The sequence below is a fragment of the Ranitomeya imitator genome, chromosome 6 (assembly GCF_032444005.1).
Source record: "Ranitomeya imitator isolate aRanImi1 chromosome 6, aRanImi1.pri, whole genome shotgun sequence".
Taxonomy (NCBI): domain Eukaryota; kingdom Metazoa; phylum Chordata; class Amphibia; order Anura; family Dendrobatidae; genus Ranitomeya; species Ranitomeya imitator.
In genome coordinates, this window is record NC_091287.1 from 259,238,453 (window position 1) to 259,310,541 (window position 72,089).

Sequence of the window (72,089 nt, forward strand, 5' to 3'; positions counted from 1 at the left end):
ACCCCTATTAATCTTAAGATTAATGTTTTATAAAAATTGTTTTTTTTGCAACAGCTATTTCAGTTTCATATATCTGATAACTGTTGGACACAGTAATGTTTCTGCCTTGAAATGAGGGTTATTGTACTAACAGAAGATGTGCAATCTGCATTCAAACAAAATTTGACAGGTGCATAAGTATGGGCACCCCACCAGAAAAGTGACATTAATATTTAGTAGTTCCTCCTTTTGCAAAAATAACAGTCTCTAGTCGATTCCTGTAGATTTTAATGAGTTCTTGGATCCTGGATGAAGGTATTTTTGACCATTCCTCTTTACAAAACAATTCCAGTTCAGTTAAGTTTGATGGTCGCCGAGCATGGACAGCCCTCTTCAAATGATCCCACAGATGTTCAATAATATTCAGGTCTGGGGACTGGGATGGCCATTCCAGAACAGTGTAATTGTTCCTCTGCATGAATGCCTGAGTAGATTTGGAGCGGTGTTTTGGATCATTGTCTTGCTGAAAGATCCTTCCCCTGCGTAACTTCAACTTTGTCACTGATTCATGAAAATTATTGTCAAGAATCTGCTGATACTGAGAGGAATCCATGCGTCCCTCAACTTTAACAAGATTCCCGGTGCCGGCATTGGCCACACAGCCCCAAAGCATGATGGAACCTCCACCAAATTTTACTGTGGGTGGCAAGTGTTTTTCTTGGAATGCTGTGTTTTTTGGCAGCCATGCATAACGCCTTTTTGTATGACCAAACAACTCAATCTTGGTTTCATCAGTCCACAGGACCTTCTTCCAAAAAGAAATTGGCTTCTCCAAATGTGCTTTTGCATACCTCAGCCGACTCTGTTTGTGGTGTGCTTGCAGAAATGGCTTCTTTCGCATCACTCTCCCATACAGCTACTCCTTATGCAAAGTGCGTTGTACAGTTGACCGATGCACAGTGACACCATCTGCAGCAAGTTGATGCTGCAGCTCTCTGGAGGTGGTCTGAGGATTGTCCTTGACTGATCTCACCATTCTTCTTCTCTGCCTTTCTGATGTTTTTCTTGGCCTGCCACTTCTGGCCTTAACAAGAACTGTACCTGTGTTCTTCCATTTCCTTACTATGTTCCTCACAGTGGAAATTGACAGGTTAAATCTCTGAGACAGCTTCTTGTATCCTTCCCCTGAACAACTATGTTGAATAATCTTTGTTTTCAGATCATTAGACAGTTGTTTTGAGGAGCCCATGATGCCACTCTTCAGAGGAGATTCAAACAGGAGAACAACTTGCAAGTGGCCACTTTAAGTAGCTTTTCTCATGATTGCATACACCTGGCTATGAAGTTCAAAGCTCAATGAGGTTAGAAAACAAAAAAAAAGTGCTTTAGTAAGTCAGTAAAAAGTAGGTAGGAGTATTTAAAACAAGAAAATGGTAAGGGTGACCATACTTATGCACCTGCCAAATTTTGTTTGAATGCAGATTGCACATTTTCTGATAGTATAAACCTCATTTCAAGGCAAAAACATTACTGTGTCCAACAGTTATTAGATATATGAAACTGAAATAGCTGTTGCAAAAAAAACAATTTTTATAAAACATTAAGCTTAAGATTAATAGGGGTGCCCAAACTTTTTATTATAACTGTACTGTTATTGCATGACACTAATCTACTATATAATTGTCTAAGGGTCACTTTCGTCTTTCTGTCCTCCTGTCTGTCTGTCACGGATATTCATTGGTCGCGGCCTCTGTCTCTCATGGAAATCCAAGTCGCTGATTGGTCGTGGCAAAGCAGCCACGACCAATCAGCGATGGGCACAGTCCGGCCGCAAAATGGCCGCTCCTTCCTCCCCGCAGTCAGCGCCTGCTCCATACTCCCCTCCAGTCAGCGCTCACACAGGGGTAATGACGGCGCTAACGGACCGCGTTATGCCGCGGTGTAACGCACTCCATTCACGCTGCTATTATCCCTGTGTGACCAACTTTTTACTATTGATACTGCCTATGCAGCATCAATAGTAAAAAGATATCATGTTAAAAATAATAAAAAAATATAAAAAATCGTTATATACTCACCGTCCGTCGGCCCCTCGTATCGTGAACTGGCCTTTCCCGCTCCTCGCGATGCTCCGGTGACCGCTCCATGCATTGCGATCTCACGAGATGATGACGTAGCGGTCTCGCGAGACCGCTACGTCATCATCTCGCGAGACCGCAATGCACTCTTGAGACCGGAGCGCGCGAGGAGCATCGTTGCCTGGATCCGGGGGCCAACGGAAGGTGAGTATATAACTATTTTTTATTTTAATTCTTTTTTTTAACAGGGATATGATGCCCACATTGCTATATACTATTTGGGCTGTGCAATATGCTAAATGGGCTGTGCAATATACTACGTGGGCTGTGCAATGTACTGCGTGGGCTGTGCAATATACTACGTGGGCTGTGCAATATACAATGTGGGCTATGCAATATACTACGTGGCTGTGCAATATACTACGTTGGCTGTGAAATATACTATGTGGGCTGTGCAATATACTGAGTGGGCTGTGCAATATACTACATGGGCTGTGCAATATACTATATGGGCTGTGCAATATACTACGTGGGCTGGGCAATATACTGCGTGGGCTGTGCAATATACTACGTGGGCTGTGCAATATACTACGTGGGCTGTGCAATGTACTACGTAGGCTGTGCAATGTACTATGTGGGCTGTGCAATGTACTACGTGGGCTGTGCAATGTACTACGTGGGCTGTGAAATGTACTGCGTGGGCTGTGCAATGTACTGTGTTGCCTGTGCAATATACTATGTGGGCTGTGCAATATACTACGTGGCCTGTGCAATATACTACGTGGGCTGTGCAATATACTACGTGGCTGTGCTATATACTACGTGGGCTGTGCTATACACTACGTGGGCTGTTATACACTATGCATACATATTCTAGAATACCCGATGCGTTAGAATCGGGCTACCATCTAGTATATTATATTTATATTATATTTTATACAGATGCAAATATATTGTGAATTTCTGGCTAATGCAATGATGCATTGTAATCCTTTTCATGTGAATGTAATGGGAGAATAGGCAGCTAGGCAAGGAAGAGTTAGACTTGCAGCTAGGAGTAGCCTTATAAGTGTGAGGAGATGTTACTAAGTAGCCAATGTATAGTATGTACAATGTGAAATTGACAAAAATAGTGTTATTGTCTAGGTCACAATGTGTGCATGGGAAGGAGAAACAAGGGTAACATAACAATAACTAATTGAACAGTGACATTTTGGATTCCAGACATGTTCGAACACGCTTGATTCCTTGGAAAGTGGAGCAGAGAGAAAAGCATAAAGGCCCAGAAATGTATAATTGTAGGTTTGCGGGACCTGAGACAGGAAAGGAGAAACTAGGGCTGAGGCAATGTGCAGGCCAGACCTGGGAGTGTTAATGAAAGAAGATTGGACTTTGCACACAAAAGGACTATGTGCAGAAAAGAGGAAGGATGTCTGAGGATATGAGCACACATTGCCGATTTGGCTGCGGATCCGCAGCAGATTTGGCCCTGCAGATGCACAGCAGTTTTCCATGCGGTGTACAGTACCATGTAAACCTATGGAAAACAAAAACCGCTGTGGACATGCTGCGGAGAATTCTGCGCAGAAACGCAGCGGTTTATTTTCCACAGCATGTCAATTCTTTGTGCAGAAACGCAGCGTTTCTGCACCCATTGACTATACATCGAGTAAGGCAAATCCGCACATCAAAAAACGCAAGACATTCCGCAAGAAATCCGCAAGTAATCCGCATCAATTCCGCATGAAATTCGCAACCATTTTGGCCTGCATTTTCTGCCAAGAGATGCAGATTCTGTGCGGAAAATCCCAAAGGCCAATCCGCAATGTACATACCCTGAAAGTATGGAGGGCTTAGATACACTATTTGATGTAATTGAAATCTTGCTCATAGGTGATGTTAATTTTTTTCCATCTGCAGATTTTGCACACCAGAATAGTTTGGAAATTGGAAAAGAATCCCTACATCTGATATGCTTGAATGCAGCGTCGGACTGGAGCATCTTAGGCTCACCAGAAAAAATCATTCTTGGGCCCCACTTGTGCTGTTAACATGCTAATATCAGGGTAAAATATAAGGTAGTACAGGACTTTATGATATAATAGGGGTTGGGGTAGCCCCCCTCATAGAATATAATGCAGCCCCTCCCCCATGGAATATAATGCAGTCCTATATTATTATGGCCACCATGTACTCACTTGCGCACTGATATACAGTTAGGTCCATATATATTTGGACAGAGACAACATTTTTCTAATTTTGGTTATAGACATTACCACAATGAATTTTAAACAAAACAATTCAGATGCAGTTGAAATTCAGACTTTCAGCTTTCATTTGAGGGTATCCACATTAAAATTGGATGAAGGGTTTAGGCGTTTCAGCTCCTTAACATGTGCCAACCTGTTTTTAAAGAGACCAAAAGTAATTGGACAGATTCAATTATTTTAAATAAAATGTTCATTTTTAGTACTTGGTTGAAAACCCTTTGTTGGCAATGACTGCCTGAAGTCTTGAACTCATGGACATCACCAGATGCTGTGTTTCCTCCTTTTTGATGCTCTGCCAGGCCTTCACTGCGGTGGTTTTCAGTTGCTGTTTGTTTGTGGGCATTTCTGTCTGAAGTTTAGTTTTTAACAAGTGAAATGCATGCTCAATTGGGTTGAGATCAGGTGACTGACTTGGCCATTCAAGAATATTCCACTTCTTTGCTTTAATAAACTCCTGGGTTGCTTTGGCTTTATGTTTTGGGCCATTGTCCATCTGTAGTATGAAACGACGACCAATCAGTTTGGCTTCATTTGGCTGGATCTCAGCACACAGTATGTCTCTGAATACCTCAGAAGTCATTCGGCTGCTTCTGTCCTGTGTCACATCATCAATAAACACTAGTGACCCAGTGCCACTGGCAGCCATGCATGCCCAAGCCATCACACTGCCTCCGCTGTGTTTTACAGATGATGTGGTATGCTTTGGATCCTGAGCTGTACCAAGCCTTCGCCATACTTTTCTCTTTCCATCATTCTGGTAGAGGTTGATCTTGGTTTAATCTGTCCAAATAATGTTCTTCCCGAACTGTGATGGCTTTTTTAGATGTTTTTTAGCAAAGTCCAGTCTAGCCATTTTATTCTTGATGCTTATGAGTGGCTTGCACCGTGCAGTGAACCCTCTGTATTTACTTTCCTGCAGTCTTCTCTTTATGGTAGATTTGGATATTGATACGCCTACCTCCTGGAGAGTGTTGTTCACTTGGTTAGCTGTTGTGAAGGGGTTTCTCTTCACCATGGAGATTATTCTGCGATCATCCACCATTGTTGTCTTCCGTGGGCGCCCAGGTCTTTTTGCATTTATGAGTTCACCAGTGCTTTCTTTCTTTCTCAGGATGTACCAAACTGTAGATTTTGCCACTCTTAATAATGTAGCAATTTCTCGAATAAGTTTTTTTCTGTTTTTGCAGCTTAAGGATGGCTTGTTTCACCTGCATGGAGAGCTCCTTTGACCGCATGTTTACTTCACAGCAAAACCTTCCAAATGCAAGCACCACACCTCAAATCAACTCCAGGCCTTTTATCTGCTTAATTGAGAATGACATAATGAAGGGATTGCCCACACCTATCCATAAAATAGCCTTGGTGTCAATTGTCCAATTACTTTTGGTCCCTTTAAAAACAGGATGGCGCATGCTAAGGAGCTGAAACTCCTAAACCCTTCATCCAATTTTAATGTGGATACCCTCAAATGAAAGCTGAAAGTCTGAACATCAACTGAATCTAAATTGCTTTGTTTAAAATTCATTGTGGTAATGTCTATAACCAAAATTAGAAAAATGTTGTCTCAGTCCAAATATATATGGACCTAACTGTATACCATATTTTTGGACCATAATACGCACCTAGCTTTAGAGGAGGAAAATAGAAAAAAAATAAAAAAATGTGGTGAATTCTGTACAAATATAGGTATAGTACAATGTCAAAGATTTCACTTACTTTCTCCATTACATAAGTGATATCTATTGTAAATTCTATAATAGGTAAGAAACCGGACAGTTTATTCCTCCATACAATATTATGGGCACCACATAGTGCTCCATATTGAATAATGAGCACCATTTATTGCTCCATACAGAATAACAAGCCCTATATATTTCTAGATACAGTATATAATAGCCCCCATATATTTCTCCATAGGTAATAATGGATCCCATATAATGCTCCATACAATATAATGAGCCTCACATATTGCTCCATACAGAATAATGAGCCCCATATATTGTTCCATACAGTATATAACAGGCCCCATATATTTATCAATATAGTAGAATGAGCCCAATATATTGCTCCATACTGTATAATGGACCATAAAGTATAATGAGCCCCATACAATATTGCAAATGCTGGGGCCCTGTCCAAGTGGGGGGATCAGGTACTGGCACAGGCATTGAGCTCCCATAGCATGCCGTGTCCCCAATGGTGAATGGGCTCAGGGAATCGGCACTTGTCCAGGTGCAGATGCCCGTCCTGCTGCCCGCTGTTAAAGAGAAATGCATATTCACTGTTTTCCATGCCCATGGGCATTGGGAGCAGTAAATATTCATTTTTCTTTAGCAGCGGGCACAGGCTTTAGCCTCAGCAGTCGGCTCCTGCCTCCGGTCACCAGCTGCTTTGCTGGTGCCAGGCGGACCCCCCTAACTCACTGGCCCCATAGCAGCTGTGTGGTGTGCAGCAATTAGCAACGCGCCATGGTTCTCCAATGTGGTAGTTTGACCCTGCTTGCATGTAAGCCTTGCTTATCACCATGACCAAAATTTTCAGAAACTGTTGCGGCTCCTCCACCAACAGTAATTGCAGCATCCCCTGCTTCTGAGTCGACCACAGAAGAAGCAAATCTGTCTCCAGAAAATATTTTGGCTCCAGGTTAGCTCTGCCCTTTATCACAGACACTACCACCCTCCTCCTCTAATGAAATTGCCTCATTATTACCCTAATCTGGTTTGCGGGTTCTATCTACCACAAAATTATCATCCTTGTCCCTGAGATAGCTGACAGCTGTCTCAGTGTGAGACATTCTTTATCTCTTCCCTCCCACTGCAGATTCCCACCTACCACTTTGTCTACTTCTGCCAGCTGAATTTTTTGCAACACTATTTCTAGCTTTTGTTGCTGTATTCATGTTACTAACCCTAATTATTCTCTCTTCCCAAAAATTATTAAACAAGAAATGCTAGGCATATGTCTGAAAAGCTAAATAGATATTAAATTTGACCACTAAAATAGATGTTAAAAAAGTAGTTTGTGACATGCACACTTTGAAAGGTAAACAATCACAATTAAAAGTTTGATTTTAGTTCATTTTCCTTTGTGTTTTTTAGAGCAAGAAATGGAAATTGTCAGTACTATGATAGACAGTTCAGTGTCCAGCTTGGTGCTGGGGCGTGTTGAGCTGTCGGTGATTTGATTGACTGCTCGGCTGTCCAATCTGAGACTGGGAGGTACTGGCTGTCACCAGGTGTTCATTGCCCCATGAGATTGCCCAACTACTTAGCTGGGTTGTTAGTGCCAGACCTCTAAAGGTACTGTCACACTAGACGATATCGCTAGCGATCCGTGACGTTGCAGCGTCCTCGCTAGCGATATCGTCCAGTGTGACAGGCAGCAGCGATCAGGCCCCTGCTGGGAGATCGCTGGTCGGGGAAGAAAGTCCAGAACTTTATTTCGTCGCTGGACTCCCCGTAGACATCGCTGAATCGGCGTGTGTGACACCGATTCAGCGATGTCTTCGCTGGTAACCAGGGTAAACATCGGGTAACTAAGCGCAGGGCCGCGCTTAGTAACCCGATGTTTACCCTGGTTACCATCCTAAAAGTAAAAAAACAAACACTACATACTTACCTACAGCCGTCTGTCCTCCAGCGCTGTGCTCTGCTCTCCTCCTGCTCTGGCTGTGAGCGTCGGTCAGCCGGAAAGCAGAGCGGTGACGTCACCGCTCTGCTTTCTGGCTGCCCGGCGCTCACAGCCAGACCAGAGAAGCAGAGCGCCGAGGACAGACGGCTGTAGGTAAGTATGTAGCGTTTGTTTTTTTAACGTTTACGCTGGTAACCAGGGTAAACATCGGGTTACTAAGCGCGGCCCTGCGCTTAGTTACCCGATGTTTACCCTGGTTACCGGGGACCTCGGGATCGTTGGTCGCTGGAGAGCTGTCTGTGTGACAGCTCTCCAGCGACCAAACAGCGACGCTGCAGCGATCCGGATCGTTGTCGGTATCGCTGCAGCGTCGCTATGTGTGACGGTACCTTAACAGACGTAGCTTCAACTTACTGTGATTGGTTTTCTCTGTGCCTAGTATTTTGCTTGATGATCTTTTGTTGCCTTACCTTGGACCTCGTTCTGACTCTTTGTCTGTTTAACCCCATTGTTCTTATCCGCTATCCTTCTGGTATTTTGACCTTGGACCGTTACCTGTCTGCGCCTTTGTCTCTTCCCTCTGCATACTACCTACCCTGCTGGCTTTTGATGTCGGACTCATTGACTATCCTGACTTATGGCTTGTCCGTGAGAAATGACTCAGTGTCACAGATGAATTCAAATTCAAATTCAAGTATGAACATCATGTGCAGAAATACAATCAACAAATGAGTGCTCAATGCACTTAGGCACACAGATATAATCAGGATCTGCTACTGGCAACTCCCTTTGCAATTGCCTACTAATGACTTTCCAGATATGAGACAGGTCCGGAGGCACCATAGGCAATTGTAACATGTGTAGGCCACAGAGGCTGCTCACTGTAGAATATGCAACATGTAGCTTGGTTGAAAACAACTTCTAGTACATGTTTATAGTTCCTCGTGAAGGCCTCTTCATGATGTTATCAACATGGTCTCCAGATTAATCTCCAGCTATCCTTGGATGTAAAATAAAATTAGGATTCAACACTGAAGAGGATAGACCGCCATTCCTGCCTCTATTGTCATGTTGCTTTGCACCATGATGGCCTTAGGGAACAATGGCATGAGGTCAATGGAACACCAGCAACTGGATACCTATCTCGTAACCCAATGTTGTGCAATTGTTTTCTGGTGGCTTGTGTAGACACTGTTTGATTATTTTGGCTTGGTTGTGTCTAATTTCACTTGCAACACAGAAGTGATCATTACTGGTCAGCTTTCCACTCTAATGATACTATGTCGTAGACAATGCCATAAAAAAAGTCTTCACAAGGCAATGTCACACTTGTCCTACTCCCGGGATTATGGTATGGGGTGATATAATGTACAGTAACTGGACACCTCTAGTGTTCATTTGAGGCAGGGCCATTTTTAACAAAAAAGGGAAAATTCTGCCAATAGCTTTGAAATTTTTGCCCATTCTTCCTTGCACACTAGCTCTACTTTAGTGAGATTTGGAGCAAAAAAGATAAGGTCTGCACCCACTACCACGTCAGGAATGGTGCAAAGGTATAGAGGTAAGTGCCACTGATAACACAAATCATATAAGAAAAAAAGTGAGATTTGATTGTGAGTGTCTGTGAACAGCAATTTTCAAGTCTTGCCACAGATTCTCAATGAGATTTAGGTCTAGACTTTGACTGGGTCATTCAAACACAAGAATATGCTTTGATCTAAACCATTCCTTTGTAGCTCTAATAATACAGTTTGTTTAGGACTGTCATTATATGTGCAGTTCCTGGCATTTAAAGGTTGTGGGCCAGGGACAGATCGGGGTTCAGCACGAGGAAGGGGGCATGGCAAAACACATCCGAGTGCGCTCCTAACATAATCATGTTTGCAACTATGGAGGTGCATTCTAATAATAGAATAATAGAGGGAAAAGGAGAAGTTCAGCAGATGACTATGCTATTACTAAAAAAAAAATCACTGTGCAAAGACCACAAACTGGTATTTACTAGAGTTGAGCGACCTTGACCTTTTTAGAGTCGAGCCGGGTTTCGCGAAACCCGACTATCTCAAAAGTCGGGTCGAGTGAAATCGCCCGATTATGACGTAAAGTCGGGATCGACCGAAACACGAAACCCAATGCAAGTCAATGGGGCAGCATAGTCGGCAGTGAGTGGGGGCCAGGAAAACACCTAGAGTGCCCATTTTAATGTCAAAACCATCCATTCTTCTTAATGAAGCTTGTCAAGCGTAATTTACCTTATAATAATTGGAAGGCATTTGAAATTGGGGGGTCATTTGGCTAAAGTTGTGGTGGGTAGGGCTGGTTCAAGTAATTAGTGGGCCCAGGAAATCTGGACCACGTCACAGCAGTGGAGCAGGGAGAGGTAAGTATTTCAACTTTGCAAGTGCTGTGAACCTGAGCAAGGAGGGGGGGCCCACTCGTTGGCATTGGCACTGGCACAGGGCCCCTCAAAGTACAGCGGTGTGTTTGCACGGCGGGGGCGCCTCCCACCGGCAGCAACACTTTTGCGTACCATGAGAGGCCCTGTGCCAGTGACGTCGCCAACTAGTATTCCTCCCCCCACCTGATGAAGGAACCTGCACTTTCATCTGCACCTTCCTGTTTGTCCCCGTGTAAGGTGGTATGGTATGCGGGAAGGGGGACCTGACTTTCAGCAGGGTCACAATCTTGCAGTGTAGCGTGCACGGGAAATGTTGCGTTATGGGTCAATGTACCAGCAGACTCATCTATCACTGGCTGGGCAATGGGCAGGATGAGGAGGAAACACAGATATAGGCCCAAAGAATAAAGTGGGCTAAATGCAGTTCAAAATTGGTAACACAGGACTAATCAGGGGGCATTGCAGTGGAGGACAACTGGAATGAGAGGCTGACACAGAGAGTAGGCCCAAATCAGTAAGTAGTCGAAATGCAGTTCAAAATTGGCAACAGTAGTAAACAGGCGGCACAGCTTTGTTCAGTGGAGGAGAACAGCAAGGAGTGGCAGACACCGATAGTAGGCCCCAACCCAACTAGTAGGCCAAATGCAGTCTAACATTAACAACTACTTAACGAGCGCCTGAAAACGGAATTTCAGGACAGGAAACCAGGAGAACAGCAAGGAGCGGCAGACACCGATAGTAGGCCCCAAACCAACTAGTACCCCAAATGCAGTTGTTCCGTTTAACCACAATTTAATGAGAGCCTGAAGATAGAAGTTCAGGAAAGGCAACCTGGAGAACACCTTGGAGTGGAACACACCATCTCTCTACACCCCATACCCAATTTGTAGGCCTAATGCAGCGTAGTTTCCAACAACTACTAAACGAGAGCATGATGATCGAAGCATTGGCGAGGAAACCTGGGGAACACCTTGGAGTGGAACACACCATCTCTCTACAGTGGAACACACCATCTCTCCACACCCCATACCCAATTTGTAGGCCTAATGCAGCGTAGTTTCCAACAACTACTAAACGAGAGCCGGAAGATCGAAGCAATGGAGAGGAAACCTGGGGAACACATTGGAGTGTAACACACCATCTCTCTACACCCCATACCCAATTTGTAGGCCTAATGCAGCGTAGTTTCCAACAACTACTAAACGAGAGCCGGAAGATCGAAGCTCAGGAAAGGCAACCTGGAGAACACCTTGGAGTGGAACACACCATCTCTCTACACCCCATACCCAATTTGTAGGCCCAATGCAGCGTAGTTTCCAACAACTACTAAACGAGAGCCGGAAGATCGAAGCAATGGAGAGGAAACCTGGGGAACACCTTGGAGTGTAACACACCATCTCTCTACACCCCATACCCAATTTGTAGGCCTAATGCAGCGTAGTTTCCAACAACTACTAAACGAGAGCCGGAAGATCGAAGCAATGGAGAGGAAACCTGGGGAACACCTTGGAGTGTAACACAGCATCTCTCTACACCCCATACCCAATTTGTAGGCCTAATGCAGCGTAGTTTCCAACAACTACTAAACGAGAGCCGGAAGATCGAAGCAATGGAGAGGAAACCTGGGGAACACCTTGGAGTGGAACACACCATCTCTCTACAGTGGAACACCATCTCTCTACACCCCATACCCAATTTGTAGGCCTAATGCAGCGTAGTTTCCAACAACTACTAAACGAGAGCCGGAAGATCGAAGCTCAGGAAAGGCAACCTGGGGAACACCTTGGAGTGGAACACACCATCTCTCTACACCCCATACCCAATTTGTAGGCCCAATGCAGCGTAGTTTCCAACAACTACTAAACGAGAGCCGGAAGATCGAAGCTCAGGAAAGGCAACCTGGGGAACACCTTGGAGTGTAACAAACCCTCTCTCTACACCACGGAAGGGCTGATTCTTAGGAAGGAAGGCTGTCGGAAAGAAGCAGGGCGCGTCCGAGGGTGATTATATTCTTATTAGGTATATACTCACCCTCGGACGCGCCCTGCTTCTTTATTTGTAATGAATGTTTATTTGCAATGTGGTTTTGACTTACTCTATTTTTTTGGTAAATAATGATTTTATTATTTTCATTGTTTTGCATCTTCTTGGCAATAATATAAAGAAGACGCGACAACACTCGGTGGATGCCATATCTGTGTTTAAAATTGAAAAAACCTTTCAGTTAACTACTTGCAGGAGAAAGTTATTGTAGCTGGTGGCCATTTTTAGTACTGTACCAGATTTTTGTTGTATGTGTTTGTTTTTAATGTTAAAATGTCTGCATTTGATATCTCTCCAGTATTTTCTTTTTTATAAGCAAAATACTTATTTTTATATTTTCTGATGTTGGTTCCAGGGGTACACGGGCAGCAGTGGTGTGGTCAGTGGAGGCCTAGTGGAAGGAGTGACCGCAGACAGGCATCGAAGGCCTAAAATAATAACACATGGCTGTAGGCAATTTTAAATTGGTTCCAGGGGTACACGGGCAGCAGTGGTGTGGTCAGTGGAGGCCTAGTGGAAGGAGTCACCGCAGACAGGCATCGAAGGCCTAAAATAATAACACATGGCTGTAGGCAATTTTAAATTGGTTACAGGGGTACACGGGCAGCAGTGGTGTGGTCAGTGGAGGCCTAGTGGAAGGAGTGACCGCAGACAGGCATCGAAGGCCTAAAATAATAACACATGGCTGTAGGCAATTTTAAATTGGTTCCAGGGGTACACGGGCAGCAGTGGTGTGGTCAGTGGAGGCCTAGTGGAAGGAGTCACCGCAGACAGGCATCGAAGGCCTAAAATAATAACACATGGCTGTAGGCAATTTTAAATTGGTTACAGGGGTACACGGGCAGCAGTGGTGTGGTCAGTGGAGGCCTAGTGGAAGGAGTGACCGCAGACAGGCATCGAAGGCCTAAAATAATAACACATGGCTGTAGGCAATTTTAAATTGGTTCCAGGGGTACACGGGCAGCAGTGGTGTGGTCAGTGGAGGCCTAGTGGAAGGAGTCACCGCAGACAGGCATCGAAGGCCTAAAATAATAACACATGGCTGTGGGCAATTTTAAATTGGTTACAGGGGTACACGGGCAGCAGTGGTGTGGTCAGTGGAGGCTTAGTGGAAGGAGTGACCGCAGACAGGCATCGAAGGCCTAAAATAATAACACATGGCTGTAGGCAATTTTAAATTGGTTCCAGGGGTACACGGGCAGCAGTGGTGTGGTCAGCGGAGGCCTAGTGGAAGGAGTCACCGCAGACAGGCATCGAAGGCCTAAAATAATAACACATGGCTGTAGGCAATTTTAAATTGGTTCCAGGGGTACACGGGCAGCAGTGGTGTGGTCAGTGGAGGCCTAGTGGAAGGAGTGACCACAGACAGGCATCGAAGGCCTAAAATAATAACACATGGCTGTAGGCAATTTTAAATTGGTTACAGGGGTACACGGGCAGCAGTGGTGTGGTCAGTGGAGGCCTAGTGGAAGGAGTGACCGCAGACAGGCATCGAAGGCCTAAAATAATAACACATGGCTGTAGGCAATTTTAAATTGGTTCCAGGGGTACACGGGCAGCAGTGGTGTGGTCAGTGGAGGCCTAGTGGAAGGAGTCACCGCAGACAGGCATCGAAGGCCTAAAATAATAACACATGGCTGTAGGCAATTTTAAATTGGTTACAGGGGTACACGGGCAGCAGTGGTGTGGTCAGTGGAGGCCTAGTGGAAGGAGTCACCGCAGACAGGCATCGAAGGCCTAAAATAATAACACATGGCTGTAGGCAATTTTAAATTGGTTCCAGGGGTACACGGGCAGCAGTGGTGTGGTCAGTGGAGGCCTAGTGGAAGGAGTGACCACAGACAGGCATCGAAGGCCTAACATAACAAAAATGTCAATACAATGGTATTGTCAGTGGCAGGCATTGAAGGATGTCAGCGCATAGACTAAACATTGGTGGAGCTGTGAGATAATTTTGCAAGTGGTAGAGCACTGTTTGAGCTGGGGTGGGGGGAAACTGTCTTGTGGCCGGCGGTACAGGCCCAGGGCCCCTCATATTACAACGGTGTGTCTGACGTTGGGTGCGCACCACCACCGCCAGAGACACTTTATTGTACTAGGAGGGACCCAGTGGCAGTGCCGTCAACCAAAAGCGGGCTCACCCACCTCTTCAGACAAACTGCACTCTCACGGGTGCTGTCGCCAAGTGTCGATACCACGGCCCCGTGTGGGGAGTTTGGCCATTTAGTGAGGTGTAAACATGTCGTATGCTGGACAATCAGGTGCAGAAAATTACGAGATTGGAAAAGGCATTCAGAATAGTCCACAGGCAAGACCTTTTCATAGGAAAGCTAGGTGTCAGCCGGGCAAGGTGGGGCAAAAGATTTCGAAATCAAGTTGTGGTTCATTTTAATGAAGGTTAGATCATCTACATTTTGGGTAGCCAGACGAGTCCTTTTTTCTGTTAGTATTGAACCTGCAGCACTGAATACTCTTTCTGATAGGACACTAGCTGCCGGGCAAGCAAGCTCCTGCAATGCATATTCTGCCAATTCTGGCCAGGTGTCTAATTTTGATGCCCAGTAATCAAATGGGAATGACGGTTGAGGGAGAACATCGATAAGGGATGAAAAATAGTTTGTAACCATACTGGACAAATGTTGTCTCCTGTCACTTTGAATTGATGCTGCAGTACCTGTCCTGTCTGCGGTCATAGCAAAATCACTCCACAACCTGGTCAGAAAACCCCTCTGGCCAACGCCACTTCTGATTTCTGCCCCTCTAACTCCTCTGGTCTGCTGGCCCCTGCAGCTCGTGTGAGAACGATCACGGGCGCTGTGTGCAGGGAATGCCAGAAGCAAACGGTCAACAAGAGTTGATTGTTTGGTTGCTAATATTAGTTCCAAGTTCTCATGTGGCATTATATTTTGCAATTTGCCTTTATAGCGAGGATCAAGGAGGCAGGCCAACCAGTAATCGTCATCATTCATCATTTTAGTTATGCGTGTGTCCCTTTTGAGGATACGTAAGGCATAATCCGCCATGTGGGCCAAAGTTCCAGTTCTCAAATCTGCGGTTGTGCTTGGTTGAGGGGCAGTTTCAGGCAAATCCACGTCACTTGTGTCCCTCAAAAAAACAGAACCCGGCCTTGCCGCGCCACCAATTTCCAGTGGCCCCGGAAAAGCTTCCTCATTAAAAATATAATCATCCCCATCATCCTCCTCGTCCTCCTCCTCCTCTTCGCCCGCTACCTCGTCCTGTACACTGCCCTGGCCAGACAATGGCTGACTGCCATCAAGGCTTTCCTCTTCCTCAGCTGCAGACGCCTGATCCTTTATGTGCGTCAAACTTTGCATCAGCAGACGCATTAGGGGGATGCTCATGCTTATTATGGCGTTGTCTGCACTAACCAGCCGTGTGCATTCCTCAAAACACTGAAGGACTTGACACGTCTTGAATGTTCGACCACTGCACACCTGACAACTCCATGTCTGCCATCCTACGGCCTGCCCGTGTATGTGTATCCTCCCACAAAAACATAACAGCCCGCCTCTGTTCACACAGTCTCTGAAGCATGTGCAGTGTTGAGTTCCACCTTGTTGCAACGTCTATGATTAGGCGATGCTGGGGAAGGTTCAAAGAACGCTGATAGGTCTGCATACGGCTGGAGTGTACGGGCGAACGGCGGATATGTGAGCAAAGTCCACGCACTTTGAGGAGCAGGTCGGATAACCCCGGATAACTTTTCAGGAAGCACTGCACCACCAGGTTTAAGGTGTGAGCCAGGCAAGGAATGTGTTTCAGTTGGGAAAGGGAGATGGCAGCCATGAAATTCCTTCCGTTATCACTCACTACCTTGCCTGCCTCAAGATCTACAGTGCCCAGCCACGACTGCGTTTCTTTCTGCAAGAACTCGGACAGAACTTCCGCGGTGTGTCTGTTGTCGCCCAAACACTTCATAGCCAATACAGCCTGCTGACGTTTGCCAGTAGCTGCCCCATAATGGGAGACCTGGTGTGCAACAGTGGCAGCTGCGGATGGAGTGGTTGTGTGACTGCGGTCTGTGGACGAGCTCTCGCTTCTGCAGGAGGACGAAGAGGAGGAGGAGGGGGTGCGAACGGCTACAGCCAATTGTTTCCTAGACCGTGGGCTAGGCAGAACTGTCCCAAACTTGCTGTCCCCTGTGGACCCTGCATCCACCACATTTACCCAGTGTGCCGTGATGGGCACGTAACGTCCCTGGCCATGCCTACTGGTCCATGCATCTGTTGTCAGGTGCACCTTTGTGCTCACAGATTGCCTGAGTGCATGGACGATGCGCTCTTTAACATGCTGGTGGAGGGCTGGGATGGCTTTTCTGGAAAAAAAGTGTCGACTGGGTAGCTCGTAGCGTGGTACAGCGTAGTCCATCAGGGCTTTGAAAGCTTTGCTTTCAACTAACCGGTAGGGCATCATCTCTAACGAGATTAGTCTAGCTATGTGTGCGTTCAAACCCTGTGTACGCGGATGCGAGGCTAAGTACTTCCTTTTTCTAACCATAGTCTCATGTAGGGTGAGCTGGACTGGAGAGCTGGAGATCGTGGAACTAGCGGGGGTGCCGGTGGACATGGCAGACTGAGAGACGGTGGGAGATGGTATTGTTGCCACCGGTGCCCTAGATGCAGTGTTTCCTACTACGAAACTGGTGATTCCCTGACCCTGACGGCTTTGGTCTGGCAAAGAAACCTGCACAGATACTGCAGGTGGTGCGGAAAATGGTGGCCCTACACTGCCGGAAGGGATGTTGCGTTGCTGACTAGCTTCATTGGCCGAGGGTGCTACAACCTTAAGGGACGTTTGGTAGTTAGTCCAGGCTTGCAAATGCATGGTGGTTAAATGTCTATGCATGCAACTTGTATTGAGACTTTTCAGATTCTGTCCTCTGCTTAAGGTAGTTGAACATTTTTGACAGATGACTTTGCGCTGATCAATTGGATGTTGTTTAAAAAAATGCCAGACTGCACTCTTTCTAGCATCGGATACCTTTTCAGGCATTGCAGACTGAGCTTTAACCGGATGGCCACGCTGTCCTCCAACAGGTTTTAGCTTTGCCACGCGTTTTGGGCAAGATACGGGCCCGGCAGATGGAACCTGTTGCGATGTTGATGCCTGCTGCGGCCCCTCCTCCTCCGCTTCAGAACTGCTGCCGCCTGCACCCTGTTCCCCCAATGGCTGCCAATCGGGGTCAAGAACTGGGTCATCTATTACCTCTTCTTGTAGCTCGTGTGCAACTTCGTCTGTGTCACCGTGTCGGTCGGTGGTATAGCGTTCGTGATGGGGCAACATAGTCTCATCAGGGTCTGATTCTTGATCAGCACCCTGCGAGGGCAATGTTGTGGTCTGAGTCAAAGGACCAGCATAGTAGTCTGGCTGTGGCTGTGCATCAGTGCACTCCATGTCAGATTCAACTTGTAATGGGCATGGACTGTTAACTGCTTCACTTTCTAAGCCAGGGACGGTATGTGTAAAGAGCTCCATGGAGTAACCCGTTGTGTCGCCTGCTGCATTCTTCTCTGTTGTTGTTTTTGCTGAAGAGGACAAGGAAGCGACTTGTCCCTGACCGTGAACATCCACTAACGACGCGCTGCTTTGACATTTACCAGTTTCACGAGAGGAGGCAAAAGAGCTAGAGGCTGAGTCAGCAAGATAAGCCAAAACTTGCTCTTGCTGCTCCGGCTTTAAAAGCGGTTTTCCTACTCCCAGAAAAGGGAGCGTTCGAGGCCTTGTGTAGCCAGACGACGAACCTGGCTCCACAGCTCCAGACTTAGGTGCAATATTTTTTTCCCCACGACCAGCTGATGCTCCACCACTACCACTACCCTCATTACCAGCTGACAATGAACGCCCCCGGCCACGACCTCTTCCACCATACTTCCTCATTGTTTTAAAAACGTAAACAAACTAACGGTATTTGTTGCTGTCACACAAATTACAAGGTGAGCTATAACTTCAGTATGATTTAGCTACCCCTTTACAGGTGAGTGAGACCACAACGAAAATCAGGCACAATGTTACACACTCTGTTGTTGGTGGCAACAAATGAGAGAGATGCCACACACGCAGGACTGTCAGTGAAGCACAAATGTAAATATTAATCTCCCACTGATTTGATTTTTTTTTTTTTTTTCAGGGAGACTTTAGGAAAAAAAAAATAGAATAAAATGATTTTTTCAGGAAGAATTTAGAAACCAAATAAAATAAAATGATTTTTTCAGGGAGAATTTAGAAAACAAATAAAACAAAAAAAGGCTTTCTATGGCCCACTGAGTGAGAGATGACGCACACAGGAGTCAGGAGTGGCACACAAGCCCAGAGGCCAATATTTATCTCCCACTGATTGATGTAGTGATTTTTTCAGGTAGATTTTGGAACCCAAATCAAGCTAAAAAAATAATAGGCTTTCTATGGCCCACAATTGGAGAGAGAGAGAGATGGCACACCCAGGAGTCAAGACTGGCACACAAGCAGAAAGGGCAATATTAATCTCCCACTGATTTGTTTTTTTTTTTTTTTTTTCAGGGAGACTTTAGGAAAAAAAAAATAGAATAAAATGATTTTTTCAGGAAGAATTTAGAAACCAAATAAAATAAAATGATTTTTTCAGGGAGAATTTAGAAAACAAATAAAACAAAAAAAGGCTTTCTATGGCCCACTGAGTGAGAGATGACGCACACAGGAGTCAGGAGTGGCACACAAGCCCAGAGGCCAATATTTATCTCCCACTTTTTTTTTTTGTTCCAGGGAAAATTTATAAACCCAATAAAAAAAATAATAAATAGGCTTTCTATGGCCCACTATTTGTGAGAGAGATGGCACGCTCAGGACTGGCACACAAGCCCAGAGGCCAATATTAATCTCCCACTTTTTTTTTTTTTCCAGGGAAAATTTATAAACCCAATAAAAAAAAAAAAAAAAAAATAGGCTTTCTATGGCCCACTATCTGAGAGAGAGAGATGGCACGCTTAGGACTGGCACACAAGCCCAAAAGCCAATATTAATCTCCCACTGATTGATTTATTGATTTTTTCAGGTAGAATTTAGAACCCAAATAAAGCAAAAAAAAAAAAAAAAGGGCTTTCTATGGCCCACTGAGTGAGTGATGATGCACACAGGAGTCAGGAGTGGCACACAAGCCCTGAGGCCAATATTTTTCTCCCACTGATTGATGTAGTGATTTTTTCAGGTAGATTTTAGAACCAAAATCAAGCAAAAAAATAAATAGGCTTTCTATGGCCCACTGAGTGAGTGATGATGCACACAGGAGTCAAGAGTGGCACACAAGCCCTGAGGCCAATATTTTTCTCCCACTGATTGATGTAGTGATTTTTTCAGGTAGATTTTATAACCCAAATCAAGCAAAAAAATAAATAGGCTTTCTATGGCCCACTGAGTGAGAGATGACACAGACAGGGATGGCACTCTAGCAGAAATGTCAATCTTAATCTCCCACAAAAAAAACAAAAAAAACAGGGAGTGTCCTTCAATTACTATCTCCCTGCAGTAATCTCAGCCAGGTATGGCAGGCAGCAATAAGGAGTGGACTGATGCACAAATTAAATAAAAAGTGTGTACAAACCAAAAAGATAGCTGTGCAGAAAGGAAGGAACAAGAGGATTTGTGCTTTGAAAAAAGCAGTTGGTTTGCACAGCGGCGTACACACAGCAATGCAGCTATCAGGGAGCCTTCTAGGGCAGCCCAATGAGCTACAGCGCTGAGGGGAAAAAAAAAAAAATGTAGCTTCCACTGTCCCTGCACACCGAAGGTGGTGTTGGGCAGTGGAAATCGCTACAGCACAAGCGGTTTGGTGGTTAATGGACCCTGCCTAACGCTATCCCTGCTTCTGACGAAGCGGCAGCAACCTCTCTCTAAGCTCAGATCAGCAGCAGTAACATGGCGGTCGGCGGGAACTCCCCTTTATAGCCCCTGTGACTCCGCAGACAGCAAGCCAATCACTGCAATGCCCTTCTCTAAGATGGTGGGGACCAGGACCTATGTCATCACGCTGCCCACACTCTGCGTTTACCTTCATTGGCTGAGAAATGGCGCTTTTCGCGTCATTGAAACGCGACTTTGGCGCGAAAGTCGCGTACCGCATGGCCGACCCCGCACAGAGGTCAGATCGGGTTTCATGAAACCCGACTTTGCCAAAAGTCGGCGACTTTTGAAAATGAACGACCCGTTTCGCTCAACCCTAGTATTTACCATATAGTGGTAGATACTATTTCTGTAGAACATATTAAGAAATAACAGTACAGTTATAGATAGTTACTTACAGGTGATGTTCTTTCTGAAGGAGTTGTTAACTATTCCCTTCTTTTCCATCTTGCCCACACCACCATCACACTTTCTCCAACTACAAATTGTCTGTAGATTTTAAAACAAAGAAATATTTGTTTCCTCACATTTGCAACGTCGTCTCCATCAATTCCTAACATGCACAAAACTGCCCATCTCGTTGTATCCTCAATGCTGAGGCTGGTTCTGCCATAGTGGTCCATGTTACTGCACCTGTTGTGTGGCATGGTGACAGTGTTCCTATTAGTGTGCAACATAATAATGCCAACAGTTGTTTCACTTACATAGTAAATTACCTCTTTTATGTTCTCTAGATGGTAAAATTGTCACCTACAGTAGAAAATATTACTGCCCTCTGTCGGTGCCCTGGAAAGTAATATTGTTCACATTTTCCACTTAGAAAGTAATAATTCCCCTTGTGTGCTCATTTGCCAGTTGTAATACCCCGAATACCCCCTGTGGTACATCGGCTCACTTAGCGGTTCAGGGAGGTAAACAAGGGAACACTGTCTCTTTAAGAACTTCCTTTGGTATATTATAGGCAGCATAAACCAAGGTGAAGTAAAACAAACACAACCTTCTGGGCAAAACAGGAAAACAAAACAAAGGGGTAGCACAAAGTACAGTCCTTCTGAGAACAGGGATCCTACTGACTCAGGGGGCCAGCTACTTAAGCCCCAGACTGCAACCTTGGGTGGAGATAAGGTGGACAACCTACCATCCCCTCTGTGGATGTCCACATAAAACCCAGCCCATTAAACAAATTAGGTGTTAATCCCTCTCAACATTTAATATGTTTGAGGAAAATCTCTGAGTTTTACATCACTGACGCCATTAAGCGCAGTTAAACATACAGTGCCTTGCGAAAGTATTCGGATCCCTGGAACTGGAAGTCGGTACAGGTGGGTCCCACCATGTGAATAGGTTGAGAATAATGACCCTTTGGGGTGTACTAACAATACTGGCTTATGGTACATCTTTTCCATTGATCCCAATAAAAATAAAGTTGTAGGAATAAGTTCTCATTCTGATTGTGCTATAAATTAGCCATTAAACAGTGAAAATGCTTGACTTGTGTTCCATTAGAAATCCTCTGACTCCCTCTACTGGGAGGAAAAAGGATACACAATTAAAAAGAATGCAAGGGCAAACAGGTATTTGAAGGTGCTGGTGTGTCCGGAGTCCTGGAACCTCAAGGTGTAGGATCCTTCAGAGACTTGCAGTTGTGCATGGACCTCCTATTCGGCCACCCCTAAACAGTGCTCACAAGCAGAAACTGTTGCACTGAGCCCAGACATGAAAACTGATTTTACAATAGTCTTATATACTGATGAGTGCCGTGCACCCCTTGATGGTCCAGAGGCATTGAGCAGTGGATGGTTGGTGGATAGTCATGCTTTGGGTCGGAATCATGGGGAGAGAGCTGGTAGGCTCCATTAGCGTCCCTGAAGGAGTGAAAATGATTTTGGCAAAGTAGATACAGAAGAGCTTCTGACTGACCACTTTCTTCCATGGTACAAAAAGAAGAACCATGCCATCAGTAGCAAAATCATCTTTGTAGCACCAGCATCCCTGAACACTTCCTCTCTCCCCTGGCAGGGACATCAACTCACTCACCGCAGCAGCCCCCGTCCCGCACTTCCTCCTCTTTCCTATCCGGCCATCAGCCAGGGACTGCGCACGGCACACAGATCCCAAGGCACTGTGCTTAGGGCACGCTCTCCCTCCTTCTTAAAGGGACCATGTGCGCCGTCCTAAAGTGTCCAAAGCTAATGGTTGGGAGACACTTATTATTTAATGTACCTCCACCTGCATGAAGGTGATTGTGAAACTTTGTTAATTTGTTCCCAACAGGCTTGTTAGTTCAAAGGTCCCTGTCCGTTAGTACCCACTAGTTCTGCTAGAGTCTGCCTGTTCCTAGCCCTGCCTGCTGTTTTTTTGCCTAGTACGTTAGTCCTTGCTGGTACCTGTCTTGTCAGTCTCTATTACAGTCGGACCCCTGCCATGCCAATCTGTATATCAACTGGACCCTCCTGCACCTGCCGTGACTGTCTGGATAGCACTCAGACCCTTCTGCATCTATGGTTCCTGTGTTCCTGCCTTGTCTGCCTGTATCAGCTGTATTCTCCTTCTGGGTTGTTCCAGCTTCTTGTCCCTTGGGGGTCAGCTGACATGCTTCCATGGTCTGTCCAGAAGTAGCATCTGGTGTCCATCGGAAGCCAAGCCTAACACCACCTTCACTGGCTCTAGTGAAGAGTCAGGTGCTCACCCAGTCAATTCCACCCAGGCTCTCCTCGGACCATGGCACAGCTGTTCCACCACCCCCTTACAATCTTCATGCATGACAAAGCATCATCTCATACTGCAAAGAATACCTCTAAGTCATTTCTATGAACGTAAAAGGAGAGAAATTCATGGTGTGGCCACCATCATATCCTGACCTCAACCCTATAGAGTACCTGTGGAGTATCATCAAGCAAACTATCTTTGAGGGTGGAAGGCAGTTCACATCAAGCAGAAACTATCCAAAAACTCATAAATTCAATGGATGCAAGAATAGTGAAGGTGATATCAAAGAAGGGGTCTTATGTTAACATGTGAAATACTCGGATCCAGAACCAACCGGTTTCACGATACGGATATGTTTCCCATCCACCGCGCCCAAGCAATTGGGAAACTGACACACTTCTTGGAATCTGTCAGCTACTTCCAACCATGTCTGCATTGTGGGATGTGGGATGAATTCGTCGTGCAGAGAGTCCCACACTGCACTGCAAGTGTGCCTCACTATTCCAGATATGGTTGAAATTCCCAGTCTGAACTGGAAATGTAGTGAAGACAGGGATTCTCCAGTAGTTAGGAATCTGTGAACAAAAGCAAGGCAGAAATTACTACAAAATCAAAATATCAATCAATGAAAGTGTGCTACACGAGTACATAAAAAAAGAATTACCGAAGAGTGACCATCAGACGCTCAGCCGGTGTAATGCAGAATCTGCAATATGTATCACTCCTTATTAGATGTTCAATCCGCTCCACCAATACATCAAAGTTCTCCGCCTTCATCCGCACATAGCTGAAAAACTTCACTGGGTCTCCTCGTAGCTCCATGTATAAAGTAGAAAAGACTCCCCGCGTCATTCTCTGTGCAGTGATGGGGTGGATCCACAAGCAGCGGCAGCGCAGACGCATGATGCGCTGTCTCCCTCGCTCCTTCTCAAGAACAATTGTTTTCAATCGATTTGCCTCCACAATGAAATCCACGTTCTGCAGAATCTTCACAATAATGCCATCCATCTTGCTCTGTATCTTGCTCCTCTCCAACCTGTCACTGATGGGCTGCAGGAACACTGTATATATAGTTTTCAGCGGGCTAATCACATTTTTAGCCTGTCAGGGGGCGTTTTTAAAAACCGGATCCGTCAAAAACCGGATGGAAAACCGGACAAAACGGATGTCAACCAGATGAGACGGATCCGGTTTCTCGCCGGATCCGGACTCCTGATCCAGCTGAAAAAAGGATCCGTCTAGTCCGGTTTCCACAAAATAAGCCAGATCCGACGCTGCGGCATGACACCGGAACCAGCATGCGGCAAAAAACTTGATGTGTGAAAGTAGCCTTAGCAGAAATATAGGGGGCTTCATTGTTACTTGTAGTACAAATGCTCTGGAAAAGCGAAATGGCTCCTCACCCCCCTAAAAACAAATTCAGCAACTTCTGTGCTCCCAAATGCAAATGCCCTCCTCCTTTCTGAGCACCACAGTGTGCTTAAACCGCAGTTAGCGTCCTCGTGTTTGGCATTTCTGTAGCAATGAGAGTCTGCCCAATTTAAAGGTGCATGAGCTGGGCACAACGTACGGACACTACAATGTAGTGGTCACTACAAAGTACTGGTGAGTTTGCAATTTTCACTCAGCAACATCCACTGCTGCTTTGTTTCTGGAAAACACCCATGGACTCAAAATCGTCACTGCACCTGTAAATAAATTCCCAAAGGGGTATAATTTTCAAAATGAAGTAACTTGAGCAAGGATTCTGCTCTCTAGCACTTAGGGTCTCTATATGTGAAGTGAACAAACTATTCTAGGAAAATCTGTGCTCCAGGAGGCAAATAGTGCTCTGCCCCTCCCAAATCTCGCTGTATGGCTAATTAGTACTGTACAGCCACATATAGGGTATTTCTTATTCAGAGGAAATTGTGGGAAAAAATGTTGTGCCATTTTTACCCATTTCCCTATATGAAAATGTAAAATCTGGGGCTTAAACTAAATGTTGGTCATAAAAATGTAATAATTTTTTCTTCACTGCCCAATGGTATAATATTCTGAGACCCACCTGTGGTATCAATATGATCACTGCACCTCTTGACATAGGGTATACGTGAGTTCCGTGACCTGGAAAAAATTACCCCAACCCCCTTAAACAGATCTCTTAACAATCTAAAGAATAAACTTCTAACGTACTCAAAACAGCAGACGGAGACATATGTTGGATTTAATTGGCCACAGCAGCCATTTTATTAAATAAAAGATAACAGAACTTTTATGACAACCCAGAATAGGAGGGGCGGTCCTCGAAGCCCCAAAGTTATAAAAAACTCAGTATCCCAAAAACTCCACAATGTTCAGCCCAGGATGAGTCTTACCCCCAGCCGTAAAGCACCAGCTCAGGGATAGATAACAACCAATCCTGGTCCACCGAACCCACCCCCATGCCAGGGGTCCATAAATCCACCTCACGCGGAATAACCGTACCGCGCCTTGTTAAATTCTCTCATGGGGTGTCCAGGACCTCTCAAGATCCCCACCCCATTGAACCACGATTTACCATTTCCACCGACTTCGAGGACCTCCACCCCCGCCACGAACACGAATGGCCTGACACCTTAGCCATTCATGTCCCTCCACACCTTCAAGCTTAATTCAATGCCACTACGGATAGCCAAACACCACATATCATTACCCACCGCGTTCAGGTGCACGCCATCAGCTCTCCAGTAAGCTCCTTGACCCGATTCCAAGTCCACATGTCTCACGGCCAACGCGCCATTCCTCACCATAAACCGAGATATGGCCCTGTTTATTTTAATCCGGGCCCTGTTCACCCCCTCGTGTGATCTAGCACCTCTCCATCTTTTACGGGGAATGATGTCGGACCACACCAACAACACTTTTGGAAACATGACCCAGAACCTCAGGATATCGAATTTGATATCCTTAATCAGCTCCCTACAAGACCGTTTAGCCAAATCATTCCCCCCTAAATGTATCACCACGATCTCCGGCACTCTATCCAGTCTAACAAAACGATGAAATTCAGGTAACCATTCCTTCCACACCATCCCCCTTTTACCGATCCATCGTAAAGTCACTGTCTCTCGAGAAAGACCCAACTGACGACCGTCCGGACGAACCGCAGCACGCAACGCAGCCCATACAACATACGAATGCCCCATGATCCAGACGAGCATCGGATCAGGCCCTGCAACACAGAAAGAAAGGCAACAAACAATTAACTTAACACAGCTTCTAACTCACAATAGGTTTGGGCGAACATACGACTGGAATCTTGAAGATTCCCACCTCCCAATTCTCCGAACCACATCCTCACCAAGGCCCCACCTAGCGGCCTCAGTCGCTGCCCCGATCCTGAAGGAGTGACCACTATATTGTGTTGCAGGTAAGCCCGCTGCCGCCAAACATTTCCTAAAAACAGAAATAAACTGAAAACGGGACAAGAAAGACCCATTTTCATGCACCAAGAATGGCTCGTCTAACACCCCGCCCTTTGCCATGTACTTCTTCACGGATGCCACCGGGCACACCGGGGATCCTTCAACATTGAACAACACCACTTTGCACCCTTTCCCATACACGTCCGTTTTGGAAGCCTTAATAAACACTACCACCTTATTCCCTTCGACATCCACGTTTTCTCTTAACAAAATACCTTTTAACCAACTCACCTAACCGAAATGCCCCAAAGAAGGCCAAAGAAAAGGCTGCACGGAACAGAACCACTTCCCATTCGGAAAAACACACCTCTTGCAACTTCCGCTCAATGGCTGAGAGCACCTCATAAGATACGGGTCGGCGACCGTCCGAAGCCTTCCAGCCTTTCTTCCAACCCCGAACAACTTGCCGAACCAAGAAGGATTTCGTTATATCCTTACCCCCCCTCCATTTAAGGTTCAAGGCTGGCCCCGCCAGAAACTTATTCAAACGTGTCACAGACCAACCTGCCTCCCAAAGATGACCTAAGAACAACAACAAACCATACTCCTCCTCCATATCCTGGTCCATACTTGACATCCAGGATTCCCACAAGCTCCAAGCCTGATTATAATGAGACCAAGATGAATCCGCGAGCGATTTGGTAAATAACTCTGTTACGGCCCTCGCGGCAGGTTCCACAACTCCACTGGACAATCCCGGCCCACGCTCTCCGCCTGTGGTGCCAAATCCCGGAAAAGCTGCCACTGAAATTGAGAAAGAGCAACAACTATTGGATCAGGCGCTGACAAGCTAACTTCAGATACAATCCATAAGTTAAACTTAAGACCCAGGAAAACCAAGTGCTGCAAGACCTTCACTACTGCAGGCGTAGCCGCTGACAACGAGTTTACCGCCGTCACCGTTCCAACATGCTCACAATGAAAAGAAATCTTCAAATTCCTCAATTTGTCACCCCACAGGGCCAACGCAACTACCCTGGGGAACAAATGCAACAGTAGCCGGTTGTTTGTTAACCCCTCCTCCTTCCATTCTTCCGGCCAAGCCGCTGCTGACCAGCTACCATGAAAGAAAAGACCAAAGCCACTCATTTCAACGACATGCACCAAAATGCCCAAGGAGGTAGCATCTGCCACCGGCTGAATCCACAGAGATCTGCCATTGTACTCGTCCAGAAAATCCGCCCACATCTTCAAATCGTCCCGAAACTCTTTCTTTATCCTGATGAAATGCAAAGGGGACTTTACCCCTACTGTTGCCAAGGATAGGCGGCGGCAGAACGCTCGACCCATCGGCATGATCCTACATGCAAAGTTCAGTTTCCCTAACAACGATTGCAAACTGCGCAAATTTATCTTCTTCAAACCAATCGTATTAACCACATCTTGGCGCAACGCGGTAACCTTGTCTGCAGGTAGCCTACATTCCATTGCTACCGTGTCGATTTCAATGCCTAGGAAGCTCAACACTGTCACCGGACCAACTGTTTTATCCTCCGCCAAAGGCACCCCGAAGTTTTTTGTCACACTCTCCATTGTATGCAACAAAATCGAACAATCTGCTGATTCCGCTGGCCCTATAAACAGAAAGTCATCCAGATAGTGCGAACATGAGCGTATCCCAGACACATCTTTCACCACCCATTCTAGGAACGTGCTGAAGGCCTCAAAGTAAGCACATGAAATCGAGCAACCCATGGGAAGACAACGATCAACAAAGAAGCCGCCATCCCAAAAACAACCCAATAAATGCAAACTGTCAGGATGAACTGGCAACAAACGAAAGGCCGCTTCGATGTCGGTCTTAGCCAGCTTAGCCCCCTTTCCACATGCTCTAACCCACTCCATCGCTGAATCGAATGATAAGTACGACACCGAACTCAACTCGGGATCAATACCATCATTAACCGAAGATCCCTTCGGAAATGACAGGTGATGGATTAACCTAAATTTATTAGGTTCTTTCTTAGGGACCACGCCAAGAGGTGACACCCTCAGATTTGCAATCGGAGGGGCGACAAACGGGCCTGCCATTCTTCCCAGAGCAACTTCCTTATTCAACTTCTCCGACACGACCTCCGGGAATTGTAACGCCGATTTCAAATTTTTTCTTTTTAAACTAACATCCTGCTCAACATAAGGGATTTTGAAACCCTCCTTAAAACCGTCGCGCAATAAAACTGCAGCTGACCTATCAGGGTATCTACTTAGAAAGGCCTCCATCACGACCCACTGCACCGGAGTCACCCCTTTTGTCAGCTGAATCTCCAACTTTTTGCCTGTTACCCCTGAAACATTTTGAAGCGCTATGCACCCCCCCGCAGGTTGAACACTCGTGCCTATATTTACACTTGCTCCCAAATCTGCATATGCCATCATTGAAGGCGAAACACAGTCCCTTCTGCAAAGCCGCCGAGTGTCCTGACTGCCCTGAACTCCCGGCGCCCCCGTGAAAAGGCTGGCTAGTCTGACCTAAACGGGACGGGACCATAACTCTCATCCACAACGCTATGTTCTTGTGATCCCACCTGATACTTGGCCTAAAAGCCTTACGCTGACGAAACTGTTCGTCATAGCGTAACCAACCCTGTCCCCCATAGGTCCTGTAAGCCTCCCCTATGGCATCTAAGTAACAAAATAATGCCGAGCAATTTTCCAGGGCCTTCTCCCCGATTACGCTAGCCATAATAGCGAAAGCTTGCAGCCAATTTGAAAATGATCTGGGAATCAGCCTATATCTCCGTTTCTCCTCATCTTCTTTTTTAGAGTCCTCCCTTCTAGGTCTATCCAAATTAAATCTCTCTAGGGGTAAAAGAGAAAATATTTCTATGTACTCCCCTTTCCAGATTTTTTCCCTAACCTCTTGTTTTAAATGTGCCCCTAACGGGCCCTCGAAGCAGACATAGACCTCCCCCCTAGCCGCATCGTCTAGTTGCGGTACATCCTCCTTTTCCTTATCCTGCAAAGCTCCCTCACCTGGTGCATCAATTCCTGACCCAGGCCCTGGTGCTGTTCCGTCCTTCTCCCTTGATGAGCTCCCCGTGTTTGCCGCAGGACCCGCACTGCTGGATGTACCCGTAACTTCAGACAACTGTCTAGACCCCTCAAACGACCCCGTATTTCCCAAACAAGCAGCTGACGGCAAAGACCCCCTGCTAAGACCGGACCCCCACAAGCCCGATAGCTCCCCTAAACCTCTAAGGATTAAACCCATACCCCCGCTAGCAACTCCCGAAGTAATGTCACTATTCCTAGCTTCAGGGGAAACTATGCCTGGCAAATTAAAGATAGGGAAAATGTTCTCACCTAGCTGCCTGGGTGCTGTGAGCCCAGCAGCCGAAGATCCAGCTCCCAGCCGAAGGTGTCCTGCATCCCGACCGGCTTGATCCGCGATGTTGCCCGCCGAACTCCTGGCGGCCGTATCCGTGTCCTGGCGACTCGGTGATGCCGTCGACTGCCCTGGTGCTGCGGAAAGGGAAAAGGCCGAGCCAGCATCCTGCCGCCCGATGGAAGATGTGCGGCTCCTTGCCACGGATACGTCCCCGGCACTGCGTACCGAAGCGACGGAATGTCGCCTGCCGGAATCCGGAAAATTTCCGCCACCACCAGCAGAGGACGCAGATCCAGGAAAGTTCCGGCCATCACCAGCAGAGGGCACAGATCCAGGAAAATCCCGGCCATCACCAGCAGAGGGCGCAGCTGCAGGAAAATCCCGGCCAACACCAGCAGAGGGCGCAGAACTTGCAATATCCAGGCCACCACCAGCAGAGGGCGCTGCTGCGTTGAAGACTCCAGAGCTGTGCACTGCAGAAGGCCGCACGCTGATGCCAGGGCCAGCCGACTGCCGCCCGCATAATCCTCGGTGCTGAGGGGCCACCGCACCTGACCCCCGTCTCCTCGGCTGTCGCTGCCTCCCACGCTGAGCGGCGCCAGCGGGCATGCTGGCGGCCGCCGTACCGGCTCCTGCTCCTGCCGCCCCACGTCGCCCGGACACTGAAGGAGGGGAGGAAGGATCCACCCCCCGTTGTAGGCCCCGCCGCACTGGAGGATTCCTCCCGGCGCCGCGCTGTGAGGTGGAGGGAACAGCGCTGCTTACCGGAGGGTCCGCAGAGGGGCTCCTATTTCGGCGCCGGGCCCTGGGGATGATGTCCGGGCTTAGGCGCGCCGGAGGCCTAGTCCTCCGCGGCCGGCGCCCGTCCTGCGGTGCCTGCGATGGTGCTCCCGATGTCCCCTGGAGAAGGCTGTTAACGGATGCATTCAGCCAATCTGTCCCCTGGGAGCTGGCTGCCGTCCGGAGACGCTGGAGGATCGCTTCAACGTCCATTCTGGTAAGTGTGACAGAGATTCCTCACTTGTCACGCAGGCACCTAAAATGGATGCCTGCGTGAGGAGCGTGCCCCTTTTATGTGCCCCCTCCCCACAGTCCCCTAGTTCCACCCCTTATTTTCAAAAAATGCCCCTAAAGCCACCCCTCAAGTTCCCAGTTAACCCCTTACCACCGTATCCCTTCTAACTGCTCCAGCTCCCCAGGTCCCACGTAACCCCGTCATGGCGGCCTCCCTTTACGTGCCGTGGGCCCCCAGTACGGCCTTTCTAGACAAATTCATTGAGAGGAGTAGTTTGTAAAATGATGTCTCTCATGGGGGTTCTGACTCACAAAGCTCTATCAAAAGTAGAATAAAAACGTATGGACGCAAAACAAATGATTTACAATTAAAAAAAGTGTTTTTATTGTGCAAAAGCAAGGAATAAAAAGGGATATATTTTTTATGTGGCTGTAATCATAATGACATACAGAAAAATAACGTGTCATGTAAACCACGCAGTGAACGCCGTAAAAACAAATCCCTAATAATGACATTGATTTTTTTTTCTTATGCAGCTTACCACATAAAATACAGTTCCTGGTTTAATCAATGAAGAAATTAAAAAATAATGGCTCAAAACAGTTGCAAAAAGGAAACCAAAATTTTTTTTCCCTCTTGTTAGCCTTCTTGAAAAAATATAACATTATGTACTAATCAGCCACTAGATGGCGAACAGGAAGCATTAAATAAATGACTTTCAGCCACTGTAAAGATCTGTTACAGGACTTTTTGGTTATTTGTATAGCCGCAAGAAAGTGCACATGATGCATTTATTTAAATCAGTTCCTGTGCCCAGTGGAGAACATAATCCAATCTCCCTTACTCAGTAATTGGCTAAAGGCCCCTTCACATTAAGCGACGCTGCAGCGATACCGACAACGATTCGGATCGCTGCAGCGTCGCTGTTTGGTCGCTGGAGAGCTGTCACACAGACCGCTCTCCAGCGACCAACGATGCCGGTAACCAGGGTAAACATCGGGTAACTAAGCGCAGGGCCGCGCTTAGTAACCCGATGTTTACCCTGGTTACCATGCTAAAAGTAAAAAAAAACAAACACTAGATACTTACCTACCGCTGTCTGTCCTCCAGCGCTGTGCTCTGCTTCTCTGCTCTCCTCCTGTGCTGTCTGTGAGCCGGAAAGCAGAGCGGTGACGTCACCGCTCTGCTTTCCGGCTCACAGCCAGTGCAGGAGGAGAGCAGAGCACAGCGCTGGAGGACAGACAGCGGTAGGTAAGTATCTAGTGTTTGTTTTTTTTAACTTTTAGCATGGTAACCAGGGTAAACATCGGGTTACTAAGCGCGGCCCTGCGCTTAGTTACCCGATGTTTACCCTGGTTACCAGTGAAGACATCGCTGGATCGGTGTCACACACGCCGATCCAGCGATGTCTCCAGGGAGTCCAGCGACGAAATAAAGTTCTGGACTTTGTTCAGCGACCAACGATCTCCCAGCAGGGGCCTGATCGTTGGTCGCTGTCACACAGAACGATTTCATTAACGATATCGTTGCTACGTCACAAATAGCAACGATATCGTTAACAATATCGTTATGTGTGAAGGTACCTTAAGGGCGCTTTAACATCAGCATTTTGGTTCCTGTGCTAGTCATTGTATGAAGGAACCTTTATAATGAATGTGCCCTTTGATCATATCCCACAAGTCCTACTTTGATACACGTTGCAGATCAAACTCACCAATTCATGTCAACAGCCTCATGAAAAAAATAGCACAGGGATGTCATCTGTGTGCGATCCATATTTTGCAGTATAAAGGGGTTGTCCTGTCTTAAATTACAAGTCTGCAGCCAATTTATGTGACTGCAGACTTGTGGTTCCTCACATCTTGTGCACCGCATGCTGTTAGGATTCTCCAGCGCTGCCGTCGAGAACAGCTGGCATGTGACCGCAAGTATGCAATATACAGTGGGTGAAAAAAGTATTGAAAGCATTACCAATTTTCTAAGTAAATAGACTTCTAAATGTATCGGGAAGCACGGTGGCTCAGTGGTTAGCATTGCAGCCTTGCAGCGCTGGAGTCCTGGGTTCAAACCCCACCAAGGACAACATCTGCAAAGAGTTTGTATGTTCTCTCCGTGTTTGCGTGGGTTTCCTCCGGGATCTCCGGTTTCCTCCCACATTCCAAAGACATACTGATAGGGAATTTAGATTGTGAGCCCCAACAGGGACAGTGATGATAATGTGTGCAAACTGTAAAGCGCTGCGGAATATGTTAGCGCTATATAAAAAATAAAGATTATAAAAATAAAGATTATTATAAATGTGCTATTGATATAAAATTCTCACCAGATATTGGTAACAACCTATCCAATCCTGACAGGCAGAGAAATCAAACTATAGATGTCCATATATTTACCCCTTTCTGACATATGATGTACTATCCTGTCGAGGTGGTATAGGCCCGTATGACCACCGACGGGATAGTACGTCATCACCGATCAGCCGCGCTCACTGGGGGAGCGCGGCGGGTCGGGTGTCAGCTGACTATTGCGGACCGCTCCTGGCACATTAACCCCCGGAACACTGCGATAAAACCTGATCGCGATGTTCCGTCGGCATAGGGAAGCATCGAAAAAGGGAGGGGGCTCCCTCCATGCTTCTCTTGGACCATGGGAGCAACACTCCTCCCTGCGGGCCCCGGTCCAAAATGGCATTCCGGGTCCTGGAGGGAGGTAGCTTGCAAGCGCCTGCTCAGAGCAGGCGCCGGCAAGCCTCCTTGCAGTGCCTGTCAGATCGCTGAACTGACACAGTGCACTGCAAAGTGTCAGATCAGCGATCTGTCACTATATAGTGATGTCCCCCCCCGGGACAAAGTAAATGGAGTGCCCCCAAGGTCAGCGGGGTACTTGGTACCGGGTCCTTCGGTTCACAGGGGGATGTCATGGTGGCTGACCTGGTCCGTGGCCCTTGGGACGTCCGTTTTAAAAGGTAAAGGTCTTTAAAGGAAATGTTTGTGACGCCACCTGTGGTATTTGGTCAGGGTGACTGACGCTGCTTTAAGGGGTCTGCTGGGGTGATGTTATGGCAGCTAGATGGTACAACTTCCCACAGGTGAAGTATGTCCCCAGGGCTTCTCGGTGTGTAGGTGGTGGATGGTGAGAGGCGCAGAAAAGAACGAGGACACAAGGTTTCAGTCTCTTTACCTTTTACTGAAGGCTTCAACATCCACAGTCCAGTGTCTCTTTCTAGAAGCTGGCGCACTTAGGGCAGGCACAGCTCCGTATCCTTCTATCTCGATCTCTGACAGGCTCCCACCCCTGTCAGGGACCAACTAACTGAGCGAATCTTAGCCAAAAACTAACTAACTTCCTCCCCAGGCAACCAGTTAATAATCTTTATTTTTATTTTTTTTTTATATAGCGCTAACATATTCCGCAGCGCTTTACAGTTTTGCACACATTATCATCACTGTCCCCGATTGGGCTCACAATCTAGAACTTTACCTAAGTGTGAGGAGTGCCCTAATAATTAGGAGCAAAGCTCCCCTGGTGGCCTGGAGTGCGAAATGTGTTGTATGTTTGTGATACCTGGATTCAGGTCTCCAAACGTAACACCACTCCCCCCTAGAAGAGAATGATATTGCTGCAACGACCAGGACCCTGGGGCGCTGCATAAACAAGTAAAAAAAATATTAACACGTGTAAAAAAAAAAAAAATCCTAATTAAAGAAATATATATATTGTTCCAATAAATACATTTATCTAAATTAAAAAAAATAAATAAAAGTACACATATTTAGTATCGCCGCGTCCGTAACGACCTGACCTATAAAGCTGTCCCACTAGTTAACCCCTTCAGTGAACACTGTAAAAAAAGAGGCAAAAAACAACGCTTTATTATCATGCCGCCGAACAAAATGTGGAATACCACGCAATCAAAAAGAGGGATTTTAAAAAAAATTGTACCACTGAAATTGTCATCTTGTCCCGCAAAAAACTAGCCGCCATACAGCGTTATCAGCAAAAAAATAAAAAAGTTATAGTCCTCAAAATAAAGCGATGCAAAAGCGATGCGATGCCAAAACATAAAAAAAGATATAAATGAGGTATCGCTGTAATCGTACTGACCCGAAAAATAAAACTGCTTTATCAATTTTACCAAACGTGAAATGGTATAAATGCCCACCCCCCCACCCCCCCCCCCCAAAAAAAGAAATTCATGAATTGCTGGTTTTTGGTCATTCTGCCTCACAAAAATCGGAATAAAGAGCGATCAAAAAATGTCACGTGCCCGAAAATGGTACCAATAAAAACGTTAACTCGTCCCGCAAAAAACAACACCACTTTAGGGTTGGGGCTAAAGTTAGGGTTAGAGTTAGGGTTGGGGCTAAAGTTAGGGTTAAGGCTGGGGCTAAAGTTAGGGTTAGGGTTGGGGCTAAAGTTAGGGTTAAGGTTGGGGCTAAAGTTAGGGATGGGGCTAAAGTTAGGGATAGGGTTTGGATTACATTTACGGTTGTTGGGATTAGGGTTAGGGGTGTGTCAGGGTTAGGGGTGTGGTTAGGGTTATGGTTGGGATTAGGGTTAGGGGTGTGTTGGAGTTAGGGGTGTGGTTAGGGTTGGGATTAGGGTTAGGGGTGTATTGGGGTTAGGGTTATGGATGGGATTAGGGTTAGGGGCGTGTTCGGGTTAGGAGTGTGGTTAGGTTTATGGTTAGGGTTGGGATTAGGGTTAGGGGTTTGTTTGGGTTAGGGTTTCAGTTAGAATTGGGGGGTTTCCACTGTTTAGGCACATTAGGGGTTCTCCAAACGCGACATGGCGTCTGATCTCAATTCCAGCCAATTTTGCATTGAAAAGTCATTCGGCGCTCCTTCCCTTCTGAACTCTGCCATGCGCCCAAACTGTGGTTTACCCCCACATATGGGGTATCAGTGTACTCAGGACAAATTGCACATCGACTTTTGGGTCCAATTTCTTCTGTTACCCTTCAGAAAATAAAAAATTGGAGCGAAAAGATTATTTTTGTGAAAAAATATGATTTTTTATTTTTACTCTACATTATAAACTTCTGTGAAGCACTTGGTTGGTCAAAGTGCTCATCACACATCTAGATAAGTTCCTTAAGGGGTCTACTTTCCAAAATGGTGTCACTTGTGGGGGGTTTCAATGTTTCGGCACATCAGGGGCTCTCCAAACACGACATGGCGTCCTATCTCAATTCCAGTCAATTTTGCATTGAAAAGTCAAATGGCGCTCCTTCCCTTCCGAGCTCTGCCATGAGCCGAAACAGTGGTTTACCCCCACATATGGGGTATCAGCGTACTCAGGACAATTTGCACAATAACTTTTGGGGTCCAATTTCTCCTGTTACCCTTGGTAAAATAAAACAAATTGGAGCTGAAGTTAATTTTTCGTGAAGAAAAGTTAAATGTTAATTTTTTGTTAAAACATTCCAAAAATTCCTGTGAAACACCTGAAGGGTTAATAATCTTCTTGAATGTGGTTTTGAGCACCTTGAGGTGTGCAGTTTTTAGAATGGTGTCACACTTGGGTATTTTCTATCATATAGACCCCTCAAAGTGACTTGAAATGTGATGTGGTCCCTTAAAAGAAATGGTGTTGTAAAAATGAGAAATTGCTGGTCAACTTTTAACCCTTATAACTCTCTAACAAAAAAAATTTTGGTTCCAAAATTGTGCTGGTGTAAGATATGTGGTAAATGTTACTTATTAAGTATTTTGTGTGATACATCTCTGTGATTTAATGGCATAAAAATTCAAAGTTGGAAAATTGTGAAATTTTCAAAATTTTCTCCAAATTTCCATTTTTTTCACAAATAAACGCAGGCAATATCAAAGATATTTTACCACTATCATGAAGTACAATATGTCATGAGAAAACATTGTCAGAATCTTCAGCGTTCCAGAGTTATAACCTCATAAAGGGACAGTGGTCAGAATTTTAAAAATTGGCCCAGTCATTAAAGTGCAAACCACCCTTGGGGGTAAAGGGGTTAAGTTATGTGTAATAATGAGAAATTACAAAGGGAAAAGGTATTGAATATCTAAAGAAAGACAGGTGTTAAAAGCCATGGAAAGTCATGACACTAGCTGAAATCTAACAGTAACTAGAAAGCATAATATATAGGTCAGAGATGCGGTTGCACTCTCGTATGTAGAGAGGTGGTGCTTAAGAGGAAAAAGAGTCCAATATGTACAAAAAAGTAACCTCAAGCACTCATCCGTGGAAAATTATTTTTATTTTTATTTATATTTATTGGTATCCACAGCCGATAATAACAGAAAAAAATTTTTTCCAACATTTCGGCCTGCTCTGGCCTTTTTCAAGGATATTTTTCTACATGCAAACATAAAAATAAAAAAATATAAAACATATAAATACATCTTAATATTATATCCTCATATCTTAAATATTGAAAATGAATATAATGCATTTGCTAGTGGATTGACCTTAAACAAGAAAGCCGGACTTTTCAGCAACAACATGCCAGTATACAACCAAAGAAAAATCTTACAAAGAGGAGAAAAAAACATTTTTTGTGTATCGAGTCACATTCTTAATGTACAGGGAAAAAAAAACCCAGAACACCAAACGAAAGAAACAGGTACCAGAACAGCGGTGAAAAACCATGTAAAACAATGTGAAACAACTGATCCATTATAGATCCAATCCCTAAGTCCTAAAACATTATAAGGCTATAGGCTCAACTACTATACCTGTAATTGAAGATATCGGCAAATGTGCTGTATACCAGGTTCGGTGTGAAGTGAAGTGCCCGCCATACTGGAGGAAGAACCTTTTAAGTGCCGCGATCATTTTACATCCGGGTGCGCCGTGTGATCCCAGGCAGCCGAAAACTGCCGAGAAGAGACGAACGAAAGAGGAAATAAGAGTAAGTGCGCAGACGTGGTAGTAGAGAAACTGCGCATGCGCTAACAATGAAAAGCCGGAAAAAAGGGCCTGAGAAAGCCGAAGAGCATAAATAAATTAGCGAAACTGCGCAGGCGCCAAAAAGGGAGATTCCACCATTGTGTGAAGCAGCCTAGAGCCAATGAATTAAGCAGAAAAATTAATAAGAACGAAAATAACAGTATAATAACATAGAATTAAAAAATGCAACATTAGATGTAAGCCACAGAAAAAATTGCAATATCAAAAAATATATAACAAACGTTATACAAAGGGAAAAAAAAGGGGAAAAAAGGGGGGGGGGAATAAGAGAGATAATAAGGAGGAAGACATTGCCAGGTTCACTAGGTGACCTACAATGAAAAAAAGGAAAATTAATGTACGTATATAAAACATTTGAAAGCTTTTTGCATGAATAAAGCAACATCATACCAATTCATTATACATGGGTGACCTCGTACTCTCTATTGAGACCCCATGGTTCCAGGGTCTGCAACGTATAGATCCAAAATGCTTCCCGCAATTTTAATCTCCTGATTCTAGAAAGCAATCCTGCCACTTAGTGACAAATAACATCAGCTAGTTCAAATGATGGTCTACAAAAAAGTGTCTCAGTACCTGCCTGCCTGTGTGTCTGTCGTGCCAGTCACTATACCAGTCATGCCAGCCAGTACTTGTTAAATCTACCATTCCTGGTTGTTCCTGCCTCCTGTCTCTTGGAGTTCAGCTGCCATCCACACGAGGTCAATCCTGGTATAGCATCTAGTTCTGTCTCCCTCGTCCCTCCTCAGACCATGTGCATCCGAGGTCGGACTTGGTCAGGCACCTAGTAAGGTGAGGCTCTCCTCGGATCATGGCACAGTGGTTCCACCACCCAGTCCATTACAGTGTTCAATACTTTTCCATGTCTCATTATCATTAGGGTTGAGCGAAACGGGTCGTTCATTTTCAAAAGTCGCCGACTTTTGGCAAAGTCGGGTTTCATGAAACCCGATCCGACCCCTGTGCGGGGTCGGCCATGCGGTACGCGACTTTCGCGCTAAAGTCGCGTTTCAATGACGCGAAAAGCGCCATTTCTCAGCCAATGAAGGTAAACGCAGAGTGTGGGCAGCGTGATGACATAGGTCCTGGTCCCCACCATCTTAGAGAAGGGCATTGCAGTGATTGGCTTGCTGTCTGCGGCGTCACAGGGGCTATAAAGGGGCGTTCCCGCCGACCGCCATATTACTGCTGCTGATCTGAGTTTAGGGAGAGGTTGCTGCCGCTTCGTCAGAAGCAGGGATAGCGTTAGGCAGGGTCCATTAACCACCAAACCGCTTGTGCTGTAGCGATTTCCACAGCCCAACACCACCTTCGATGTGCAGGGACAGTGGAAGCTACATTTTTTTTTTTTCCTCAGCGCTGTAGCTCATTGGGCTGCCCTAGAAGGCTCCCTGATAGCTGCATTGCTGTGTGTACGCCGCTGTGCAAACCAACTGCTTTTTTCAAAGCACAAATCCTCTTGTTCCTTCCTTTCTGCACAGCTATCTTGTTTGTTTGTCCACACTTTTTATTTAATTTGTGCATCAGTCCACTCCTTATTGCTGCCTGCCATACCTGGCTGAGATTACTGCAGGGAGATAGTAATTGAAGGACAGTTCCTTTTTTTTTTTTTTTTTCTTTTTGTGGGAGATTAAGATTGGCATTTCTGCTAGAGTGCCATCCCTGTCTGTGCCATCTCTCACTCAGTGGGCCATAGAAAGCCTATTTATTTTTTTGATTGATTTGGGTTCTAAAATCTACCTGAAAAAATCACTACATCAATCAGTGGGAAAAAAATATTGGCCTCAGGGCTTGTGTGCCACTCCTGACTCCTGTGTGTGCCATCTCTCAGTCAGTGGGCCATAGAAAGCCTATTTATTTTTTTGCTTGATTTGGGTTCCAAAATCTACCTGAAAAAATCACTACATCAATCAGTGGGAGAAAAATATTGGCCTCAGGGCTTGTGTGCCACTCCTGACTCCTGTGTGCATCATCACTCACTCAGTGGGCCATAGAAAGCCTATTTTTTTTTTTTTGCTTTATTTGGGTTCTAAATTCTACCTGAAAAAATCAATAAATCAATCAGTGGGAGATTAATATTGGCCTTTGGGCTTGTGTGCCAGTCCTAAGCGTGCCATCTCTCTCTCTCAGATAGTGGGCCATAGAAAGCCTATTTATTATTTTTTTTATTGGGTTTATAAATTTTCCCTGAAAAAAAAAAAAAAAAGTGGGAGATTAATATTGGCCTCTGGGCTTGTGTGCCAGTCCTGAGCGTGCCATCTCTCTCACAAATAGTGGGCCATAGAAAGCCTATTTATTTATTTTTTTTTGGTTTTATAAATTCTCCCTGAAAAAAAAAAGGGAGATTAATATTGGCCTTTGGGCTTGTGTGCCAGTCCTAAGCGTGCCATCTCTCTCTCTCAGATAGTGGGCCATAGAAAGCCTATTTATTATTTTTTTAATTGGGTTTATAAATTTTCCCTGAAAAAAAAAAAAAAAAAGTGGGAGATTAATATTGGCCTCTGGGCTTGTGTGCCAGTCCTGAGCGTGCCATCTCTCTCACAAATAGTGGGCCAAAGAAAGCCTATTTATTTTTTTGGTTGATTTGGGTTCTAAATTCTACCTGAAAAAATCACTACATCAATCAGTGGGAGATAAATATTGCCCTTTCTGCTTGTGTGCCAGTCTTGACTCCTGGGTGTGCCATCTCTCTCTCTCTCTCCAATTGTGGGCCATAGAAAGCCTATTATTTTTTTAGCTTGATTTGGGTTCCAAAATCTACCTGAAAAAATCACTACATCAATCATTGGGAGAACAATATTGGCCTCTGGGCTTGTGTGCCACTCCTGACTCCTGTGTGCGTCATCTCTCACTCAGTGGGCCATAGAAAGCCTATTTTTTGTTTTATTTGTTTTCTAAATTCTCCCTGAAAAAATCATTTTATTTTATTTGGTTTCTAAATTCTTCCTGAAAAAATCTTTTTTTTTTATTTTTTTTTTTTCTAAAGTCTCCCTGAAAAAAAAAAAAATCATATCAGTGGGAGATTAATATTGCCCTTTCTGCTTGTGTGCCAGTCTTGACTCCTGGGTGTGCCATCTCTCTCTCTCTCTCCAATTGTGGGCCATAGAAAGCCTATTATTTTTTTAGCTTGATTTGGGTTCCAATATCTACCTGAAAAAATCACTAAATCAATCAGTGGGAGATAAATATTGGCCTCTGGGCTTGTGTGCCACTCCTGACTCCTGTGTGCGTCATCTCTCACTCAGTGGGCCATAGAAAGCCTATTTTTTGTTTTATTTGTTTTCTAAATTCTCCCTGAAAAAATCATTTTATTTTATTTGGTTTCGAAATTCTTCCTGAAAAAATCATTTTTTTTTATTTTTATTTTTTTCTAAAGTCTCCCTGAAAAAAAAAAAAAATCAAATCAGTGGGAGATTAATATTGCCCTTTCTGCTTGTGTGCCAGTCTTGACTCCTGGGTGTGCCATCTCTCTCTCTCTCTCCAATTGTGGGCCATAGAAAGCCTATTATTTTTTTAGCTTGATTTGGGTTCCAAAATCTACCTGAAAAAATCACTACATCAATCATTGGGAGAACAATATTGGCCTCTGGGCTTGTGTGCCACTCCTGACTCCTGTGTGCGTCATCTCTCACTCAATGGGCCATAGAAAGCCTATTTTTTGTTTTATTTGTTTTCTAAATTCTCCCTGAAAAAATCATTTTATTTTATTTGGTTTCTAAATTCTTCCTGAAAAAATCTTTTTTTTTTAATTTTTTTTTTTCTAAAGTCTCCCTGAAAAAAAAAAAAAAATCATATCAGTGGGAGATTAATATTGCCCTTTCTGCTTGTGTGCCAGTCTTGACTCCTGGGTGTGCCATCTCTCTCTCTCTCTCCAATTGTGGGCCATAGAAAGCCTATTATTTTTTTAGCTTGATTTGGGTTCCAAAATCTACCTGAAAAAATCACTAAATCAATCAGTGGGAGATAAATATTGGCCTCTGGGCTTGTGTGCCACTCCTGACTCCTGTGTGCGTCATCTCTCACTCAGTGGGCCATAGAAAGCCTATTTTTTGTTTTATTTGTTTTCTAAATTCTCCCTGAAAAAATCATTTTATTTTATTTGGTTTCGAAATTCTTCCTGAAAAAATCATTTTTTTTTATTTTTTATTTTTTTCTAAAGTCTCCCTAAAAAAAAAAAATCAAATCAGTGGGAGATTAATATTGCCCTTTCTGCTTGTGTGCCAGTCTTGACTCCTGGGTGTGCCATCTCTCTCTCTCTCCAATTGTGGGCCATAGAAAGCCTATTATTTTTTTTGCTTGATTTGGGTTCCAAAATCTACCTGAAAAAATCACTACATCAATCACTGGGAGAACAATATTGGCCTCTGGGCTTGTGTGCCACTCCTGACTCCTGTGTGCGTCATCTCTCACTCAGTGGGCCATAGAAAGCCTATTTTTTGTTTTATTTGTTTTCTAAATTCTCCCTGAAAAAATCATTTTATTTTATTTGGTTTCTAAATTCTTCCTGAAAAAATCATTTTTTTTTATTATTTTTTTTTTCTAAAGTCTCCATGAAAAAAAAAAAAAAATCAAATCAGTGGGAGATTAATATTGCCCTTTCTGCTTGTGTGCCAGTCTTGACTCCTGGGTGTGCCATCTCTCTCTCTCTCTCCAATTGTGGGCCATAGAAAGCCTATTATTTTTTTAGCTTGATTTGGGTTCCAAAATTTACCTGAAAAAATCACTACATCAATCATTGGGAGAACAATATTGGCCTCTGGGCTTGTGTGCCACTCCTGACTCCTGTGTGCGTCATCTCTCACTCAGTGGGCCATAGAAAGCCTATTTTTTGTTTTATTTGTTTTCTAAATTCTCCCTGAAAAAATCATTTTATTTTAATTGGTTTCTAAATTCTTCCTGAAAAAAATCATTTTTTTTTTCTAAAGTCTCCCTGAAAAAAAAAAAATCAAATCAGTGGGAGATTAATATTGCCCTTTCTGCTTGTGTGCCAGTCTTGACTCCTGGGTGTGCCATCTCTCTCTCTCTCTCCAATTGTGGGCCATAGAAAGCCTATTATTTTTTTTAGCTTGATTTGGGTTCCAAAATCTACCTGAAAAAATCACTAAATCAATCAGTGGGAGATAAATATTGGCCTCTGGGCTTGTGTGCCACTCCTGACTCCTGTGTGCGTCATCTCTCACTCAGTGGGCCATAGAAAGCCTATTTTTTGTTTTATTTGTTTTCTAAATTCTCCCTGAAGAAATCATTTTATTTTATTTGGTTTCTAAATTCTTCCTGAAAAAATCATTTTATTCTATTATTTTTTTTTCTAAAGTCTCCCTGAAAAAAAAAAAAAAATCAAATCAGTGGGAGATTAATATTTACATTTGTGCTTCAGTGACAATCCTGCGTGTGTGGCATCTCTCTCATTTGTTGCCACCAAAAACAGAGTGTGTAACATTGTGCCTGATTTTCCTTGCGGTCTCACCCACCTGTAAAGGGGTAGCTAAATCATTCTGAAGTTATAGCTCACCGTGTAAGTTGTGTGACAGCAACAAATACCGTTAGTTTGGTTACGTTTTTAAAACAATGAGGAAGTCTGGTGGAAGAGGTCGTGGCCGGGGGCGTTCATTGTCAGCTGGTAATGAGGGTAGTGGTAGTGGTGGAGCATCAGGTGATCGTGGGAAAAAAAAATTGCACCTAAGTCTGGAGCTGTGGAGCCAGGTTCGTCGTCTGGCTACACAAGGCCTCGAACGCTCCCTTTTCTGGGAGTAGGAAAACCGCTTTTAAAGCCGGAGCAGCAAGAGCAAGTTTTGGCTTATCTTGCTGACTCAGCCTCTAGCTCTTTTGCCTCCTCTCGTGAAACTGGTAAATGTCAAAGCAGCGCGTCGTTAGTGGATGTTCACGGTCAGGGACAATCGCTTCCTTGTCCTCTTCAGCAAAAACAGCAACAGAGAAGAATGCTGCAGGCGACACAACGGGTTACTCCATGGAGCTCTTTACACATACCGTCCCTGGCTTAGAAAGTGAAGCAGTTAACAGTCCATGCCCATTACAAGTTGAATCTGACATGGAGTGCACTGATGCACAGCCACAGCCAGACTACTATGCTGGTCCTTTGACTCAGACCACAATATTGCCCTCGCAGGGTAATGATCAAGAATCAGACCCTGATGAGACTATGTTGCCCCATCACGAACGCTATACCACCGACCGACACGGTGACACAGACAAAGTTGCACACGAGCTACAAGAAGAGGTAATAGATGACCCAGTTCTTGACCCCGATTGGCAGCCATTGGGGGAACAGGGTGCAGGTGGCAGCAGTTCTGAAGCGGAGGAGGAGGGGCCGCAGCAGGCATCAACATCGCAACAGGTTCCATCTGCCGGGCCCGTATCTTGCCCAAAACGCGTGGCAAAGCCAAAACCTGTTGGAGAACAGCGTGGCCATCCGGTTATAGCTCAGTCTGCAATGCCTGAAAAGGTATCCGATGCTAGAAAGAGTGCAGTCTGGCATTTTTTTAAACAACATCCAATTGATCAGCGCAAAGTCATCTGTCAAAAATGTTCAACTACCTTAAGCAGAGGGCAGAATCTGAAAAGTCTCAATACAAGTTGCATGCATAGACATTTAACCACCATATATTTGCAAGCTTGGACTAACTACCAAACGTCCCTTAAGGTTGTAGCACCCTCGGCCAATGAAGCTAGTCATCAACGCAACATCCCTTTCGGCAGTGTAGGGCCACCATTTTCCGCACCACCTGCAGTATCTGTGCAGGTTTCTTTGCCAGGCCAAAGCAGTCAGGGTCAGGGAATCACCAGTTTCGTAGTAGGAAACACTGCATCTAGGGCACCGGCGGCAACAATACCATCTCCCACCGTCTCTCAGTCTGCCATGTCCACCGGCACCCCCGCTAGTTCCACGATCTCCAGCTCTCCAGTCCAGCTCACCCTACATGAGACTATGGTTGGAAAAAGGAAGTACTTAGCCTCGCATCCGCGTACACAGGGTTTGAACGCCCACATAGCTAGACTAATCTCGTTAGAGATGATGCCCTACCGGTTAGTTGAAAGCGAAGCTTTCAAAGCCCTGATGGACTACGCTGTACCACGCTACGAGCTACCCAGTCGACACTTTTTTCCAGAAAAGCCATCCCAGCCCTCCACCAGCATGTTAAAGAGCGCATCGTCCATGCACTCTGGCAATCTGTGAGCACAAAGGTGCACCTGACAACAGATGCATGGACCAGTAGGCACGGCCAGGGACGTTACGTGTCCATCACGGCACACTGGGTGAATGTTGTGGATGCAGGGTCCACAGGGGACAGCAAGTTTGGGACAGTTCTGCCTAGCCCACGGTCTAGGAAACAGTTGGCTGTAGCCGTTCGCACCCCCTCCTCCTCCTCCTCGTCCTCCTGCAGAAGCGAGAGCTCGTCCACAGACCGCAGTCGCACAACTACTCCATCCGCAGCTGCCACTGTTGCACACCAGGTCTCCCATTATGGGGCAGCTACTGTCAAACGTCAGCAGGCTGTATTGGCTATGAAGTGTTTGGGCGACAACAGACACACCGCGGAAGTTCTGTCCGAGTTCTTGCAGAAAGAAACGCAGTCGTGGCTGGGCACTGTAGATCTTGAGGCAGGCAAGGTAGTGAGTGATAACGGAAGGAATTTCATGGCTGCCATCTCCCTTTCCCAACTGAAACACATTCCTTGCCTGGCTCACACCTTAAACCTGGTGGTGCAGTGCTTCCTGAAAAGTTATCCGGGGTTATCCGACCTGCTCCTCAAAGTGCGTGGACTTTGCTCACATATCCGCCGTTCGCCCGTACACTCCAGCCGTATGCAGACCTATCAGCGTTCTTTGAACCTTCCCCAGCATCGCCTAATCATAGACGTTGCAACAAGGTGGAACTCAACACTGCACATGCTTCAGAGACTGTGCGAACAGAGGCGGGCTGTTATGTTTTTGTGGGAGGATACACATACACGGGCAGGCAGTAGGATGGCAGACATGGAGTTGTCAGGTGTGCAGTGGTCGAAGATTCAAGACATGTGTCAAGTCCTTCAGTGTTTTGAGGAATGCACACGGCTGGTTAGTGCAGACAACGCCATAATAAGCATGAGCATCCCCCTAATGCGTCTGCTGATGCAAAGTTTGACGCACATAAAGGATCAGGCGTCTGCAGCTGAGGAAGAGGAAAGCCTTGATGACAGTCAGCCATTGTCTGGCCAGGGCAGTGTACAGGACGAGGTAGCGGGCGAAGAGGAGTAGGAGGACGATGGGGATGATTATATTTTTAATGAGGAAGCTTTTCCGGGGCCACTGGAAATTGTTGGCACGGCAAGGCCGGGTTCTGGTTTTTTGAGGGACACAAGTGACGTGGATTTGCCTGAAACTGCCCCTCAACCAAGCACAACCGCAGATTTGAGAACTGGAACTTTGGCCCACATGGCGGATTATGCCTTACGTAGCCTCAAAAGGGACACACGCATTACTAAAATGATGAACGATGACGATTACTGGTTGGCCTGCCTCCTTGATCCTCGCTATAAAGGCAAATTGCAAAATATAATGCCACATGACAACTTGGAAATAATATTAGCAACCAAACAATCAACTCTTGTTGACCGTTTGCTTCTGGCATTCCCTGCACACAGCGCCCGTGATCGTTCTCACACGAGCTGCAGGGGCCAGCAGACCAGAGGTGTTAGAGGGGCAGAAATCAGAAGTGGCGTTGGCCAGAGGGGTTTTCTGACCAGGTTGTGGAGTGATTTTGCTATGACCGCAGACAGGACAGGTACTGCAGCATCAATTCAAAGTGACAGGAGACAACATTTGTCCAGTATGGTTACAAACTATTTTTCATCCCTTATCGACGTTCTCCCTCAACCGTCATTCCCATTTGATTACTGGGCATCCAAATTAGACACCTGGCCAGAATTGGCAGAATATGCATTGCAGGAGCTTGCTTGCCCGGCAGCTAGTGTCCTATCAGAAAGAGTATTCAGTGCTGCGGGTTTAATACTAACTGAAAAAAGGACTTGTCTGGCTACCCAAAATGTAGATGATCTAATCTTCATTAAAATGAACCACAACTGGATTTCGAAATCTTTCGGCCCACCTTGCCCGGCTGACACCTAGCTTTCCTATGAAAAGGTCTTGCCTGTGGACTATTCTGAATGACTTTTCCAATCTCGTAATTTTCTGCACCTGATTGTCCAGCATACGACATGTTTACACCTCACTAAATGGCCAAACTCCCCACACGGGGCCGTGGTATCGCCACTTGGCGCCAGCACCCGTGAGAGTGCTGTTTGTCTGAAGAGGTGGGTGTGCCCGCTTTTGGTCGACGGCACTGCCACTGGGTCCCTCATAGTACAATAAAGTGTCTCTGGCGGTGGTGGTGCGCACCCAACGTCAGACACACCGTTGTAATATGAGGGGCCCTGGGCCTGTACCGCCGGCCACAAGACAGTTCCCCCCCACAGCTCAAACAGTGCTCTACCACTTGCAAAATTATCTCTCACAGCTCCACCAATGTTTAGTCTATGCGCTGACATCCTTCAATGCCTGGCACTGACAATACCACAGGCTTCGAAGCCTGTCTGCGGTCCCTCCTTCCACTAGGCCTCCACTGACCATTGTACTGTTGCCTGTGTACCCCTGGAACCAATTTTAAATTGCCAACAGCCCTATTTTTTTATGTTAGGCCTTCGAAGCCTGTCTGCGGTCCCTCCTTCCACTAGGCCTCCACTGACCATTGTACTGCTGCCCTTGTACCACTGGAACCAATTTTAAATTGCCAACAGCCCTATTTTTTTATGATAGGCATTCGAAGCCTGTCTGCGGTCCCTCCTTCCACTAAGCCTCCACTGACCACACCACTGCTGCCCGTGTACCCCTGGAAACAATTTAAAATTGCCTACAGCCATCTGTTATTATGTTAGGCCTTCGATGCCTGTCTGCGGTCCCTCCTTCCACTAGGCCTCCACTGACCACACCACTGCTGCCCGTGTACCCCTGGAACCAATTTAAAATTGCCTACAGCCAGCCCAATTTTTTTATTTTAGGCCTTCGATGCCTGTCTGCGGTCCGTTCTTTCTACTGCTACTACTACACTGACCAGGCCACTGCTGCCCGTGTTCCCCTGGAACCAATTTAAAATTGCCTACAGCCATGTGTTATTATGTTAGGCCTTCGATGCCTGTTTGCGGTCACTCCTTCCACTAGGCCTCCACTGACCACACCACTGCTGCCCGTGTACCCACGGAACCAATTTAAAATTGCCTACAGTCATGTGTTATTATGTTAGGCCTTCGATGCCTGTCTGCGGTCACTCCTTCCACTAGGACTCCACTGACCACACCACTGCTGCCCGTGTACCCCTGGAACCAATTTAAAATTGCCTACAGCCAGCCCAATTTTTTTATTTTAGGCCTTCGATGCCTGTTTGCGGTCACTCCTTCCACTAGGCCTCCACTGACCACACCACTGCTGCCCGTGTACCCACGGAACCTATTTAAAATTGCCTACAGCCATGTGTTATTATGTTAGGCCTTCGATGCCTGTCTGCGGTCACTCCTTCCACTAGGCCTCCACTGACCACACCACTGCTGCCCGTGTACCCCTGGAACCAATTTAAAATTGCCTACAGCCATCTGTTATTATGTTAGGCCTTCGAAGCGTGTCTGCGGTCCTTCCTTCCAATAGTTCTCCACTGACCAGACCAATGCTGGCCGTGTACCCCTGGAACCCAGCTGAAAGTGCATGTAGTCTCCTTTTTTTCTTTGTTTTATATTTAGAAAGCCCAGATGAACTACGCTGTGCAACGGTTCAAGCTACCCAGTCGACATTTCTTTTGCGAAAAAAGCCATCCCAGCCCTCCACCGGCATGAAAAAGTCTGCATTGTCATAGCACTCAGGCAATCAAACAGTAGAAAGGTGCACCTGACAAGAGACGCATGGACCAGTAGGCATGTCCACAAAAAGTTACGTGTCCATTACGGCGCACTGGGTTAATGTGTTGGATGCATGGTCCACAGGGGACAGCCTACAATGTGTGTCTGCAGTCCCTAATTCCAATTTTCCTCCGCTGACTACACCACTGCTGCCCGTGTACCCCTGGAACCAATTTTACAGTGTCTACAGCCTAATTTTGTTATGTTAGGCCTACTACGCCTGTCTGCGGTCCCTCCTTCCAATACTCGTCCACTGACCACACCACTGCTGCCCGTGGACCCCTGGAACCTATTTTTAATTGCATAGAGCATCCTTTTTTTAATAGTAGGCGTACAAAGTCTGTCTGCGGTCCACTATTGAAATTGTCCTTCACTGCCCAGAGCACTGCTGCTTGTGTACCCCTGTAACTTTTTTAAGCTGCAGTGAGCCACATTTTTGGTTTAAGTCCTACTACCTGTGTCTGTCTGTGTTCCTTTGAAAAAAGCTGAGCGTCAATAGTCTTGTTTTCAGCCTCTAGGAATTTTAAAACTGCATTGGGGGTACAACTTTGGTAGGGCCTACTAACGGTGTCTGCCTCCCCAAGGTGTGCCCCAGGTTTCCTCGCCATTGCTTCGATCTTAATGCTCTCGTTTAGTAGTTGTTGGAAACTACACTGCATTAGGCCTACAAATTGGGTATGGGGTGTAGAGAGATGGTGTGTTCCACTCCAAGGTGTTCCCCAGGTTTCCTCTCCATTGCTTCGATCTTCATGCTCTCGTTTAGTAGTTGTTGGAAACTACACTGCATTAGGCCTTCATATTGGGTATGGGGTGTAGAGAGATGGTGTGTTCCACTCCAAGGTGTTCTCCAGGTTGCCTTTCCTGAGCTTCGATCTTCCAGCTCTCGTTTAGTAGTTGTTGGAAACTACGCTGCATTAGGCCTACAAATTGGGTATGGGGTGTAGAGAGATGGTGTGTTCTACTCCAAGGTGTTCCCCAGGTTTCGTCCACATTGCTTCGGTCTTCCGACTCTCGTTTAGTAGTTGTAGAAAACTACACTGCATTAGGCCTACAAATTGGGTATGGGGTGTAGAGAGATGGTGTGTTCCACTCCAAGGTGTTCCCCAGGTTTCCTCTCCATTGCTTCGATCTTCATGCTCTCGTTTAGTAGTTGTTGGAAACTACACTGCATTAGGCATACAAATTGGGTATGGGGTGTAGAGAGATGGTGTGTTCCACTCCAAGGTGTTCTCCAGGTTGCCTTTCCTGAGCTTCGATCTTCCGGCTCTCGTTTAGTAGTTGTTGGAAACTACACTGCATTAGGCCTACAAATTGGGTATGGGGTGTAGAGAGATGGTGTGTTCCACTCCAAGGTGTTCCCCAGGTTTCCTCTCCATTGCTTCGATCTTCATGATCTCGTTTAGTAGTTGTTGGAAACTACGCTGCATTAGGCCTACAAATTGGGTATGGGGTGTAGAGAGATGGTGTGTTCCACTGCAAGGTGTTCCCCAGGTTTCCTCGCCAATGCTTCGATCTTCATGCTCTCGTTTAGTAGTTGTTGGAAACTACACTGCATTAGGCCTACAAATTGGGTATGGGGTGTTGAGAGATGGTGTGTTCCACTCCAAGGTGTTCCCCAGGTTTCCTCTCCATTGCTTCGATCTTCATGCTCTCGTTTAGTAGTTGTTGGAAACTACACTGCATTAGGCCTACAAATTGGGTATGGGGTGTAGAGAGATGGTGTGTTCCACTCCAAGGTGTTCTCCAGGTTGCCTTTCCTGAGCTTCGATCTTCCGGCTCTCGTTTAGTAGTTGTTGGAAACTACACTGCATTAGGCCTACAAATTGGGTAGAGAGATGGTGTGTTCCACTCCAAGGTGTTCCCCAGGTTTCCTCGCCATTGCTGCGATCTTAATGCTCTCGTTTAGTAGTTGTTGGAAACTACACTGCATTAGGCCTACAAATTGGGTATGGGGTGTAGAGAGACGGTGTGTTACACTCCAAGGTGTTCCCCAGGTTTCCTCTCCATTGCTTCGATCTTCTGGCTCTCGTTTAGTAGTTGTTGGAAACTACGCTGCATTAGGCCCACAAATTGGGTATGGGGTGTAGAGAGATGGTGTGTTCCACTCCAAGGTGTTCCCCAGGTTTCGTCCACATTGCTTCGGTCTTCCGACTCTCGTTTAGTAGTTGTAGAAAACTACACTGCATTAGGCCTACAAATTGGGTATGGGGTGTAGAGAGATGGTGTGTTCCACTCCAAGGTGTTCCCCAGGTTTCCTCTCCATTGCTTCAATCTTCATGCTCTCGTTTAGTAGTTGTTGGAAACTACACTGCATTAGGCCTACAAATTGGGTATGGGGTGTAGAGAGATGGTGTGTTCCACTCCAAGGTGTTCTCCAGGTTGCCTTTCCTGAGCTTCGATCTTCCGGCTCTCGTTTAGTAGTTGTTGGAAACTACGCTGCATTAGGCCTACAAATTGGGTATGGGGTGTAGAGATATGGTGTGTTCCACTCCAAGGTGTTCTCCAGGTTGCCTTTCCTGAGCTTCGATCTTCTGGCTCTCGTTTAGTAGTTGTTGGAAACTACGCTGCATTAGGCCTACAAATTGGGTATGGGGTGTAGAGAGATGGTGTGTTCCACTCCAAGGTGTTCCCCAGGTTTCCTCGCCAATGCTTCGATCTTCATGCTCTCGTTTAGTAGTTGTTGGAAACTACACTGCATTAGGCCTACAAATTGGGTATGGGGTGTAGAGAGATGGTGTGTTCCACTCCAAGGTGTTCCCCAGGTTTCGTCCACATTGCTTCGGTCTTCCGACTCTCGTTTAGTAGTTGTAGAAAACTACACTGCATTAGGCCTACAAATTGGGTATGGGGTGTAGAGAGACGGTGTGTTACACTCCAAGGTGTTCCCCAGGTTTCGTCCACATTGCTTCGATCTTCCGACTCTCGTTTAGTAGTTGTTGGAAACTACACTGCATTAGGCCTACAAATTGGGTATGGGGTGTAGAGAGATGGTGTGTTCCACTCCAAGGTGTTCCCCAGGTTTCCTCTCCATTGCTTCGATCTTCATGATCTCGTTTAGTAGTTGTTGGAAACTACGCTGCATTAGGCCTACAAATTGGGTATGGGGTGTAGAGAGATGGTGTGTTCCACTGCAAGGTGTTCCCCAGGTTTCCTCGCCAATGCTTCGATCTTCATGCTCTCGTTTAGTAGTTGTTGGAAACTACACTGCATTAGGCCTACAAATTGGGTATGGGGTGTAGAGAGATGGTGTGTTCCACTCCAAGGTGTTCTCCAGGTTGCCTTTCCTGAGCTTCGATCTTCCGGCTCTCGTTTAGTAGTTGTTGGAAACTACGCTGCATTATGCCTACAAATTGGGTATGGGGTGTAGAGATATGGTGTGTTCCACTCCAAGGTGTTCTCCAGGTTGCCTTTCCTGAGCTTCGATCTTCTGGCTCTCGTTTAGTAGTTGTTGGAAACTACGCTGCATTAGGCCTACAAATTGGGTATGGGGTGTAGAGAGATGGTGTGTTCCACTCCAAGGTGTTCCCCAGGTTTCCTCGCCAATGCTTCGATCTTCATGCTCTCGTTTAGTAGTTGTTGGAAACTACACTGCATTAGGCCTACAAATTGGGTATGGGGTGTAGAGAGACGGTGTGTTACACTCCAAGGTGTTCCCCAGGTTTCGTCCACATTGCTTCGATCTTCCGACTCTCGTTTAGTAGTTGTTGAAAACTACACTGCATTAGGCCTACAAATTGGGTATGGGGTGTAGAGAGATGGTGTGTTACACTCCAAGGTGTTCTCCAGGTTGCCTTTCCTGAACTTCTATCTTCAGGCTCTCATTAAATTGAGGTTAAATGGAACAACTGCATTTGGCGTACTAGTTGGTTTGGGGCCTACTATCGGTGTCTGCCACTCCTTGCTGTTCTCCTGGTTTCCTGTCCTGAAATTCCATTTTCAGGCTCTCGTTAAGTAGTTGTTAATGTTAGACTGCATTTGGCCTACTAGTTGGGTTGGGGCCTACTATCGGTGTCTGCCACTCCTTGCTGTTCTCCTCCACTGAAGAAAGCTGTGCCGCCTGTTTACTACGGTTGCCAATTTTGAACTGCATTTCGACTACTTACTGATTTGGGCCTACTCTCTGTGTCAGCCTCTTATTCCAGTTGTCCTCCACTGCAATGCCCCCTGGTGTTACCAATTTTGAACTGCATTTAGCCAACTTTATTCTTTGGGCCTATATCTGTGTTTCCTCCTCATCCTGCCCATTGCCCAGCCAGTGATAGATGAGTCTGCTGGTACATTGACCCATAACGCAAAATTCCCCGTGCACGCTACACAGCAAGATTGTGACCCTGCTGAAAGTCAGGTTCCTCTTCCCGCATACCATACCACCTTACACGGGGACAAAGAGGAAGGTGCAGATGAAAGTGCAGGTTCCTTCATCAGGTGGGGGGAGGAATACTAGTTGGCGACGTCACTGGCACAGGGCCTCTCATAGTACGCAAAAGTGTTGCTGCCGGTGGGAGGCGCCCCCGCCGTGCAAACACACCGCTGTACTTTGAGGGGCCCTGTGCCAGTGCCAATGCCAACGAGTGGGCCCCCCCTGCTTGCTCAGGATCACAGCACTTGCAAAGTTGAAATACTTACCTCTCCCTGCTCCACTGCCGTGACGTGGTCCAGATTTACTGGGCCCACTAATTACTTGAACCAGCCCTACCCCCCACAACTTTAGCCAAATGACACCCAATTTCAAATGCCTTCCAATTATTATAAGCTAAATTACGATTGACAAGCTTCTGTAACAAGAATGGATGTTTTTGCCATTAAAATGGGCAGTGTAGGTGTTTTCCTGGCCTCCACTCACTGCCGACTATGCTCCCCCATTGACTTGCATTGGGTTTCGTGTGATACCCGACTTTTCGCCATAATCGGCCGATTCCACTCGACTCGACTTCAAAGATAGTCGGGTTTCGCGAAACACGACTCGACTCTAAAAAGGTCAAGGTCGCTCAACCCTAATTATCATTATTACACATAATTTATGGGCATGTATGGTTTGACTTCTTTGCCTGTGTGGATTGGTTGAGTTGTTACCAACATCTGGTGATAATTTCATGTCAATTGGTGACATGTTCAATACTTATTTCTCCCGCTGTATACACTCTGACACATTCCTACTAGATAGGTGTGACCTCCTTCAATGCAAATGTACTGTGTGAGGTCAGAAACCGTCTAGTCTTAATTTGACTGGGTGTTTGCATAGCGCAGACTGTGAGGAGCCTTCGGTATTGGGAACAGCTGTCATGTGACTACAGGCATGCGTTATGCGACCTCTCACCACGCCAGTCGGGAGACACTCAGCTGAGCGTGAGAATGTGGCTGCAGTGAGACCGGTGATGACGTCACCGGTCACCTTTTAGCAGCCTTTTCTGGGTGGCTGCAGGCTGCTATTTTTAGGCGGTGGAGGGTCAATATCCATGAACCCTTACCAGCCTGAGAATACCAGCCCCCAGCTGTCTGCTTTAGCTTGACTGATTATCAAAAATGAGGGGAATCTCACGTTTATTTATTTATTTTTTTAATTTTCAACAAGTTTCAGCAAGTTTTTTTTGGGCCGCCAAACCCGAATAGTAACAGAGACTTACCTGAGAAGTCCATGTTCAGGGTCCATGCACACACATTAACCCCTTAATCCCATATGACGTACTATCCCGTCCAGGTGACCTGGGACTTAATTCCCAGGGACGGGATAGTACGTCATATGCGATCGGCCGCGCTCACGGGGGGAGCGCGGCCGATCGCGGCCGGGTGTCAGCTGCCTATCGCAGCTGACATCCGGCACTATGTGCCAGGAGCGGTCACGGACCGCTCCCGGCACATTAACCCCCGGCACACCGCGATCAAAGATGATCGCGGTGTGCCGGCGGTGCAGGGAAGCACCGCGCAGGGAGGGGGCTCCCTGCGGGCTTCCCTGAGACGATCGGTACACGGTGATGTACTCACCGTGTACCGAGCGTCTTCTCCCTGCAGTCCCCAGATCCAAAATGGCCGCCGGGCTGCATCCGGCTCCTGCAGGGAGCACTTCCGGGTCAGGATCAGGCTGCAGCTGCAGCTCTAATCCTGCCCGGCTGTATGTCAGATCACCGATCTAACAGAGTGCTGTGCACACTGTCAGATCGGTGATCTGTATTGTCCCCCCCTGGGACAAAGTGAAAAACTAAAAAAAAAAAATTTCCACACTTGTAAAAAAAAAAAAAAAAAAAAAAAATTCCTAAATAAAGCAGAAAAAAAAAAATATTATTCCCATAAATACATTTCTTTACATAAAAAAACCCAAAAAAACAATAAAAGTACACATATTTATTATCGCCGCGTCCGTAACGACCCGACCTATAAAACTGGCCCACTTGTTAACCCCTTCAGTGAACACCGTAAGAAAAAAAAAAAAAAACGAGCCAAAAAACAACGCTTTATTATCATAACGCTGAACAAAAAGTGGAATAACTCGCGATCAAAAAGACGCATATAAATAACCATGGTACCTCTGAAAACGTCATCTTGTCCCGCAAAAAACGAGCCACCATATAGCATCATAACCAAAAAAATAAAAAAGTTATAGTCCGCAGAATAAAGCGATGCCAAAATAATTATTTTTTCTATAAAATAGCTTTTATCGTATAAAAGCGCCAAAACATAAAAAAATGATATAAATGAGGTATCGCTGTAATCGTACTGACCCGAAGAATAAAACTGCTTCATCAATTTTACCAAACGCGGAACGGTATAAACGCCTCCCCAAAAGAAATTCATGAATAGCTGGTTTTTGGTCATTCTGCCTCACAAAAAATCGGAATAAAAAGCGATCAAAAACTGTCACATGTCCGAAAATGTTACCAATAAAAACGTCAACTCGTCCCGCAAAAAACAAGACCTCAAATGACTCTGTGGACCAAAATATGGAAAAATTATAGGTCTCAAAATGTGGAGACGCAAAAACTTTTTTGCTATAAAAAGCGTCTTTTAGTGTGTGACGGCTGCCAATCATAAAAATCCGATATAAAAAACGCTATAAAAGTAAATCAAACCCCCCTTCATCACCCCCTTAGTTAGGCTAGGTTCACATTGCGTTAATGGGTTAATGCTAACGGACAGCGTTGCACGGCGAAAATGTCACAATTAACGCCGTGCAACGGGTCCGTTAGCACAACCATTGACAGCAATGTGATTTTCGGGTGTAGCGCATCGCTAGAGCGTGCCATTTTCGGCTTGAGCTAGCAAGGTGCCATTCTTTTGTGGCGCGCCTCAGACGCTGCTTGCAGCGTCCGCGGCGCGCCCGAGGTCCGATCCCCGATCTTCCAGACGGGGGACGTTAACGCGACCACTAAACACGACACCTAAAAAGACATTGCGTTAGCGCAATCCGCTAGTGCTAAACGGATTTCCCTAATGCAATGTGAACCTAGCCTTAGGAAAAATAATAAAATTTAAAAAAATGTATTTATTTCCATTTTCCCATTAGGGTTAGGGTTAGGGCTAGGGTTAGGGCTAGGGTTAGGGCTAGGGTTAGGGTTTGGATTACATTTACGGTTGGGATTAGGGTTGGGATTAGAATTAGGGGTGTGTCAGGGTTAGGTGTGTGGTTAGGGTTACAGTTGGGATTAGGGTTAGGGGTGCGTTTGGATTAGGGTTTCATTTATAATTGGGGGGTTTCCACTGTTTAGGCACATCAGGGGCTCTCCAAACGCGACATGGCGTCCGATCTCAATTCCAGCCAATTCTGCATTGAAAAAGTAAAACAGTGCTCCTTCACTTCCGAGCTCTCCCGTGCGCCCAAACAGGGGTTTACCCCAACATATGGGGTATCATCGTACTCGAGACAAATTGGAAAACAACTTTTTGGGTCCAAGTTCTCTTGTTATCCTTGGGAAAATAAAAATTTGGGGGGCTAAAAATCATTTTTGTGGGAAAAAAAAAGGATTTTTTATTTTCACGGCTCTGCGTTGTAAACTGTAGTGAAACACTTGGGGGTTCAAAGTTTTCACAACACATCTAGATAAGTTCCGTGGGAGGTCTAGTTTCCAATATGAGGTCACTTGTGGGTGGTTTCTACTGTTTGGGTACATCAGGGGCCAGTGGCGTAACTACAAAGTGAGGGGCCCCGATGCGAACTTTCAAATGGGGCCCCCCGCGCCAAAATATTTCCCACCGAAATTCACATTTTCCCTATTCATTTCGCACACTATAGTTGTGTTGCAATGTTGTATAGTCTGACCTAATACTGCCCTGTACTCGCTGAGAAAAATGATTTTATAACTAACATGTCCCTACAGTAATATGTCCTCCCTCGCTCTAATTCCAAGCGCACTCCCGGCGTTTGAAATCTGTGTGCTGTTCAGAGGCGTAGCTAGAGCTTTTGCCGCCCGGGGCTGTTCCCGTGTTTGGCGCCCCCCCCCCCCCCCCTCCCCCGGCTCAATACACACAAAGGTTACCAAAAATGGTTTTCCTGTTTTGTAGAACTTAAACTGGGCCTAATGGTGTCACCCCCACATGCCAAACCTGTGACGTAATACCACCACACCATGACCAGACCACATAGTGACCGAATAATACTACATACAAGGGACAAATACCACAACACCATTTCCAGACCACATATTACCACCACATAGTGACTGAATACTACAATACTGATCAGTAATAAAAAAAAAAAACACAATACTATCACCATAAGTGCCAGTATTCACAGGAGATCTGTACTTAGTATGCAGTGTCTGTGTAGAGGTAATACAGAGATCACTGGTGGTATTATACACAGGAGCTCTGTATATAATGTATAGATAATACAGTGATCACTGGTGACATTGTACACAGGACCTCTGTATATAGTATACAGTGTATAGTGTCAGTGTATAGGTAACACTGACTCACCAGTGACGTCTCTAGGTGAAGTCCTTCATCTTTCATCCAGCATAGACCGCCATCATTCCTTCCAGCCAGGACTCGTTTCTGCAGGAAATAACACAGTTATCTCGAGCTCCGCTTGCAGAACACATTACTTAACTTTTCACAACTTCTACATTACATCACATGAAGAAAAAAAGGCGATATAGTGTCATTCTGCATAGTAACAGGACCGCCCCCCCATTTAACCCTTATCCGGCTGAATAGGTACAATTGTAACTATTCCGTTTTAAAATTGCAATAACTTTTTTTTGAAAAGACGTAGAGGGCTGAAATTTCGTGACATCTCTACATTTTTGGTCTAGAATATATTGGCCAAATTTCAATAAAATATCTCCACCCGCTTCCGAGATAAGGGGTCGAGATCTTTTTGCATCCATAACAAGCTGCATAGGTACAAATGTACCTCATATATTTTGAATGAAGATAATGCAAGGGAAAAAGCATAAATTTTTTTTTAATGATAATGCTATTTAACTATTATAAACAAGTAAAAAACTGTTCATTTACATTATAAAAGAAAATGTAAGAAACTTTTTTTTATTGATTTTCTTTGCAAGTAATGCATGTTGGCTTTGCTACAGAGTGTTCATCGCAAATGGGTTTCACACAAACCACACAAGACTTTCTAGTCTTGCGTTGTTTTCGCCTCAGGTCTCTGCAGACATAGCAACTACCAACAACAGGGGAGGGTCCACGACTACCATGAGGTATTTTGGGGCCAGCTGCTGGCTGCGATGCTACCACAATGCATCGTCCAAGCACCATTTCTACTGCACCTCGAAGAAAATGGTTTCTCATTATCATTTTGTTTGTACTACGATCTTCAATTGCAATCATACACAGCTGATTTGCGAGATCTTTCAGGAACTTTCTTCGTTGATCCTTTGCCCTGAAGCTTGGATTGTGTTCTCTGTAGATGATGTAGGATGCTAACCCACTGACATCAATCATATTGTAGAAAAATGCCAAAGTCCAACGTGATGTTCGTCGTTTCACAGTGTACTCTCCCAACATTTTATCCATAACATCAACGCCACCTTTTGTTATGTTGTAGTATTTTATTATCTCTGGCTTGGCTGCTAGTGTCTCTTCAACTTCTCCCGTCATGTGCATAGATGATAGAAGCACGACTGATTTGTTCTTCTTTGGTACATATGAACAGACTGTTGCATCATGATTGTAGGCAAAATTTGTCGAGTATACAGGCCTTTCTTTGGCAGGCTGCATGTTGTTAGGTAGGAACCTTTTGTTTTTTCTCACTGTACCAACTAGTGTCATGTTCCAGGAGTTCAATACCTTAGCTAGTTCCATGGTTGTAAAGAAGTTATCGGTGGTGACATTTCTTCCAGAGCCTTTATACGAGCTCACTAGGTCCAATACTGTTCGTTCTCCAATGTTTACTTGTCGAGGACCATCAGTTGGTTTCCCAGTGTAGAGCTGACCTTGTAAAGGGTAGGCATTTGATGAGTCACAAGCCCAGAAAATCTTTATGCCATATTTAGCTGGTTTTGAAGGTATATACTGGGTAAATTTAGTATGACCTCTAAATGGAAATAATTGCTCGTCGACGGTGATACAATGATATGGCTTGTAGGCTCTCTCCAGATTACTGTTCAGCATTGTCCAGATGTCCCGTATTGGTGCAGCTTTATCTGTTTGCACACGTTCTGCACGTGTATTTTCGTTGTCAAACCTGATAAATCTGAGTATCATCTTGAAGCGGTCACGAGACATGGCTGCACGTATAAGAGGCAGAGCAGCAACATTCCACATTTCCTCCAGATTCTCTTTGTTGGCTCTGTGCACACCAGCAGCAATCAGTATGCCCAAAAATGCATGAAGTTCAGTTTCAGTAAATTGCTTGAATGTTTTTTGTGGTGGCCGTTTGGAAGAATCAGGAAAACGTTGTACCAGTTCGTTGTTGTAAGCATCACAAACTCTCTTGGCCTTTCGATTCGTTTCCCGTAATATGATGTCACACATCTCGGGAGTCATGATGGACTTGAATAGCTCTTTTGCTGTATATAGGTTGCTGATTGCTGCAGGGCCACCTCTTTGTCGTAGGACATTACGAGATTTTGTTTGTGCATTTGGCAGTGGATTACTGCACCATTGAGTTTCATCCTTAGCAGTCCAAATGTCGCCTGCACTTTGAGGCACAGAATCATCCTCAACACTTTCGTCTGATTCGTATTCATTTTCATGCTCTATGACCATTTCTTGTTCAATGTCTGAATCTTCTTCAGTAACATCCACTTGTGGTACATAGTTTTCATCATCAGATGGAACATATGGTTCATCCTCATGCTCAGAATCAGATTCTTCTAGCATTCGCATTATTTCGTCAGACGTAAATCTGTAAATATGAAAAAATGTAAAATAAATAATTTTCCGAAATACTACATTATTGGCTTTTCACAAAATTATACTAACCTGCAAACACGTTTTCTTGGATTATGGCGGAAACTAGATCCAGCATTACTATCACTCATGATGACTTGCTAGATGAATTTTGGCTTCGTATTTTGTGCTGAATATAAATAAAACATCGTAAAACAATATGTAGATACTAATTATTATCCATTTTTCGTATAAAAATTATACCTATAGTGATAAGTTTCATACAAAATATATGTAAGCCAAGTCCAGGCTGAAAGACAATTTGACTGTTCTGTCCCCACATAATGAGAATAAAGGTATAACTGGCTGTTAGATGCTGTGAGACTTTCCTACCTTCGTTTCCAAGAAATTGAAGACTTCACAAGCCTAGAAATGTGTGCTCACAGCAATGAGATGAACAGCAAAATGGCTAATGAGAGGAGGGAGGCAGGAAGACAAGTAGAAGCCACTCCCAGTTTGAATTAACTTAATTGACAGCAACATAAGTGACCAGTAACAACACTGAACAATAGATATCAGCATAACATTTGTAGCTGAATGAACTTTAGTTTCTGAAACCAAGTAAAGTCTTCCCACAGTGGAGGTATATGTGAAGGTACAATTGTACCTATGCAGCCTGTTAAGGTTGTAAAATTATGCAGCCTGACAAGGGTTAAAACAGTATACTCAAAAAATAAAATAAATACATCACTGCAGTAATAATATCCCTTAATTAGCCCCTATGGTAATAATATTCCCCACCCTGGCCCCGTGTGTCTCATTCCTGGCTCCAGCCATATGTTCTCGCATCCTGCCCTCATGAGTATCCATTCTACCCCATATGATCTCCACATCCTGCCCCATATGTCTCCATCGTATCCATCCTGCCCCATGATCCAATCCTGCCCCGTGTCTCCAATCATGCCCCGTATCTACATTCTGCCCATGCCTCAAGTCCTGCCCCCAGTGTGTCCAGCAATCTGCCCCAGTGTGTCCAGCATATTACCCCCAGTGTGTCCAGCAATCTGCCCCAGTATGTCCAGCACTGCCCCCAGTGTGTCCAGCAATCTGCCCCAGTGTTCAGCATTGCCCCAGTGTGTCCAGCAGTCTGCCCCAGTGTGTCCAGCATATTACCCCCAGTGTGTCCAGCATATTACCCCCAGTGTCCAGCATTGCCCCAGTGTGTCCAGCATATTACCCCCAGTGTCCAGCATTGCCCCAGTGTGTCCAGCAGTCTGCCCCAGTGTGTCCAGCATATTACCCCCAGTGTGTCCAGCATATTACCCCCAGTGTCCAGCATTGCCCCAGTGTGTCCAGCATATTACCCCCAGTGTGTCCAGCATATTACCCCCAGTGTCCCCAGCATATTACCCCCAGTGTCCAGCATTGCCCCAGTGTGTCCAGCATATTACCCCCAGTGTGTCCAGCAATCTGCCCCAGTGTCCAGCATTGCCCCAGTGTGTCCAGAAATCTGCCCCAGGGTCTCCAGCATTGCCTCAATGTGTCCAAAAATCTGCCCCAGTGTCCAGCATTGCCCCAGTGTGTCCAGAAGTCTGCCCCAGGGTCTCCAGCATTGCCCCAGTATGTCCAGAAATCTGCCCCAGTGTGTCCAGAAATCTGCCCCAGGGTCTCCAGTATTGCCCCAGTGTCCAGCAATCTGCCCCATGGTCAAAGGTATTGCCCCAGTGTGTCCAGCATTCTGCCCCATGGTCTCCAGTATTGCCCCAGTGTGTCCAGCAATCTGCCCCATGGTCTCCAGCATTGCCCCCAGACAGAGTCAGAGATAAAGAAAAAAAAAAAAGTAAAATCCTCACCTCTCCCGTTCCTAGCGCAGGTTCGGAGGGAAGGTCCAGGGAAGGTGCAGGGAAGAAGCAGGGTAGGTCCAGGGAAGGAGCAGGGAAGGTCCAGGGAAGGTCCCAGGGAAGGTGCAAGGAAGGTGCCAGGGAAGGAGCAGGGAAGGTGCCAGGGAAGGAGCAGGGAAGGTGCCAGGGAAGGTCCCAGGGAAGGTGCAGGGAAGGTGCCAGGGAAGGAGCAGGTAGTGCCAGGGAAGGAGCAGGGAAGGTCCAGGGAAGGTCCCAGGGAAGGTGCAGGGAAGGTGCCAGGGAAGGAGCAGGGAAGGTGCCAGGGAAGGAGCAGGGAAGGTGCCAGGGAAGGAGCAGGTAGTGCCAGGGAAGGAACAGGGAAGGTCCCAGGGAAGAAGCAGGGAAGGTGCCAAGGAAGAAGCAGGGAAGGTCCCAGGGAAGGTGCAGGGAAGGTGCCAGGGAAGGTGAAGGGAAGAAGCAGGGAACGTGCCAGGGAAGGTCACAGGGAAGGTGCCAGGGAGGGTGCAGGGAAGAAGCAGGGAAGGTGCAGGGAAGGTCCCAGGGAAGGTGCCAGGGAAGGTGAAGGGAAGTTGCCATGGAGGGTGCAGGGAAGGTGCCAGGCTGTAATGCCAGCACATATAGTGGCAGCACCAGGAATACGGGGTATTAACTCTGTCAGCACCAGAGGGAGGCAGGAACCTCCACCAGCTCCAGAACATGGCAGGTGCCAGGCTGAAGCCAACACTTTACATGAGCGGCACCAACAATAAGGATGAACCTGGGAATTCCCGGGACTCTGCACTCAGAGGGCAGTGATGGAGGAAGGAAAGCCACCGACTCCAGAGGTCCCTGCTCCCTACAGAGGAGAGGATTGCCAGCATGGAGCTGAGCTTTGTAGTTCCACAGCCGCAGGAGATCTGTAGCAGCCGCCAGCCCTGGAGGCCTCTGCAGCAGGGAATATGGGACATGTAGCAGAGCCGGCTGTGTGCTTTATCATCTCACAGCTCTGCTATTCTGCGTCTGCGAATAAACCTCAGCTCTGCTGATCCGCTACATCATACACACTCAGCTCTGCTACATTTCTCTGCATAAGTCAGGCTCTGCTGTGCCACGTCTAAGAAAACACAGAACTATTTTAGCTCTGCTACATCTCCACAAACTCAGCTACATCTGGACAAAGTCATCCGGACACGTGTGGATTAAACACTGCAGCCCTGCTACAAATAACAAACATGGCACTGCTACATCTTACACTGCTGCTGACCACTCTCTACACCATGACAACTCCCTGCAAACACCGAGCCCCTCAGCACTGCTACATCTGACCGACTCACTCCCAAACATGGAGACAATCTCAGCTCGGCTCCATATCTGCCGGCACAGCAGAGCTGATGAGAACAGGAACTTTTCCGATTGTAATGAAGTTCTGCAGCGGCTGCCACTTACAGGGGAGATGAGGCTGAGGAGCAGGGAGAGCAGCAGGCAGGGGGCCAGTCCTGACTCCTTTCCTTTGGTGCGACTCACTGAAGGACCTGTGTGGACACGCCTCTCCAGGTCACATGGTTGGATCATGTGACTGCATTGACTCCATCCATCTTCCCCCATGTAATTGGAGGACCTGCAGTGACGGCTCCCTGCTGCGGGTCACTCACAAATGGTTTGGTCGGTGAGTCATTCATTCTCCTTCGCTATTGTCCATGGACGGAAGGGCGGGGGTGGAGGCGGGTCCGGGCCCTTAGGAAGTCCGGGCCCCGTCGCAATTGCGACCTCTGCGACCGCTATAGTTACGCCCCTGTCAGGGGCTCTGCAAATGCAACGTGACGCCTGCAGACCAATCCATCTAAGTCTGCATTCCAAATGGCGCTCCTTCCCTTCCGAGCTCTGCCATGCGCCCAAACAGTGGTTCCCCCCCACATATGGGGTATCAGCGTACTCAGGACAAATTGAACAACAACTTTTGGGGTCCAATTTATTCTGTTACCCTTGTAAAAATACAAAGCTGGGGGCTAAAAAATCATTTTTGTGAAAAAAAAAAGAATTTTTATTTTCACGGCTCTGCGTTATAAACTGTAGTGAAACACTTAGGGGTTCAAAGTTCTCACAACACATCTAGATAAGTTCCTTGGGAGGTCTAGTTTCTAATATGGGGTCACTTGTGGGGGGTTTGTACTGTTTGGGTACATCAGGGGCTCTGCAAATGCAACGTGACTCCTGCAGACCAATCCATCTAAGTCTGCATTCCAAATGGCGCTCCTTCCCTTCCGAGCTCTGCCATGCGCCCAAACAGTGGTTCCCCCCCACATATGGGGTATCAGCGTACTCAGGACAAATTGGACAACAACTTTTGGGGTCCAATTTATTATGTTACCCTTGTGAAAATGCAAAACTGGAGGCTAAAAAATAATTTTTGCGAGAAAAAAAAAAAATTATTTTAACGGCTCTGCGTTATAAACTGTAGTGAAACACTTGGGGGTTCAAAGCTCTCAAAACACATCTAGATAAGTTCCTTAGGGGGTCTAGTTTCCAAAATGGTGTCACTTGTGAGGGGTTCCAATGTTTAGGCACATCAGGGGCTCTCCAAACGCAACATGGCGTCCCATCTCAATTCCAGTCAATTTTGCATTGAAAAGTCAAATGGCGCTCCTTTCGTTCCGAGCTCTGCCATGCGCCCAAACAGTGGTTTACCCCTACATATGGGGTATCGTCGCACTCAGTACAAATAGCACAACAACTTTTGTGGTCTAATTTCTTCTCTTACCCTTGGGAAAATAAAAAATTGGTGGCGAAAAGATTATTTTTGTGAAAAAATATGATTTTTTATTTTTACGGCTCTGCATTATAAACTTCTGTGAAGCACTTGTTGGGTCAAAGTGCTCACCACACCTCTAGATAAGTTCCTTAAGGGGTCTACTTTCCAAAATGGTGTCAATTGTGGGGATTTCAATGTTTAGGCACATCAGGGGCTCTCCAAACGCAACATGGCATCCCATCTCAATTCCAGTCAATTTTGCATTGAAAAGTAAAATGGCGCTCCTTCCCTTCCGAGCTCTGCCATACGCCCAAACAATGGTTTACACCCATATATGGGGTATCAGCGTACTCAGGACAAATTGGCCAACAATTTTTAGAGGTCCAATTTCTTCTCTTACTCTTGGGAAAATAAAAAATTGGGGGCGAAAAGATCATTTTTGTGAAAAAATATGATTTTTTATTTTTACGGCTCTGCATTATAAACTTCTGTGAAGTAATTGGTGCGTCAAAGTGGTCACCACACATCTAGATAAGTTCCTTAGGGTGTCTACTTTCCAAAATGGTGTCACTTGTGGGGGGTTTCAATGTTTAGGCACATGAGGGGCTCTCCAAACGCAACATGGCGTCCCATCTCAATTCCTGTCAATTTTGCATTTAAAAGTCAAATGGCGCTCCTTTCCTTCCGAGCTCTGCCATGCGCCCAAACAGTGGTTTACCCCCACATATGGGGTATCAGCGTACTCAGTACAGATTGTACAACAATGTTTGGCATCCATTTTATTCTGTTACCCTTGGTAAAATAAAACAAATTGGAGCTGAAATAAATTTTGTGTGAAAAAAAGTTAAATATTCATTTTTATTTAAACATTCCAAAAATTCCTGTGAAACCCCTGAAGGGTTAATAAACTTCTTGAATGTGGTTTTGAGCACCTTGAGGGGTGTAGTTTTTAGAACGGTGTCACACTTGGGTATTTTCTATCATATAGACCCCTCAAAATGACATCAAATGAGATGTGGTCCCTAAAAAAAAATGGTGTTGTAAAAATGAGAAATTGCTGGTCAACTTTTAACCCTTATAACTCCCTAACAAAAAAAAATTTTGGTTCCAAAATTATGCTGATGTAAGGTAGACATGTGGGAAATGTTACTTATTAAGTATTTTGCATGACATATCTCTGTGATTTAAGGGCATAAAAATTTAAAGTTGGAAAATTGCGAAATTTTCTAAATTTTCGCCAAATTTCCGTTTTTTTCACAAATAAACGCAAGTTATATCGAATAAATATTGCTACTAAAATGAAGTACAATATGTCACGAGAAAACAATGTCAGAATCGCCAAGATCCGTTGAAGCATTCCAGAGTTATAACCTCATAAAGGGACAGTGGTCAGAATTGTAAAAATTGGCCCGGTCATTAACGTGCAAACCACCCTCGGGGCTTAAGGGGTTAAGTTATCGGTAGGGACCCCGAACCTTACCGATCAGGTATACCCATCTCTAATAATGAGGAAAGTATACAAACAACTAGCACATTTTGGACATGGTCAGATCCAGGACCTCTGGGCTGCAAAGCATTTTTTTATGCATTGACTATTGACTATTCGCTATTACCCATTATACACTAAAAAGGAGAATTTAAATATTTAATAAAATACATCTGACCATAATTCTCCTGTGACATTGTCAGAGCTGTTTATTCTCTTGCTCTTATTTTGGATTGGTACCATAAACTGCAATAGATTTTTGAAGACAAACAATAATATTTTCCTGCCTGTAGAAATTACAAACTGTCTAGTCAGATCTACACTCCATACCTTCCTGTCTGAGTTTTCACCACTCACTGCATCTTTACTGTGCTTACTGTGTGCTGTTAGTATAGCACTATTTAACGCTGTAAGGAGCACTCTGATATTTATTGTTCTGGCTTTGTCTTTAGCAAAGTTCTAAGTTGTATAGGACCAGTGCTGCCACGTAAAGCCTTTATTGAGAAATTAGGAAATAAAGGGATAACAATTAGTGATGACATAACCCGACATTCAGTTATTACACAGAATACTACAAAAACCTTCCCTTTTGCTTTAGAGTAATGGCTTTTGTGATCTACAGGACAAATGCAAAAAACAGAGGAGAAGGTGTGGGCAAAGTGCAAAGTGCCGAGGACATTTGGAATCATGATGAACAGCACCTTAAAACTTTTATTTCTGCAACTCATAAATATATGCAGCGCCTCAGGGTCCTGGTCGTTGCAGTAATATCATTCTCCTCTAGGGGGAGTGATGTTACGTTTGGAGGCAAAAATGACAACCGAATCCAGGTATCACAAACATGCAACACATTTTGCACTTCAGGCCACCAGAGGGAGCTATGCTCCTATTTATTAGGGCACTCTTCACACTTAGGTAAAACTGGTTGCCTGGGGAGGAAATTAGGCAGTTGCTGGCTGAGCTTTGCTCAGGTAGTTGGTCCCTGACAGGGGTGGGAGCCTGTCAGAGGCTGAGACAGAAGGACACGGAGCTGTGCCTGCCCTAAGTGCGGCAGTTCCTAAGAAAGGACACTGAAAGAGAACTATATTGTAGAGAGGGTGAAGAAGTCATAGCAAAGGAGTGGATACGAGGAGGAGTTATGCCCTTCACAGGCTGCCTCCTTCTTAGGTGCAGGATCCCGGCAGCCGGAACACAGAGGGAGCAACAGTCCTTTATGCCTTGCTCCAGAGACCGGCAGGACAGCTAATTTCACGTTACTGATCCACCCCTACACCCAGGAGGCAAGGTGACACTGCTTAGAGGCTGGGGCATGATAGAGTCCCTGTAAAATGCCTCAAGCCACCGGTCATATGGGTTTGTCCTATCCATATGGGGTACAGAGAGAGAGACATAACATCTACAACATCTGTGAGGACCTTATGAGATGCTTAGCAGTAAGGGACTACAACACCATGGCGCTAGAGGAAGGCTACTGATTTCTATCTGGATAAGGGGACTCTTGATTTGCCTCCAAACCGGCCGGACTCTGCCTGCCCTGTGATCTGGTGCTCTGGACTGTGGATGCTGAAGCCTTCAGTAAAAGGTAAAGAGACTGCAACCTTGTGTCCTCATTATTCACGGCGCCTCACACCATCCAACATCTACACACCAGGAAGCCCTGGGGACATACTTCACCTGTGGGAAGGTATACCATCTAGCTGCCATAACATCACCCCAGCGGACCCCTTAAAGCAGCGTCGGTCACCCTGACTGAATACCACAAGTGGCGTCATGAACATTCCCTTTAAAGACCTTTCCCTTTTAACACGGACACCCCGAGGGCCACGGACCGCTTCAGCCACCGTGACATCCACCGGAGAACCGAAGGACCCGGTACCGAGTACCCTGATGCCCCATATACGAACATTGGTATGCTTTGAAAAGTCATCTATTTAGTGCTGTCAGCAGGTTTAAATAGTCAAAACTTTTGACTGTCACTCTTTTTGCCACCTTTAGGATACCAGAATATTTTTTAATTAAGACATGCCAGTTGATTTGGAGCTGCATGTCGTGATTGAGCTCTGAATCTATTTTATAATAAACTAGATGGTGGCCTGATTCTAACGCATTGGGTATTCTAGATTATGTATGTATGTATGTATATAGCAGCCACATAGTATATAGCACAGGCCACGTACCAAACAGTATATAACACAGCCCACGCAGTATATAATATTGCCCACGTAGTATATAACAGCCACATCTATATATATAATTGTCTAAGGGTTTTTCCGTCTGTCTGTCTGTCTTTCTGTCTGTCTGTCTTTCTGTCTGTCAGGCCTCGACCAATCAGCAACGGGCACAGCGACGATGATGTCATAAAGGACGTAGACATCTCACGTTTCTGATTCAGCGACGGGCACAGTATCGACGTAGATGTCATAATGGTTGCCATGGCGACGATGATGTCCTAAAGGTTGCCTCGACCAATCAGCGACGGGCACAGTCTGCCGCGAATTCTGGAATCATCATTGTCCATATACTACGGGGACATGCATATTCTAGAATACCCGATGCGTTAGAATCAGGCCACAATCTAGTAGTATATAACACTGCCCACGTAGTATATAGCACAGCCTACGCAGTATATAACACAGGCCACGCAGTATATAACACTGCCCACGTAGTATATAACACAGACCACGTAGTATATAACACAGCCCTCGCTAACACAGGCCACGCAGTATATAACACTGCCCATGTAATACTGTATATAGTACAGCCCACATCTATATATATATAATTGCCTAAGGGTTTTTCCGTCTGTCTGTCTTTCTGTCTGTCTTTCTGTCTGTCTGTCTGTCCTGGAAATCCCGCGTCTCTGATTGGTCGAGGCCGCCAGGCCTCGACCAATCAGCAACGGGCACAGCGATGATGATGTCATAAAGGACGTAGACATCTCACGTTTCTGATTCAGCGACGGGCACAGTATCGACGTAGATGTCATAATGGTTGCCATGGCGACGATGATGTCATAAAGGTTGCCTCGACCAATCAGCGACGGGCACAGTCTGCCGCGAATTCTGGAATCATCATTGTCCATATACTACGGGGACATGCATATTCTAGAATACCCGATGCATTAGAATCGGGCCACAATCTAGTCTATATATATAATTGTCTAAGGGTTTTTCCGTCTGTCTGTCTTTCTGTCTGTCTATCTAACACTGGCCACGTAGTATATAGCAGCCATGCAGTATATAACACTGCCCACATAGTATATAGCAGTGTGGGCACCATATCCCTGTTAAAAAAATAATTAAAATAATAAATAGTTCTATACTCACCTGCCAGCGTCCAGCGAAGCTGTGTCGATGCGCGCGCGGCTGCCGCCAGCTTCCGTTCCCAGGATGCATTGCAAAATTACCCAGAGGACTTAGCGGTCTTGCGAGACCGCTAAGTCTTCTGGGTAATTTCGCAATGCATCTCTGGGAACGGAAGGTGGCGGCAGTTGTGCGCGCCTCGGCGGACGATGAAAGGTGAGAATAACAGGGTTTTTTTATTATTATTTTTAACATTAGATCTTTTAACTATTGATGCTGCATAGGCAGCATCGATAGTAAAAAGTCGGTCACACAGGGCTAATAGCAGCGTTAACGGACTGCGTTACCCATGGCATAACACGGTCCGTTAACGCTGTCATTAACCTTGTGTAAGCACTGACTGGAGGGGAGTATGGAGCGGGTGCCGGGCACTGACTGGACAATAGTAGGGAGGGACTAATTCTCGGCCGGACTGTGGCCATCGCTGATTGGTCACAGCAGCCAGGACAGGCAGATGGCGAGACCAATCAGCGACGCGGGATTTCCGTGACGGAAGTTGCAGACAGACAGACGGACGTACCCCTTAGACAATTATATATATAGATACAATGAATGGTAGTAATATTTTTACCCTTTCTGCAACACAAACCAACTCTTATGGACTGGCGGAACGCACCAAGTATAGATGAAATGGAACTAGGTGCGTTCGCAGTCCGAGGTCCACCGTGCAGGTAAAAACCCTGCTGCTAGTAAAGACGGACTACATGGCGGTACTATAAGAATACACACATGGGTTAGCTTCACCCTGTGTGAAGGAAGCGACCCTGTTGCGTCACAGGACCGCGGTACCGCACATAGAGCGCAAGCAAGGAGTCACTAATCTCAAATCCGAGACTGAGGATTTGAGTTCAGAAGACCCCATGCGCTCGACACCGCAACTGGGGTGTCAGAGGAACATAAATAATAATATAAAGGCACAAGAGTGCGTGCGGTGCCGCACTGACGAACGCCACTAACCACCCAGGCTTGGGTCAGGAAAGCGCAGAGCAAGCGCACGGCGCCGTACTGGCGGACACAGCAACTGGTAGCTGTAATGTGTGTTTCGTGCTGTTGGATAAGTCGGGCGCTAGATAGCAAACATACACCTTCCGCGAACAGTCATCCAATAGGGAGGGTTATTTAAAGAGCGACTTTCACTCACAACACACACACATATTTACAAGACAATACTAGCGCATGGCCGTGCGGTCATGCGCAGTTTATATAGTTGCAGCACAGGAAGCTGCTACCGAAGTTTTGCCCTTTCAGGACCTTCCTGGAGGACCAATGGAATGTGCTGCAGTACCTGAGCATGTGACCCTCGATCTCCAACGGGAGATCTTGCCCTGGGCATGCTCAGAGTGTGAAAATAAGGACTTAGTCCCAGAGAAGCCTGCTCGCCGCAGATCAGTGCAGGGTACAACAGGAGAGCCAGAAAAGGCAGCAGTAACCCTCTGCACAGAATCAGTCCCAGCAAGACGCTGGGAGCGACGCCTCCGCTGAGCAGACCCCACTGCGGCCGATGCAGAATGGGAGACCGCAGCAGACACGGATCGAGATTCCTCCTGTGCAGCAGAGGAAACTCGACTCCTAACATTACCCCCCCCCTCCTAGGGCCCCCCCCTCCTTGAGCCTCACTACGCTCAAAAGCTGCAATAAGCAGCGGAGCCCGAATGTGCTCCACAGGCTCCCAGGTTCTATCCTCTGGGCCGTGACCCTTCCAGTCCACCAGATAAAATTTCTTGCCACGTACCACCTTGCACCCCACAATAGCATTCACCTCAAACTCATCCGTGGATGAACCCGATGTCCCAGCAGATGACTCAGAAAACTGGGACAAACGAACGGGCTTTAAGAGGGAAACGTGAAAAGTATCGGTGATACCAAGGCGTGGAGGAATAGCCAAACGGTAGACCACAGGGTTGACCTGTTCCAGAACCTTAAACGGGCCAATGTAGCGAGGAGCAAACTTAGTGGAGTCAACTCGCAGCCTGATGTTACGGGCGGAGAGCCACACTAAGTCGCCAGGAGCAAAGATCGGAGCGGGGCGCCGATGAGCATCGGCGGAGGACCTCATTCTCTCCTTAGAGGCCCGAATGGCATCCTGAGTGCGGTCCCAAATATCCCGTGCCTCCACAGCCCAGTCTGCCACCCTGGAGTCTGCGGAAGGCACGGGCATAGGCACAGGTACCCGTGGATGCTGACCATAGTTGAGGAGGAATGGGGTTTGTCCAGTGGAGTCGGCTACGGCGTTGTTCAGCGCAAACTTTGCCCATGATAGCAAGGATGCCCAGTCATCCTGCCTGGCTGAAACAAAATGTCGCAGGTATGTGACCAAGGTCTGGTTGGCCCTCTCTACCAACCCATTCATCTCGGGATGATAAGCGAAAGAGAGATTCAACTCAATACTGAGAAGACGACAAAGCTCTCTCCAGAACCGAGACGCAAACTGGGGACCCCGGTCACTGACAATTTTGTCAGGCATACCATGTAGGCGGAAGATGTGTTTAATGAACAACGCTGCCAAAGCCCGTGCAGAAGGTAACCGTGGTAGCGGCACCAAATGCACCATTTTTGAGAAATGATAGGTGATGACCCAAATGATGGTACAGCTGCGAGATTTGGGTAAACCCACGACAAAGTCCATCCCGACCATCTCCCAGGGCCTATCTGCCACCGGCAAGGGATAGAGCAACCCAGCTGGCCTTTGAC